The sequence below is a fragment of the Ambystoma mexicanum genome, chromosome 12 (genome assembly GCF_040938575.1).
Source record: "Ambystoma mexicanum isolate Mex_15411 chromosome 12, UKY_AmexF1_1, whole genome shotgun sequence".
Lineage (NCBI taxonomy): Eukaryota > Metazoa > Chordata > Amphibia > Caudata > Ambystomatidae > Ambystoma > Ambystoma mexicanum.
In genome coordinates, this window is record NC_090936.1 from 340928281 (window position 1) to 341000369 (window position 72089).

A 72089-nucleotide genomic window follows, 5' to 3' on the forward strand; every position below is an offset into this window, starting at 1 on the left:
TAGCATTAGATGTGATATCTCAATGCTTCTAAAACCAAACATGAGAACCATCCTATAACATGAGATGTGAAATCCAAATCCTTCCCTTTCCAAACCTGAGACCCTTCCTATAGCTTGAGATGTGATATCAAACTCCTTCCCGATCCAATCCTGTGATAGCTTGAGATATGATATCCAACTCCTTCCCATTCCAATCCTGAGACCCTTCCTATACCATGAGATGTGATATCTCAATGCTTCTAATACCAAACCTGAGACCCGTCCTAAAACATGAGATGTGAGATCCAAATCCTTCCCCTTCCAAACCTGAGAACCTTCCTATAGCTTGAGATGTGATATCAAACTCCTTCCTATTCCAATCCTGAGATAGCTTGAGATGTGATATCCAACTCCTTCCCATTCCAATCCTGAGACCCTTCCTATAGCATGAGATGTGATATCTCAATGCTTCTATCAAACCTGAGTCCCTTCCTTTAGCATGAGATGTGATATCCAACTCCTTCCCATTCCAATCCTGAGACCGTTCCTATAGCATGAGATGTGATATCTCAAAGCTTCTAATACCAAACCTGGGACCCGTCCTATAACATGAGATATGATATCCAAATCCTTCCCCTTCCAAACCTGAGACCCTTCCTTTAGCATGAGTTGTGATATCCAAATCCTTCCCATTCCAATCCTGAAACCCTTCCTATAGCATGAGATGTGATATCTCAATGTTTCTAATAAAAAACCTGAGACCCTTCCTATAGCAAGAGATGTGATATCCAAATCCTTCCCATTCCAATCCTGAGACCCTTCCTATAACATGAGATGTGATATCCAACTCCTTCCCATTCCAACCTGAGAACCTTCCTATAGCATGAGAAGGGATATCCAACTCCTTCCCATTCCAATCCTGAGACCTTCCTATAGCATGAGATGTGATATCTCAAAGCTTCTAATACCAAACCTGCGACCCGTCCTATAACATGAGATATGATATCCAAATCCTTCCCCTTCCAAACCTGAGACCCTTCCTTTAGCATGAGATGTGATATACAAATCCTTCCCATTCCAATCCTGAAACCCTTCCTATAGCATGAGATGTGATATCTCAATGTTTCTAATAAAAAAACTGAGACCCTTCCTATAGCAAGAGATGTGACATCCAAATCCTTCCCATTCCAATCCTGAGATCCTTCCTATTGGATGAGATGTGATATCCAACTCCTTCCCATTCCAATACTGAGACCCTTCCTATACCATGAGATGTGATATCTCAATGCTTCTACCAAAACTGAGACCCTTCCTTTAGCATGAGATGTGATATCCAACTCCTTCCCATTCCAATCCTGAGACCCTTCCTATAGCATGAGATGTGATATCTCAATGCCTCTAATACCAAACCTGAGATTCTTCCTATAACATGAGATGTGATATCTCAATGCTTCTAATACCAAACCTGAGACCCTCCCTTTAGCATGAGATGTGATATCCGACTCCTTCCCATACCAATCCTGAGACCCTTCTGATAGCATGAGATGTGATATCTCAATGCCTCTAATACCAAACCTGAGATTCTTCCTATAACATGAGATGTGATATCTCAATGCTTCTAATACCAAACCTGAGACCCTCCCTTTAGCATGAGATGTGATATCCAACTCCTTCCCATTCCAATCCTGAGACCCTTCCTATACCATGAGATGTAATATCTCAATGCTTCTAATACCAAACCTGACACCCGTCCTAAAACATGAGATGTGAGATCCAAATCCTTCCCCTTCCAAACCTGAGATCTTTCCTTTAGCATGAGATGTGATATCCAACTCCTTCCCATTCCAATCCTGAGACCCTTCCTATAGCATGATATGTGATATCACAATTTTTCTAATACCAAACCTGAGATCCTTCCTATAACATGAGATGTGTATCCAACTCCTTCCCATTCCAAAACCTGAGACCCTTCCTATAGCCTGAGATGTGATATCTTAATGCTTCTAAAACCAAACCTGAGAACCATCCAATAACATATGTGAAATCCAAATCCTTCCCTTTCCAAACCTGAGACCCTTCCGATAGCATTAGATGTGATATCTCAATGCTTCTAAAACCAAACATGAGAACCATCCTATAACATGAGATGTGAAATCCAAATCCTTCCCTTTCCAAACCTGAGACCCTTCCTATAGCTTGAGATGTGATATCAAACTCCTTCCCATTCCAATCCTGTGATAGCTTGAGATGTGATATCCAACTCCTTCCCATTCCAATCCTGAGACCCTTCCTATACCATGAGATGTGATATCTCAATGCTTCTAATACCAAACCTGAGACCCGTCCTAAAACATGAGATGTGAGATTCAAATCCTTCCCCTTCCAAACCTGAGAACCTTCCTATAGCTTGAGATGTGATATCAAACTCCTTCCCATTCCAATCCTGAGATAGCTTGAGATGTGATATCCAACTCCTTCCCATTCCTATCCTGAGACCCTTCCGATAGCAGAGATGTGATATCTCAATGCTTGTACCAAACCTGAGACCCTTCCTATGGCATGAGATGTGATATCCAACTCCTTCCCATTCCAATCCTGAGACCCTTCCTATAGCATGAGATGTGATATCTCAATGCTTCTATCAAACCTGAGTCCCTTCCTTTAGCATGAGATGTGATATCCAACTCCTTCCCATTCCAATCCTGAGACCCTTCTGATAGCATGAGATGTGATATCTCAATGCCTATAATACCAAACCTGAGATCCTTCCGATAGCATGAGATGTGATATCTCAATGCTTCTAATACCAAACCTGAGATCCTTCCTATAACATGAAATGTGATATCCAAATCCTTCCAAATCCAATCCTGATACCCTTCCGATAGCATGAGATGTGATATCCCAATGCTTCTACAAAACCTGAGACCCATACATGGCATGAGATGTGATATCAAACTCCTTCCCATTCCAATCCTGAGACACTTCCTATAGCATGAGATGTGATATCTCAATGCTTCTAATACCAAACCTGAGACTCTTCCTATAACATGAGATGGGATATCCAACTCCTTCCCATTCCAATCCTGAGACCCTTCCGATAGCAGAGATGTGATATCTCAATGCTTATACCAAACCTGAGACCCTTCCTATGGCATGAGATGTCATATACAACTCCTTCCCATTCCAATCCTGAGACCCTTCCTATAGCATGAGATGTGATATCTCAATGCTTATACCAAACCTGAGACCCATACATGGCATGAGATGTGATATCAAACTCCTTCCCATTCCAATCCTGAGACCATTCCTATAGCATGAGATGTGATATCTCAATGCTTCTAATACCAAACCTGAGACTCTTCCTATTACATGAGATGGGATATCCAACTCCTTCCCATTCCAATCCTGAGACCCTTCCGATAGCAGAGATGTGATATCTCAATGCTTATACCAAACCTGAGACCCTTCCTATGGCATGAGATGTCATATACAACTCCTTCCCATTCCAATCCTGAGACCCTTCCTATAGCATGAGATGTGATATCTCAATGCTTATACCAAACCTAAGACCCTTCCTATAGCATGAGATGTGATATCCAACTCCTTCTCATTTCAATCCTGAGATCCTTCCTATAGCATGAGATGTGATGTCTCAATGCTTCTAATACCAAACCTGAGATCCTTCCTATAACATCAGATGTGATATCCAACTCCTTCCCATTCCAATCCTGAGACCCTTCCTATAGCATGAGATGTGATATCTCAATGTTTATACCAAACCTGAGACCCTTCCTATAGCATGAGATGTGATATCCAACTCCTTCCCATTCCAATCCTGAGACCCTTCCTATAGCATGAGATGTGATATCTCAATGCCTCTAATACCAAATCTGAGATCCTTCCTCTAACATGAAATGTGATATCCAACTCCTTCCCTTTCCAAACCTGAGAGCCTACCTATAGCATGAGATGTGATATCCAAGACCTTCCCATTCCAATCCTTAGACCCTTCCTACAGCATACAATATGATATCTCAATGATTCTAATAACAAACCTGAGACCCGTCCTATAACATGAGATGTGATATCCAACTCCTTCCCATTCCAATCCTGAGACACTTCCGATAGCAGAGATGTGATATCTCAATGCTTATTCCAAACCTGAGACCCTTCCTTTAGCATGAGATGTGATATCCAACTCCTTCCCGTTCCAAACCTGAGACCCTTCCTATAGCATATGTGATATCCAACTCCTTCCCATTCCAAACATGAGACCCTTCCTATAGCATGAGATGTGATATCCAACTCCTTCCCATTCCAATCCTGAGACCCTTCCTATAGCATGAGATGTGATATCTCAATGCCTCTAATACCAAACCTGAGATCCTTCCTCTAACATGAAATGTGATATCCAACTCCTTCCCTTTCCAAACCTGAGAGCCTACCGATAGCATGAGATGTGATATCCAAGACCTTCCCATTCCAATCCTTAGACCCTTCCTACAGCATACAATATGATATCTCAATGATTCTAATAACAAACCTGAGACCCTTCCTTTAGCATGAGATGTGATATCCAACTCCTTCCCGTTCCAAACCTGAGACCCTTCCTATAGCATATGTGATATCCAACTCCTTCCCATTCCAAACATGAGACCCTTCCTATAGCATGAGATGTGATATCCAACTCCTTCCCATTCCAATCCTGAGACCCTTCCTATAGCATGAGATGTGATATCTCAATGCCTCTAATACCAAACCTGAGATCCTTCCTCTAACATGAAATGTGATATCCAACTCCTTCCCTTTCCAAACCTGAGAGCCTACCGATAGCATGAGATGTGATATCCAAGACCTTCCCATTCCAATCCTTAGACCCTTCCTACAGCATACAATATGATATCTCAATGATTCTAATAACAAACCTGAGACCCGTCCTATAACATGAGATGTGATATCCAACTCCTTCCCATTCCAATCCTGAGACACTTCCGATAGCAGAGATGTGATATCTCAATGCTTATTCCAAACCTGAGACCCTTCGTATAGCATGAGATGTAATATCCAACTCCTTTCCGTTCCAAACCTGAGACCCTTCCTATAGCATATGTGATATCCAACTCCTTCCCATTCCAAACATGAGACCCTTCCGATAGCATGAGATGTGATATCTCAATGCTTCTAATACCAAACCTGAGACCCGTCCTATAACATGAGATGGGATATCCAACCCCTTCCCGTTCCAAACCTGAGACCCTTCCTATAGCATGAGATGTGATATCCAACTCCTTCCCATCCCAATCCTGAGACACTTCCGATTGCAGAGATGTGATATCTCAATGCTTATACCAAACCTGAGACTCTTCCTATAACATGAGATGTGATATCCAACTCCTTCCCGTTCCAAACCTGAGACCCTTCCTATAGCATAAGATGTGATATCCAACTCCTTCCCATTCCAATCCTGAGACCCTTCCGATAGCATGAGATGTGACATCTCAATGCTTCTAATACCAAACCTGAGATCCTTCTTATAACATGTGATGTGATATCCAAATCCTTCCCCTTCCAAACCTGAGACCCTCCCTTTAGCATGAAATGTGATATCCAACTCCTTCCCATTCCAATCCTGAGACCCTTATGATAGCATGAGATGTGATATCTCAATGCCTCTAATACCAAACCTGAGATACGTCCGATAGCATGAGATGTGATATCTCAATGCTTCTAATACCAAACCTGAGATCCTTCCTATAACATGAGATGTGATATCCAAATCCTTCCCCTTCCAAACCTGAGACCCTCCCTTTAGCATGAGATGTGATATCCAACTCCTTCCCATTCCAATCCTGAGACCCTTCTGATAGCATGAGATGTGATATCTCAATGCCTCTAATACCAAACCTGAGATCCTACCTCTAACATGAAATATGATATCCAACTCCTTCCCTTTCCAAACCTGAGATCCTGCCTATAGCATGAGATGTGATATCCAAGTCCTTCCCATTCCAATCCTGAGACCCTTCCTATAGCATGAGATGTGATATCTCAATGCTTATACCAAACCTGAGACCCTTCCTATGGCATGAGATGCCATATACAACTCCTTCCCATTCCAATCCTGAGACCCTGCTTATAGCATGAGATGTGATATCTCAATGCTTCTAATACCAAACCTGAGATCTTTCCTATAACATGAGATGTGATATCCAACTCCTTCCCATTCCAATCCTGAGACCATTCCTATAGCATGAGATGTGATATCTCAATGCTTATACCAAACCTGAGACCCTTCCTATAGCTTGAGATGTGATATCCAACTCCTTCCCATTCCAATCCTGAGACCCTTCCTATAGCATGAGATGTGATATCTCAATGCCTCTAATACCAAACCTGAGATCCTTCCTCTAACATGAAATGTGATATCCAACTCCTTCCCCTTCCAAACCTGAGAGCCTTCCTATAGCATGAGATATGATATCCAAGTCCTTTCCATTCCAATCCTGAGACCTTTCCTATAACATGAGATGTGATATCCAACTCCTTCCCATTCCAACCTGAGACCCTTCCTATAGCATGAAATGGGATATCCAACTCCTTCCAAATCCAATCCTGATACCCTTCCGATAGCATGAGATCTGATATCCCAATGCTTCTACCAAACCTGAGACCCATACTATGGCATGAGATGTGATATCAAACTCCTTCCCATTCCAACCTGAGACCCTTCCTATAGCATGAGATGGGATATCCAACTCCTTCCAAATCCAATCCTGAAATCCTTCCGATAGCATGAGATGTGATATCCCAATGCTTCTACCAAACCTGAGACCCATACTATGGCATGAGATGTGATATCCAACTCCTTCCCATTCCAATTCTGAGACTCTTCTGATAGCATGAGATGTGATATCTCAATGCCTCTAATACCAAACCTGAGATCCTACCTCTAACATGAAATGTGATATCCAACTCTTTCCCGTTGCAAACCTGAGAGCCTTCCTATAGCATGAGATGTGATATCCAAGTCCTTCCCATTCCAATCCTGAGACCCTTCCTATAACATGAGATGTGATATCCAACTCCTTCCCATTCCAACCTGAGACCCTTCCTATAGCATGAGATGTGATATCCCAATGCTTCTACCAAACCTGAGACCCATACTATGGCATGAGATGTGATATCAAACTCCTTCCCATTCCAATCCTGAGACCCTTCCTATAGCTTGAGATGTGATATCCAACTCCTTCCCATTCCAATTCTGAGACCCTTCCTATACAATGAGACTTGATATCTCAATGCTTCTAATACCAAACCTGAGACCCGTCCTATAACATGAGATGTGATATCCAAATCCTTCCCCTTATAAACCTTAGACCCTTCCTTTATCATGAGATGTGATATCCAACTCCTTCCCATTCCAATCCTGAGACTCTTCCGATATCATGAGATGTGATATCTCAATGCTTCTAATATCAAACTTGAGACCCTCCCTATAGCATGAGATGTGATATCCAAGTCCTTCCCATTCCAATCCCGAGACCCTTCCTATAGCATGAGATGTGATATCTCAATGCTTCTAATACCAAACCTGAGACCCTTCTTATAACATGAGATGGGAATATCCAACTCCTTCCCATTCCAATCCTGAGACCCTTCCGATAGCAGAGATGTGATATCTCAATGCTTATACCAAACCTGAGATCCTTCCTATAACATGAGATGTGATATCCAACTCCTTCCCATTCCAATCCTGAGACACTTCCTATAGCATGAGATGTGATATCTCACTGCTTATACCAAACCTGAGACCCTTCCTATAGCATGAGATGTGATATCCAACTCCTTCCCATTCCAATCCTGAGACCCTTCCTATAGCATGAGATGTGATATCTCAATGCTTCTAATATCAAACTTGAGACCCTCCCTATAGCATGAGATGTGATACCCAAGTCCTTCCCATTCCAATCCTGAGACCCTTCCTACAGCATGCGATGTGATGTCTCAATGCTTCTAATACCAAACCTGAGACTCTTCCTATAGCATGAGATGGGATATCCAACTTCTTCCCATTCCAATCCTGAGACCCTTCCGATAGCAGAGATGTGATATCTCAATGCTTATACCAAACCTAAGACCCTTCCTATGGCATGAGATGTCATATACAACTCCTTCCCATTCCAATCCTGAGACCCTTCCTATAGCATGAGATGTGATATCTCAATGCTTATACCAAACCTGAGACCCTTCCTATAGCATGAGATGTGATATCAAACTCCTTCCCATTCCAATCCTGAGACTCTTCCTATAGCATGAGATGTGATGTCTCAATGCTTCTAATACCAAACCTGAGATCCTTCCTATAACATGAGATGTGATATCCAACTCCTTCCCATTCCAATCCCGAGACCCTTCCTATAGCATGAGATGTGATATCTCAATGCTTATACCAAACCTGAGACCCTTCCTATAGCATGAGATGTGATATCCAACTCCTTCCCATTCCAATCCTGAGACTCTTCCTATAGCATGAGATGTGATATCTCAATGCCTCTAATACCAAACCTGAGATCCTTCCTCTAACATGAAATGTGATATCCAACTCCTTCCCTTTCCAAACCTGAGAGTCTACCTATAGCATGAGATGTGATATCCAAGTCCTTCCCATTCCAATCCTTAGACCCTTCCTACAGCATGCAATATGATATCTCAATGATTCTAATAACAAACCTGAGACCCGTCCTATAACATGAGATGGGATATCCAACTCCTTCCCATTCCAATCCTGAGACACTTCCGATAGCAGAGATGTGATATCTCAATGCTTATACCAAACCTGAGACCCTTCCTATAACATGAGATGTGATATCCAACTCCTTCCCGGTCCAAACCTGAGACCCTTCCTATAGCATATGTGATATTCAACTCCTTCCCATTCCAAACATGAGACCCTTCCTATAGCAAGAGTGTAATATCCAACTCCTTCCCATTCCAATCCTGAGACCATTCCTATAGCATGAGATGTGATATCTCAATGCTTCTAATACCAAACCTGAGATCCTTCCTATGACATGAGATGTGATATCCAATTCCTCCCCATTCCAAACCTGAGAACCTTCCTATAGCATGCGATGTGATATCTCAATGCTTCTAATACCAAACCCGAGACCAGTCCTATAACATGAGATTGGATATCCAACTCCTTCCCCTTCCAAACCTGAGACTCTTCCTATAGCATGAGATGTGATATCCAACTTCTTCCCATTCCAATCCTGAGACCCTTCCTATAACATGAGATGTGATGTCTCAATGCTTCTAATACCAAACCTGAGATCTTTCCTATAACATGAGATGTGATATCCAACTCCTTCCCATTCCAATCCTGAGACCCTTCCTATAGCTTGAGATGTGATATCCAACTCCTTCCCATTCCAATCCTGAGACCCTTCCTATAGCATGAGATGTGATATCTCAAGGCCTCTAATACCAAACCTGAGATCCTTCCTCTAACATGAAATGTGATATCCAACTCCTTCCCCTTCCAAACCTGAGAGCCTTCCTATAACATGAAATGTGATATCCAATTCCTTCCCATTCCAACCTGAGACCCTTCCTATAGCATGAGATGGGATATCCAACTCCTTCCAAATCCAATACTGATACCCTTCCGATAGCATGAGATATGATATCCCAATGCTTCTACCAAACCTGAGACCCATACTATGGCATGAGATGTGATATCAAACTCCTTCCCATTCCAATCCTGAGACCCTACCTATAGCTTGAGATGTGATATCCAACTCCTTCCCATTCCAATTCTGAGACCTTTCCTATACCATGAGACTTGATATCTCAATGCTTCTAATACCAAACCTGAGACCCGTCCTATAACATGAGATGTGATATCCAAATCCTTCCCCTTCCAAACCTTAGACCCTTCCTTTATCATGAGATGTGATATCCAATTCCTTCCCATTCCAATCCTGAGACCCTTCCGATATCATGAGATTAGTTATCTCAATGCTTCTAATATCAAACTTGAGACCCTCCCTATAACATGAGATGTGACATCCAAGTCCTCCCCATTCCAATCCTGAGACACTTCCTATAGCATGAGATGTGATATCTCAATGCTTCTAATACCAAACCTGAGACCCTTCCTATAACATGATTTGGGATATCCAACTCCTTCCCATTCCAATCCTGAGACCCTTTCGATAGCAGAGATGTGATATCTCAATGCTTATACCAAACCTGAGACCCTTCCTATGGCCTGAGATGTCATATGCAACTCCTTCCCATTCCAATCCTGAGACCCTTCCTATAGTATTAGATGTGATATCTCAATGCTTATACCAAATCTGAGACCCTTCCTATAGCATGAGATGTGATATCCAACTTCTTCCCATTCCAATCCTGAGACCCTTCCTATAGCATGAGATGTGATGTCTCAATTCTTCTAATACCAAACCTGAGATACTTCTGATAGCATGAGATGTGATATCTCAATGCTTCTAATACCAAACCTGAGATCCTTCCTATAACATGAGATGTGATTTCCAAATCCTTCCACTTCCAAACCTGAGACCCTCCCTTTAGCATGAGATGTGACATCCAACTCCTTCCCATTCCAATCCTGAGACCCTTCTGATAGCATGAGATGTGATATTTCAATGCCTCTAATACCAAACCTGAGATCCTACCTCTAACATGAAATGTGATATCCATCTCCTTCCCTTTCCAAACCTGAGACCCTGCCTATAGCATGAGATGTGATATCCAAGTCCTTCCCATTCCAATCCTGAGACCCTTCCTATAGCATGTGATGTGATATCTCAATGCTTATACCAAATCTGAGACCCTTCCTATAGCATGAGATGTGATATCCAACACCTTCCCATTCCAATCCTGAGACCCTTCCTATAGCATGAGATGTGATGTCTCAATGCTTCTAATACCAAACCTGAGATCCTTCCTATAACATGAGATGTGATATCCAACTCCTTCCCATTCCAATCCTGAGACCCTTATGATAGCATGAGATGTGATATCTCAATGCCTCTAATACCAAACCTGAGATACTTCCGATAGCATGAGATGTGATATCTCAATGCTTCTAATACCAAACCTGAGATCCTTCCTATAACATGAGATGTGATTTCCAAATCCTTCCCCTTCCAAACCTGAGACCCTCCCTTTAGCATGAGATGTGATATACAACTCCTTCCCATTCCAATCCTGAGACCCATCTGATAGCAAGAGATGTGATATTTCAATGCCTCTAATACCAAACCTGAGATCCTACCTCTAACATGAAATGTGTTATCCATCTCCTTCCCTTTCCAAACCTGAGACCCAGCCTATAGCATGAGATGTGATATCCAAGTCCTTTCCATTCCAATCCTGAGACCCTTCCTATAGCATGTGATGTGATATCTCAATGCTTATACCAAACCTGAGACCCTTCCTATGGCATGAGATGTCATATACAACTCCTTCCCATTCCAATCCTGAGACCCTTCCTATAGCATGAGATGTGATATCTCAATGCTTATACCAAACCTGAGACCCTTCCTATAGCATGAGATGTGATATCCAACTTCTTCCCATTCCAATCCTGAGACCCTTCCTATAACATGAGATGTGATGTCGCAATGCTTCTAATACCAAACCTGAGATCTTTCCTATAACATGAGATGTGATATCCAACTCCTTCCCATTCCAATCCTGAGACCCTTCCTATAGCATGAGATGTGATATCACAATGCTTATACCAAACCTGAGACCGTTCCTATAGCTTGAGATGTGATATCCAACTCCTTCCCATTCCAATCCTGAGACCCTTCCTATAGCATGAGATGTGATATCTCAAGGCCTCTAATACCAAACCTGAGATCGTTCCTCTAACATGAAATGTGATATCCAACTCCTTCCCCTTCCAAACCTGAGAGCCTTCCTATAACATGAGATGTGACATCCAAGACCTCCCCATTCCAATCCTGAGACCCTTCCTATAGCATGAGATGTGATATCTCAATGCTTCTAATACCAAACCTGAGACCCTTCCTATAACATGATTTGGGATATCCAACTCCTTCCCATTCCAATCCTGAGACCCTTCCGATAGCAGAGATGTGATATCTCAATGCTTTTACCAAACCTGAGACCCTTCCTATGGCCTGAGATGTCATATGCAACTCCTTCCCATTCCAATCCTGAGACCCTTCCTATTGCATTAGATGTATTATCTCAATGCTTATACCAAATCTGAGACCCTTCCTATAGCATGAGATGTGATATCCAACTTCTTCCCATTCCAATCCTGAGACCCTTCCTAAGCATGAGATGTGATGTCTCAATTCTTCTAATACCAAACCTGAGATCCTTCCTATAACATGAGATGTGATATCCAACTCCTTCCCATTCCAATCCTGAGACCCTTCCTATAGCATGAGATGTGATATCTCAATGCCTCTAATACCAAACCTGAGATCCTTCCTCTAACATGAAATGTGATATCCAACTCCTTCCCCTTCCAAACCTGAGAGCCTTCCTATAGCATGAGATATGATATCCAAGTCCTTTCCATTCCAATCCTGAGACCTTTCCTATAACATGAGATGTGATATCCAACTCCTTCCCATTCCAACCTGAGACCCTTCCTATAGCATGAGATGGGATATCCAACTCCTTCCAAATCCAATCCTGATACCCTTCCGATAGCATGAGATCTGATATCCCAATGCTTCTACCAAACCTGAGACCCATACTATGGCATGAGATGTGATATCAAACTCCTTCCCATTCCAACCTGAGACCCTTCCTATAGCATGAGATGGGATATCCAACTCCTTCCAAATCCAATCCTGAAATCCTTCCGATAGCATGAGATGTGATATCCCAATGCTTCTACCAAACCTGAGACCCATACTATGGCATGAGATGTGATATCCAACTCCTTCCCATTCCAATTCTGAGACTCTTCTGATAGCATGAGATGTGATATCTCAATGCCTCTAATACCAAACCTGAGATCCTACCTCTAACATGAAATGTGATATCCAACTCTTTCCCGTTGCAAACCTGAGAGCCTTCCTATAGCATGAGATGTGATATCCAAGTCCTTCCCATTCCAATCCTGAGACCCTTCCTATAACATGAGATGTGCTATCCAACTCCTTCCCATTCCAACCTGAGACCCGTCCTATAGCATGAGATGTGATATCCCAATGCTTCTACCAAACCTGAGACCCATACTATGGCATGAGATGTGATATCAAACTCCTTCCCATTCCAATCCTGAGACCCTTCCTATAGCTTGAGATGTGATATCCAACTCCTTCCCATTCCAATTCTGAGACCCTTCCTATACAATGAGACTTGATATCTCAATGCTTCTAATACCAAACCTGAGACCCGTCTTATAACATGAGATGTGATATCCAAATCCTTCCCCTTTCAAACCTTAGACCCTTCCTTTATCATGACATGTGATATCCAACTCCTTCCCATTCCAATCCTGAGACTCTTCCGATATCATGAGATGTGATATCTCAATGCTTCTAATATCAAACTTGAGACCCTCCCTATAGCATGAGATGTGATATCCAAGTCCTTCCCATTCCAATCCCGAGACCCTTCCTATAGCATGAGATGTGATATCTCAATGCTTCTAATACCAAACCTGAGACCCTTCTTATAACATGAGATGGGAATATCCAACTCCTTCCCATTCCAATCCTGAGACCCTTCCGATAGCAGAGATGTGATATCTCAATGCTTATACCAAACCTGAGATCCTTCCTATAACATGAGATGTGATATCCAACTCCTTCCCATTCCAATCCTGAGACACTTCCTATAGCATGAGATGTGATATCTCACTGCTTATACCTAACCTGAGACCCTTCCTATAGCATGAGATGTGATATCCAACTCCTTCCCATTCCAATCCTGAGACCCTTCCTATAGCATGAAATGTGATATCCAACTCCTTCCCATTCCAATCCTGAGACACTTCCTATAGCATGAGATGTGATATCTCACTGCTTATACCAAACCTGAGACCCTTCTTATAACATGTGATGTGATATCCAAATCCTTCCCCTTCCAAACCTGAGACCCTCCCTTTAGCATGAAATGTGATATCCAACTCCTTCCCATTCCAATCCTGAGACCCTTATGATAGCATGAGATGTGATATCTCAATGCCTCTAATACCAAACCTGAGATACTTCCGATAGCATGAGATGTGATATCTCAATGCTTCTAATACCAAACCTGAGATCCTTCCTATAACATGAGATGTGATATCCAAATCCTTCCCCTTCCAAACCTGAGACCCTCCCTTTAGCATGAGATGTGATATCCAACTCCTTCCCATTCCAATCCTGAGACCCTTCTGATAGCATGAGATGTGATATCTCAATGCCTCTAATACCAAACCTGAGATCCTACCTCTAACATGAAATATGATATCCAACTCCTTCCCTTTCCAAACCTGAGATCCTGCCTATAGCATGAGATGTGATATCCACGTCCTTCCCATTCCAATCCTGAGACCCTTCCTATAGCATGAGATGTGATATCTCAATGATTATACCAAACCTGAGACCCTTCCTATGGCATGAGATGCCATATACAACTCCTTCCCATTCCAATCCTGAGACCCTGCTTATAGCATGAGATGTGATATCTCAATGCTTCTAATACCAAACCTGAGATCTTTCCTATAACATGAGATGTGATATCCAACTCCTTCCCATTCCAATCCTGAGACCATTCCTATAGCATGAGATGTGATATCTCAATGCTTATACCAAACCTGAGACCCTTCCTATAGCTTGAGATGTGATATCCAACTCCTTCCCATTCCAATCCTGAGACCCTTCCTATAGCATGAGATGTGATATCTCAATGCCTCTAATACCAAACCTGAGATCCTTCCTCTAACATGAAATGTGATATCCAACTCCTTCCCCTTCCAAACCTGAGAGCCTTCCTATAGCATGAGATATAATATCCAAGTCCTTTCCATTCCAATCCTGAGACCTTTCCTATAACATGAGATGTGATATCCAACTCCTTCCCATTCCAACCTGAGACCCTTCCTATAGCATGAGATGGGATATCCAACTCCTTCCAAATCCAATCCTGATACCCTTCCGATAGCATGAGATCTGATATCCCAATGCTTCTACCAAACCTGAGACCCATACTATGGCATGAGATGTGATATCAAACTCCTTCCCATTCCAACCTGAGACCCTTCCTATAGCATGAGATGGGATATCCAACTCCTTCCAAATCCAATCCTGAAATCCTTCCGATAGCATGAGATGTGATATCCCAATGCTTCTACCAAACCTGAGACCCATACTATGGCATGAGATGTGATATCCAACTCCTTCCCATTCCAATTCTGAGACTCTTCTGATAGCATGAGATGTGATATCTCAATGCCTCTAATACCAAACCTGAGATCCTACCTCTAACATGAAATGTGATATCCAACTCTTTCCCGTTGCAAACCTGAGAGCCTTCCTATAGCATGAGATGTGATATCCAAGTCCTTCCCATTCCAATCCTGAGACCCTTCCTATAACATGAGATGTGATATCCAACTCCTTCCCATTCCAACCTGAGACCCTTCCTATAGCATGAGATGTGATATCCCAATGCTTCTACCAAACCTGAGACCCATACTATGGCATGAGATGTGATATCAAACTCCTTCCCATTCCAATCCTGAGACCCTTCCTATAGCTTGAGATGTGATATCCAACTCCTTCCCATTCCAATTCTGAGACCCTTCCTATACAATGAGACTTGATATCTCAATGCTTCTAATACCAAACCTGAGACCCGTCCTATAACATGAGATGTGATATCCAAATCCTTCCCCTTATAAACCTTAGACCCTTCCTTTATCATGAGATGTGATATCCAACTCCTTCCCATTCCAATCCTGAGACTCTTCCGATATCATGAGATGTGATATCTCAATGCTTCTAATATCAAACTTGAGACCCTCCCTATAGCATGAGATGTGATATCCAAGTCCTTCCCATTCCAATCCCGAGACCATTCCTATAGCATGAGATGTGATATCTCAATGCTTCTAATACCAAACCTGAGACCCTTCTTATAACATGAGATGGGAATATCCAACTCCTTCCCATTCCAATCCTGAGACCCTTCCGATAGCAGAGATGTGATATCTCAATGCTTATACCAAACCTGAGATCCTTCCTATAACATGAGATGTGATATCCAACTCCTTCCCATTCCAATCCTGAGACACTTCCTATAGCATGAGATGTGATATCTCACTGCTTATACCAAACCTGAGACCCTTCCTATAGCATGAGATGTGATATCCAACTCCTTCCCATTCCAATCCTGAGACCCTTCCTATAGCATGAGATGTGATATCTCAATGCTTCTAATATCAAACTTGAGACCCTCCCTATAGCATGAGATGTGATACCCAAGTCCTTCCCATTCCAATCCTGAGACCCTTCCTACAGCATGCGATGTGATGTCTCAATGCTTCTAATACCAAACCTGAGACTCTTCCTATAACATGAGATGGGATATCCAACTTCTTCCCATTCCAATCCTGAGACCCTTCCGATAGCAGAGATGTGATATCTCAATGCTTATACCAAACCTAAGACCCTTCCTATGGCATGAGATGTCATATACAACTCCTTCCCATTCCAATCCTGAGACCCTTCCTATAGCATGAGATGTGATATCTCAATGCTTATACCAAACCTGAGACCCTTCCTATAGCATGAGATGTGATATCCAACTCCTTCCCATTCCAATCCTGAGACCCTTCCTATAGCATGAGATGTGATGTCTCAATGCTTCTAATACCAAACCTGAGATCCTTCCTATAACATGAGATGTGATATCCAACTCCTTCCCATTCCAATCCCGAGACCCTTCCTTTAGCATGAGATGTGATATCTCAATGCTTATACCAAACCTGAGACTCTTCCTATAGCATGAGATGTGATATCCAACTCCTTCCCATTCCAATCCTGAGACTCTTCCTATAGCATGAGATGTGATATCTCAATGCCTCTAATACCAAACCTGAGATCCTTCCTCTAACATGAAATGTGATATCCAACTCCTTCCCTTTCCAAACCTGAGAGTCTACCTATAGCATGAGATGTGATATCCAAGTCCTTCCCATTCCAATCCTTAGACCCTTCCTACAGCATGCAATATGATATCTCAATGATTCTAATAACAAACCTGAGACCCGTCCTATAACATGAGATGGGATATCCAACTCCTTCCCATTCCAATCCTGAGACACTTCCGATAGCAGAGATGTGATATCTCAATGCTTATACCAAACCTGAGACCCTTCCTATAACATGAGATGTGATATCCAACTCCTTCCCGGTCCAAACCTGAGACCCTTCCTATAGCATATGTGATATTCAACTCCTTCCCATTCCAAACATGAGACCCTTCCTATAGCAAGAGTGTAATATCCAACTCCTTCCCATTCCAATCCTGAGACCATTCCTATAGCATGAGATGTGATATCTCAATGCTTCTAATACCAAACCTGAGATCCTTCCTATGACATGAGATGTGATATCCAATTCCTCCCCATTCCAAACCTGAGAACCTTCCTATAGCATGCGATGTGATATCTCAATGCTTCTAATACCAAACCCGAGACCAGTCCTATAACATGAGATTGGATATCCAACTCCTTCCCCTTCCAAACCTGAGACTCTTCCTATAGCATGAGATGTGATATCCAACTTCTTCCCATTCCAATCCTGAGACCCTTCCTATAACATGAGATGTGATATCTCAATGCTTCTAATACCAAACCTGAGATCTTTCCTATAACATGAGATGTGATATCCAACTCCTTACCATTCCAATCCTGAGACCCTTCCTATAGCTTGAGATGTGATATCCAACTCCTTCCCATTCCAATCCTGAGACCCTTCCTATAGCATGAGATGTGATATCTCAAGGCCTCTAATACCAAACCTGAGATCCTTCCTCTAACATGAAATGTGATATCCAACTCCTTCCCCTTCCAAACCTGAGAGCCTTCCTATAACATGAAATGTGATATCCAATTCCTTCCCATTCCAACCTGAGACCCTTCCTATAGCATGAGATGGGATATCCAACTCCTTCCAAATCCAATACTGATACCCTTCCGATAGCATGAGATATGATATCCCAATGCTTCTACCAAACCTGAGACCCATACTATGGCATGAGATGTGATATCAAACTCCTTCCCATTCCAATCCAGAGACCCTACCTATAGCTTGAGATGTGATATCCAACTCCTTCCCATTCCAATTCTGAGACCTTTCCTATACCATGAGACTTGATATCTCAATGCTTCTAATACCAAACCTGAGACCCGTCCTATAACATGAGATGTGATATCCAAATCCTTCCCCTTCCAAACCTTAGACCCTTCCTTTATCATGAGATGTGATATCCAATTCCTTCCCATTCCAATCCTGAGACCCTTCCGATATCATGAGATTAGTTATCTCAATGCTTCTAATATCAAACTTGAGACCCTCCCTATAACATGAGATGTGACATCCAAGTCCTCCCCATTCCAATCCTGAGACCCTTCCTATAGCATGAGATGTGATATCTCAATGCTTCTAATACCAAACCTGAGACCCTTCCTATAACATGATTTGGGATATCCAACTCCTTCCCATTCCAATCCTGAGACCCTTTCGATAGCAGAGATGTGATATCTCAATGCTTATACCAAACCTGAGACCCTTCCTATGGCCTGAGATGTCATATGCAACTCCTTCCCATTCCAATCCTGAGACCCTTCCTATAGCATTAGATGTGATATCTCAATGCTTATACCAAATCTGAGACCCTTCCTATAGCATGAGATGTGATATCCAACTTCTTCCCATTCCAATCCTGAGACCCTTCCTATAGCATGAGATGTGATGTCTCAATTCTTCTAATACCAAACCTGAGATACTTCTGATAGCATGAGATGTGATATCTCAATGCTTCTAATACCAAACCTGAGATCCTTCCTATAACATGAGATGTGATTTCCAAATCCTTCCACTTCCAAACCTGAGACCCTCCCTTTAGCATGAGATGTGATATCCAACTCCTTCCCATTCCAATCCTGAGACCCTTCTGATAGCATGAGATGTGATATTTCAATGCCTCTAATACCAAACCTGAGATCCTACCTCTAACATGAAATGTGATATCCATCTCCTTCCCTTTCCAAACCTGAGGCCCTGCCTATAGCATGAGATGTGATATCCAAGTCCTTCCCATTCCAATCCTGAGACCCTTCCTATAGCATGTGATGTGATATCTCAATGCTTATACCAAATCTGAGACCCTTCCTATAGCATGAGATGTGATATCCAACTCCTTCCCATTCCAATCCTGAGACCCTTCCTATAGCATGAGATGTGATGTCTCAATGCTTCTAATACCAAACCTGAGATCCTTCCTATAACATGAGATGTGATATCCAACTCCTTCCCATTCCAATCCTGAGACCCTTATGATAGCATGAGATGTGATATCTCAATGCCTCTAATACCAAACCTGAGATACTTCCGATAGCATGAGATGTGATATCTCAATGCTTCTAATACCAAACCTGAGATCCTTCCTATAACATGAGATGTGATTTCCAAATCCTTCCCCTTCCAAACCTGAGACCCTCCCTTTAGCATGAGATGTGATATCCAACTCCTTCCCATTCCAATCCTGAGACCCATCTGATAGCAAGAGATGTGATATTTCAATGCCTCTAATACCAAACCTGAGATCCTACCTCTAACATGAAATGTGATATCCATCTCCTTCCCTTTCCAAACCTGAGACCCTGCCTATAGCATGAGATGTGATATCCAAGTCCTTTCCATTCCAATCCTGAGACCCTTCCTATAGCATGTGATGTGATATCTCAATGCTTATACCAAACCTGAGACCCTTCCTATGGCATGAGATGTCATATACAACTCCTTCCCATTCCAATCCTGAGACCCTTCCTATAGCATGAGATGTGATATCTCAATGCTTATACCAAACCTGAGACCCTTCCTATAGCATGAGATGTGATATCCAACTTCTTCCCATTCCAATCCTGAGACCCTTCCTATAACATGAGATGTGATGTCGCAATGCTTCTAATACCAAACCTGAGATCTTTCCTATAACATGAGATGTGATATCCAACTCCTTCCCATTCCAATCCTGAGACCCTTCCTATAGCATGAGATGTGATATCACAATGCTTATACCAAACCTGAGACCGTTCCTATAGCTTGAGATGTGATATCCAACTCCTTCCCATTCCAATCCTGAGACCCTTCCTATAGCATGAGATGTGATATCTCAAGGCCTCTAATACCAAACCTGAGATCGTTCCTCTAACATGAAATGTGATATCCAACTCCTTCCCCTTCCAAACCTGAGAGCCTTCCTATAACATGAGATGTGACATCCAAGACCTCCCCATTCCAATCCTGAGACCCTTCCTATAGCATGAGATGTGATATCTCAATGCTTCTAATACCAAACCTGAGACCCTTCCTATAACATGATTTGGGATATCCAACTCCTTCCCATTCCAATCCTGAGACCCTTCCGATAGCAGAGATGTGATATCTCAATGCTTTTACCAAACCTGAGACCCTTCCTATGGCCTGAGATGTCATATGCAACTCCTTCCCATTCCAATCCTGAGACCCTTCCTATTGCATTAGATGTATTATCTCAATGCTTATACCAAATCTGAGACCCTTCCTATAGCATGAGATGTGATATCCAACTTCTTCCCATTCCAATCCTGAGACCCTGCCTAAGCATGAGATGTGATGTCTCAATTCTTCTAATACCAAACCTGAGATCCTTCCTATAACATGAGATGTGATATCCAACTTCTTCCCATTCCAATCCTGAGACCCTTATGATAGCATGAGATGTGATATCTCAATGCCTCTAATACCAAACCTGAGATACTTCTGATAGCATGAGATGTGATATCTCAATGCTTCTAATACCAAACCTGAGATCCTTCCTATAACATGAGATGTGATTTCCAAATCCTTCCACTTCCAAACCTGAGACCCTCCCTTTAGCATGAGATGTGATATCCAACTCCTTCCCATTCCAACCCTGAGACCCTTCTGATAGCATGAGATGTCATATTTCAATGCCTCTAATACCAAACCTGAGATCCTACCTCTAACATGAAATGTGATATCCATCTCCTTCCCTTTCCAAACCTGAGACCCTGCCTATAGCATGAGATGTGATATCCAAGTCCTTCCCATTCCAATCCTGAGACCCTTCCTATAGCATGTGATGTGATATCTCAATGCTTATACCAAACCTGAGACCCTTCCTATGGCATGAGATGTCATATACAACTCCTTCCCATTCCAATCCTGAGACCCTTCCTATAGCATGAGATGTGATATCTCAATGCTTATACCAAACCTGAGACCCTTCCTATAGCATGAGATGTGATATCCAACTTCTTCCCATTCCAATCCTGAGACCCTTCCTATAACATGAGATGTGATGTCTCAATGCTTCTAATACCAAACCTGAGACCCTTCCTATAACATGAGATGGGATATCCAACTCCTTCCCATTCCAATCCTGAGACCCTTCCGAAAGCAGAGATGTGATATCTCAATGCTTTTACCAAACCTGAGACCCTTCCTATGGCCTGAGATGTCATATACAACTCCTTCCCATTCCAATCCTGAGAACCTTCCTATAGCATGAGATGTGATATCTCAATGCTTATACCAAATCTGAGTCCCTTCCTATAGCATGAGATGTGATATCCAACTCCTTCCCATTCCAATCCTGAGACCCTTCCTATAGCATGAGATGTGATGTCTCAATGCTTCTAATACCAAACCTGAGATCCTTCCTATAACATGAGATGTGATATCCAACTCCTTCCCATTCCAATCCTGAGACCCTTATGATAGCATGAGATGTGATATCTCAATGCCTCTAATACCAAACCTGAGATACTTCCGATAGCATGAGATGTGATATCTCAATGCTTCTAATACCAAACCTGAGATCCATCCTATAACATGAGATGTGATTTCCAAATCCTTCCCCTTCCAAACCTGAGACCCTCCCTTTAGCATGAGATGTGATATCCAACTCCTTCCCATTCCAATACTGAGACCCATCTGATAGCATGAGATGTGATATTTCAATGCCTCTAATACCAAACCTGAGATCCTACCTCTAACATGAAATGTGATATCCATCTCCTTCCCTTTCCAAACCTGAGACCCTGCCTATAGCATGAGATGTGATATCCAAGTCCTTTCCATTCCAATCCTGAGACCCTTCCTATAGCATGTGATGTGATATCTCAATGCTTATACCAAACCTGAGACCCTTCCTATGGCATGAGATGTCATATACAACTCCTTCCCATTCCAATCCTGAGACCCTTCCTATAGCATGAGATGTGATATCTCAATGCTTATACCAAACCTGAGACCCTTCCTATAGCATGAGATGTGATATCCAACTTCTTCCCATTCCAATCCTGAGACCCTTCCTATAACATGAGATGTGATGTCGCAATGCTTCTAATACCAAACCTGAGATCTTTCCTATAACATGAGATGTGATATCCAACTCCTTCCCCTTCCAATCCTGAGACCCTTCCTATAGCATGAGATGTGATATCACAATGCTTATACCAAACCTGAGACCGTTCCTATAGCTTGAGATGTGATATCCAACTCCTTCCCATTACAATCCTGAGAGCCTTCCTATAACATGAGATGTGATATCCAACTCCTTCCCATTCCAATCCTGAGACCCTTATGATAGCATGAGATGTGATATCTCAATGCCTCTAATACCAAACCTGAGATACTTCCGATAGCATGAGATGTGATATCTCAATGCTTCTAATACCAAACCTGAGATCCTTTCTATAACATGAGATGTGATTTCCAAATCCTTCCCCTTCCAAACCTGAGACCCTCCCTTTAGCATGAGATGTGATATCCAACTCCTTCCCATTCCAATCCTGAGACCCTTCTGATAGCATGAGATGTGATATTTCAATGCCTCTAATACCAAACCTGAGATCCTACCTCTAACATGAAATGTGATATCCATCTCCTTCCCTTTCCAAACCTGAGACCCTGCCTATAGCATGAGATGTGATATCTCAATGCTTATACCAAACCTGAGACCCTTCCTATAGCATGAGATGTGATATCCAACTTCTTCCCATTCCAATCCTGAGACCCTTCCTATAACATGAGATGTGATGTCGCAATGCTTCTAATACCAAACCTGAGATCTTTCCTATAACATGAGATGTGATATCCAACTCCTTCCCATTCCAATCCTGAGACCCTTCCTATAGCATGAGATGTGATATCACAATGCTTATACCAAACCTGAGACCGTTCCTAAAGCTTGAGATGTGATATCCAACTCCTTCCCATTCCAATCCTGAGACCCTTCCTATAGCATGAGATGTGATATCTCAAGGCCTCTAATACCAAACCTGAGATCGTTCCTCTAACATGAAATGTGATATCCAACTCCTTCCCCTTCCAAACCTGAGAGCCTTCCTATAACATGAGATGTGATATCCAACTCCTTCCCATTCCAATCCTGAGACCCTTATGATAGCATGAGATGTGATATCTCAATGCCTCTAATACCAAACCTGAGATACTTCCGATAGCATGAGATGTGATATCTCAATGCTTCTAATACCAAACCTGAGATCCTTCCTATAACATGAGATGTGATTTCCAAATCCTTCCCCTTCCAAACCTGAGACCCTCCCTTTAGCATGAGATGTGATATCCAACTCCTTCCCATTCCAATCCTGAGACCCTTCCTATAGCATGAGATGTGATATCTCAAGGCCTCTAATACCAAACCTGAGATCGTTCCTCTAACATGAAATGTGATATCCAACTCCTTCCCCTTCCAAACCTGAGAGCCTTCCTATAGCATGAGATATGATAGCCAAGTCCTTCCAATTCCAATCCTGAGACCCTTCCTATAACATGAAATGTGATATCCAACTCCTTCCCACTCCAACCTGAGACCCTTCCTATAGCATGAGATGGGATATCTCAATGCTTCTAATACCAAACCTGAGACTCTTCCTATAACATGAGATGGGATATCCAACTCATTCCCATTCCAATCCTGAGACCCTTCCGATAGCAGAGATGTGATATCTCAATGCTTATACCAAACCTGAGACCCTTCCTATGGCCTGAGATGTCATATACAACTCCTTCCCATTCCAATCCTGAGACCCTTCCTATAGCATGAGATGTGATATCTCAATGCTTATACCAAACCTGAGACCCTTCCTATAGCATGAGATGTGATATCCAACTCCTTCCCATTCCAATCCTGAGACCCTTCCTATAGCATGAGATGTGATGTCTCAATGCTTCTAATACCAAACCTGAGATCCTTCCTATAACATGAGATGTGATATCCAACTCCTTCCCATTCCAATCCTGAGACCCTTATGATAGCATGAGATGTGATATCTCAATGCCTCTAATACCAAACCTGAGATACTTCCGATAGCATGAGATGTGATATCTCAATGCTTCTAATACCAAACCTGAGATCCTTCCTATAACATGAGATGTGATTTCCAAATCCTCCCCCTTCCAAACCTGAGACCCTCCCTTTAGCATGAGATGTGATATCCAACTCCTTCTTATTCCAATCCTGAGACCCTTCTGATAGCATGAGATGTGATATCTCAATGCCTCTAATTCCAAACCTGAGATCCTACCTCTAACATGAAATGTGATATCCATCTCCTTCCCTTTCCAAACCTGAGACCCTGCCTATAGCATGAGATGTGTTATCCAAGTCCTTCCCATTCCAATCCTGAGACCCTTCCTATAGCATGTGATGTGATATCTCAATGCTTATACCAAACCTGAGACCCTTCGTATGGCATGAGATGTCATATACAACTCCTTCCCATTCCAATCCTGAGACCCTTCCTATAGCATGAGATGTGATATCTCAATGCTTATACCAAACCTGAGACCCTTCCTATAGCATGAGATGTGATATCCAACTTCTTCCCATTCCAAACCTGAGACTGTTCCTATAACATGAGATGTGATGTCTCAATGCTTCTAATACCAAACCTGAGATCTTTCCTATAACATGAGATGTGATATCCAACTCCTTCCCATTCCAATCCTGAGACCCTTCCTATAGCATGAGATGTGATATCACAATGCTTATACCAAACCTGAGACCGTTCCTATAGCTTGAGATGTGATATCCAACTCCTTCCCATTCCAATCCTGAGACCCTTCCTATAGCATGAGATGTGATATCTCAAGGCCTCTAATACCAAACCTGAGATCCTTCCTCTAACATGAAATGTGATATCCAACTCCTTCCCCTTCCAAACCTGAGAGCCTTCCTATAGCATGAGATATGATATCCAAGTCCTTCCCATTCCAATCCTGAGACCCTTCCTATAACATGAAATGTGATATCCTACTCCTTCCCATTCCAACCTGGGACCCTTCCTATATCATGAGATGGGATATCTCAATGCTTCTAATACCAAACCTGAGACCCTTCCTATAACATGAGATGGGAATATCCAACTCCTTCCCATTCCAATCCTGAGACCCTTCCGATAGCAGAGATGTGATATCCCAATGCTTATACCAAACCTGAGATCCTTCCTATAACATGAGATGTGATATCCAACTCCTTCCCATTCCAATCCTGAGACACTTCCTATAGCATGAGATGTGATATCTCACTGCTTATACCAAACCTGAGACCCTTCCTATAGAATGAGATGTGATATCCAACTCCTTCCCATTCCAATCCTGAGACCCTTACTATAGCATGAGATGTGATATCTCAATGCTTCTAATATCAAACTTGAGACCCTCCCTATAGCATGAGATGTGATACCCAAGTCCTTCCCATTCCAATCCTGAGACACTTCCTATAGCATGAGATGTGATATCTCAATGCTTCTAATACCAAACCTGAGACTCTTCCTATAACATGAGATGGGATATCCAACTCCTTCCCATTCCAATCCTGAGACTCTTCCAATAGCAGAGATGTGATATCTCAATGCTTATACCAAACCTAAGACCCTTCCTATGGCATGAGATGTGATATCCAACTCCTTCCCATTCCAATACCGAGACCCTTCCTATAGCATGAGATGTGATATCTCGATGCTTATACCAAATCGGAGACCCTTCCTATAGCATGAGATGTGATATCCAACTCCTTCCCATTCCAATCCTGAGGCCCTTCGTATAGCATGAGATGTGATGTCTCAATGCTTCTAATACCAAACCTGAGATCCTTCCTATAACATGAGATGTGATATCCAACTCCTTCCCATCCCAATCCTGAGACCCTTCCTATAGCATGAGATGTGATGTCTCAATGCTTCTAATACCAAACCTGAGAACCTTCCTACAGCATGCGATGTGATATCTCAATGCTTCTAATACCAAACCTGAGACCAGTCCTATAACATGAGATTGGATATCCAACTCCTTCCCCTTCAAAACCTGAGACCCTTCCTATAGCATGAGATGTGATATCCAACTTCTTCCCATTCCAATCCTGAGACCCTTCCTATAACATGAGATGTGATGTCTCAATGCTTCTAATACCAAACCTGAGATCTTTCCTATAACATGAGATGTAATATCCAACTCCTTCCCATTCCAATCCTGAGACCCTTCCTATAGCATGAGATGTGCTATCTCAATGCTTATACCAAACCTGAGACCCTTCCTAAAGCTTGAGATGTGATATCCAACTCCTTCCCATTCCAATCCTGAGACCCTTCCTATAGCATGATATGTGATATCTCAATGCCTCTAATACCAAACCTGAGATCCTTCCTCTAACATGAAATGTGATATCGAACTCCTTCCCTTTCCAAACCTGAGAGCCTACCTATAGCATGAGATGTGATATCCAAGTCCTTCCCATTCCAATCCTTAGACCCTTCCTACAGCATGCAATATGATATCTCAATGATTCTAATAACAAACCTGAGACCCGTCCTATAACATGAGATGTGATATCCAACTCCTTCCGGTTTCAAACCTGAGACCCTTCCTATAACATGAGATGTGATATCCAACTCCTTCCCGTTTCAAACCTGAGACCCTTCCTATAGCATATGTGATATCCAACTCCTTCCCATTCCAAACATGAGACCCTTCCTATAGCAAGAATGTAATATCCAACTCCTTCCCATTCCAATCCTGAGACCATTCCTATAGCATGAGATGTGATATCTCAATGCTTCTAATACCAAACCTGAGATCCTTCCTATGACATGAGATGTGATATCCAATTCCTCCCCATTCCAAACCTGAGAACCTTCCTACAGCATGCGATGTGATATCTCAATGCTTCTAATACCAAACCTGAGACCAGTCCTATAACATGAGATTGGATATCCAACTCCTTCCCCTTCCAAACCTGAGACCCTTCCTATAGCATGAGATGTGATATCCAACTTCTTCCCATTCCAATCCTGAGACCCTTCCTATAACATGAGATGTGATGTCTCAATGTTTCTAATACCAAACCTGAGATCTTTCCTATAACATGAGATGTGATATCCAACTCCTTCCCATTCCAATCCTGAGACCCTTCCTATAGCATGAGATGTGCTATCTCAATGCTTATACCAACCTGAGACCCTTCCTAAAGCTTGAGTTGTGATATCCAACTCCTTCCCATTCCAATCATGAGACCCTTCCTATAACATGAAATGTGATATCCAACTCCTTCCCATTCCAACCTGAGACCCTTCCTATAGCATGAGATGGGATATCCAACTCCTTCCAAATCCAATACTGATACCCTTCCAATAGCATGAGATGTGATATCCCAATGCTTCTACCAAACCTGAGAACCATACTATGGCATGAGATGTGATAACAAACTCCTTCCCATTCCAATCCTGAGACTCTTCCTATAGCTTGAGATGTGATATCCGAAATCCTTCCCATTCCAATTCTGAGACCCTTCCTATACTATGAGACTTGATATCTCAATGCTTCTAATACCAAACCTGAGACCCGTCCTATAACATGAGATGTGATATCCAAATCTTTCCCCTTCCAAACCTTAGACCCTTCCTTTATCATGAGATGTGATATCCAACTCCTTCCCATTCCAATCCTGAGACCCTTCCAATATCATGAGATTTGTTATCTCAATGCTTCTAATATCAAAATTGAGACCCGCCTATAACATGAGATGTGATATCCAAATCTTTCCCCTTCCAAACCTTAGACCCTTCCTTTATCATGAGATGGGATATCCAACTCCTTCCCATTCCAATCCTGAGACCCTTCCGATAGCAGAGATGTGATATCTCAATGCTTATACCAATCCTGAGACCCTTCCTATGGCCTGAGATGTCATATACAACTCCTTCCCAATCCAATCCTGAGACCCTTCCTATAGCATGAGATGTGATATCTCAATGCTTATACCAAATCTGAGACCCTTCCTATAGCATGAGATGTGATATCCAACTCCTTCCCATTCCAATCCTGAGACCCTTCCTATAGCATGAGATGTGATGTCTCAATGCTTCTAATACCAAACCTGAGAACCTTCCTACAGCATGCAATGTGATATCTCAATGCTTCTAATACCAAACCTGGGACCAGTCCTATAACATGAGATTGGATATCCAACTCCTTCCCCTTCCAAACCTGAGACCCTTCCAATAGCATGAGATGTGATATCCAACTTCTTCCCATTCCAATCCTGAGACCCTTCCTATAACATGAGATGTGATGTCTCAATGCTTCTAATACCAAACCTGAGATCTTTCCTATAACATGAGATGTAATATCCAACTCCTTCCCATTCCAATCCTGAGACACTTCCTATAGCATGAGATGTGCTATCTCAATGCTTATACCAAACCTGAGACCCTTCCTAAAGCTTGAGATGTGATATCCAACTCCTTCCCATTCCAATCCTGAGACCCTTCCTATAGCATGAGATGTGATATCTCAATGCTTCTAATATCAAACTTGAGACCCTCCCTATAGCATGAGATGTGATACCCAAGTCCTTCCCATTCCAATCCTGAGACACTTCCTATAGCATGAGATGTGATATCTCAATGCTTATACCAAACCTGAGACCCTTCCTATAGCATGAGACGTGATATCCAACTCCTTCCCATTCCAATCCTGAGACCCTTCCTATAGCATGAGATGTGATGTCTCAATGCTTCTAATACCAAACCTGAGATCCTTCCTATAACATGAGATGTGATATCCAACTCCTTCCCATTCCAATCCCGAGACCCTTCCTATAGCATGAGATGTGATATCTCGATTCTTATACCAAACCTGAGACCCTTCCTATAGCATGAGATGTGATATCCAACTCCTTCCCATTCCAATCCTGAGACCCTTCCTATAGCATGAGATGTGATATCTCAATGCCTCTAATACCAAACCTGAGATCCTTCCTCTAACATGAAATGTGATATCCAACTCCTTCCCTTTCCAAACCTGAGAGCCTACCTATAGCATGAGATGTGATATCCAAGTCCTTCCCATTCCAATCCTTAGACCCTTCCTACAGCATGCAATATATCTCAATGATTCTAATAACAAACCTGAGACCCATCCTATAACATGAGATGTGATATCCAACTCCTTCCCATTCCAATCCTGAGACACTTCCGATAGCAGAGATGTGATATCTCAATGCTTATACCAAACCCAAGACCCTTCCTATAACATGAGATGTGATATCCAACTCCTTCCCGGTCCAAACCTGAGACCCTTCCTATAGCATATGTGATATCCAACTCCTTCCCATTCCAAAAATGAGACCCTTCCTATAGCAAGAATGTAATATCCAACTCCTTCCAATTCCAATCCTGAGACCATTCCTATAGCATGAGATGTGATATCTCAATGCTTCTAATACCAAACCTGAGATCCTTCCTATGACATGAGATGTGATATCCAATTCCTCCCCATTCCAAACCTGAGAACCTTCCTACAGCATGCGATGGGATATCTCAATGCTTCTAATACCAAACCCGAGACCAGTCCTATAACATGAGATTCGATATCCAACTCCTTCCCCTTCCAAACCTGAGACCCATCCTATAGCATGAGATGTGATATCCAACTTCTTCCCATTCCACTCCTGAGACCCTTCCTATAACATGAGATGTGATGTCTCAATGCTTCTAATACCAAACCTGAGATCTTTCCTATAACATGAGATGTGATATCCAACTCCTTCCCATTCCAATCCTGAGACCCTTCCTATAGCATGAGATGTGATATCTCAATGCTTATACCAAACCTGAGACCCTTCGTATAGCTTGAGATGTGATATCCAACTCCTTCCCATTCCAATCCTGAGACCCTTCCTATAGCATGAGATGTGATATCTCAAGGCCTCTAATACCAAACCTGAGATCCTTCCTCTAACATGAAATGTGATATCCAACTCCTTCCCCTTCCAAACCTGAGAGCCTTCCTATAGCATGAGATATGATATCCAAGTCCTTCCCATCCAATCCTGAGACCCTTCCTATAACATGAAATGTGATATCCAACTCCTTCCCATTCCAACCTGAGACCCTTCCTATAGCATGAGATGGGATATCCAACTCCTTCCAAATCCAATACTGATACCCTTCCGATAGCATGAGATGTGATATCCCAATGCTTCTACCAAACCTGAGACCCATACTATGGCATGAGATGTGATATCAAACTCCTTCCCATTCCAATCCTGAGACCCTACCTATAGCTTGAGATGTGATATCCAACTCCTTCCCATTCCAATTCTGAGACCCTTCCTATACCATGAGACTTGATATCTCAATGCTTCTAATACAAAACCTGAGACCCGTCCTATAACATGAGATGTGATATCCAAATCCTTCCCCTTCCAAACCTTAGACCCTCCCTATAGCATGAGATGTGACATCCAAGTCCTCCCCATTCCAATCCTGAGACTCTTCCTATAGCATGAGATGTGATATCTCAATGCTTCTAATACCAAACCTGAGACCCTTCCTATAACATGAGATGGGATATCCAACTCCTTCCCATTCCAATCCTGAGACCCTTCCGATAGCAGAGATGTGATATCTCAATGCTTATACCAATCCTGAGACCCTTCCTATGGCCTGATTTGTCATATACAACTCCTTCCCATTCCAATCCTGAGACCCTTCCTATAGCATGAGATGTGATATCTCAATGCTTATACCAAATCCGAGACCCTTCCTATAGCATGAGATGTGATATCCAACTCCTTCCCATTCCAATCCTGAGACCCTTCCTATAGCATGAGATGTGATGTCTCAATGCTTCTAATACCAAACTTGAGATCCTTCCTATAACATGAGATGTGATATCCAACCCCTTCCCATTCCAATCCTGAGACCCTTATGATAGCATGAGATGTGATATCTCAATGCCTCTAATACCAAACCTGAGATACTTCTGATAGCATGAGATGTGATATCTCAATGCTTCTAGTACCAAACCTGAGATCCTTCCTATAACATGAGATGTGATTTCCAAATCCTTCCACTTCCAAACCTGAGACCCTCCATTTAGCATGAGATGTGATATCCAACTCCTTCCCATTCCAATCCTGAGACCCTTCTGATAGCATGAGATGTGATATTTCAATGCCTCTAATACCAAACCTGAGATCCTACCTCTAACATGAAATGTGATATCCATCTCCTTCCCTTTCCAAACCTGAGACCCTGCCTATAGCATGAGATGTGAGATCAAAAGTCCTTCCCATTCCAATCCTGAGACCCTTCCTATAGCATGTGATGTGATATCTCAATGCTTATACCAAACCTGAGACCCTTCCTATGGCATGAGATGTCATATACAACTCCTTCCCATTCCAATCCTGAGACCCTTCCTATAGCATGAGATGTGATATCTCAATGCTTATACCAAACCTGAGACCCTTCCTATAGCATGAGATGTGATATCCAACTTCTTCCCATTCCAATCCTGAGACCCTTCCTATAACATGAGATGTGATGTCTCAATGCTTCTAATACCAAACCTGAGACCCTTCCTATAACATGAGATGGGATATCCAACTCCTTCCCATTCCAATCTTGAGACCCTTCCGATAGCAGAGATGTGATATCTCAATGCTTATACCAAACCTGAGACCCTTCCTATGGCCTGAGATGTCATATACAACTCCTTCCCATTCCAATCCTGAGACCGTTCCTATAGCATGAGATGTGATATCTCAATGCTTATACCAAATCTGAGACCCTTCCTATAGCATGAGATGTGATATCCAACTCCTTCCCATTCCAATCCTGAGACCCTTCCTATAGCATGAGATGTGATGTCTCAATGCTTCTAATACCAAACCTGAGATCCTTCCTATAACATGAGATGTGATATCCAACTCCTTCCCATTCCAATCCTGAGACCCTTATGATAGCATGAGATGTGATATCTCAATGCCTCTAATACCAAACCTGAGATACTTCCGATAGCATGAGATGTGATATCTCAATGCTTCTAATTACAAACCTGAGATCCTTCCTATAACATGAGATGTGATTTCCAAATCCTTCCCCTTCCAAACCTGAGACCCTCCCTTTAGCATGAGATGTGATATCCAACTCCTTCCCATTCCAATCCTGAGACCCTTCTGATAGCATGAGATGTGATATTTCAATGCCTCTAATACCAAACCTGAGATCCTACCTCTAACATGAAATGTGATATCCATCTCCTTCCCTTTCCAAACCTGAGACCCTGCCTATAGCATGAGATGTGATATCCAAGTCCTTCCCATTACAATCCTGAGACCCTTCCTATAGCATGTGATGTGATATCTCAATGCTTATACCAAACCTGAGACCCTTCCTATGGCATGAGATGTCATATACAACTCCTTCCCATTCCAATCCTGAGACCCTTCCTATAGCATGAGATGTGATATCTCAATGCTTATACCAAACCTGAGACCCTTCCTATAGCATGAGATGTGATATCCAACTTCTTCCCATTCCAATCCTGAGACCCTTCCTATAACATGAGATGTGATGTCTCAATGCTTCTAATACCAAACCTGAGATCTTTCCTATAACATGAGATGTGATATCCAACTCCTTCCCATTCCAATCCTGAGACCCTTCCTATAGCATGAGATGTGATATCACAATGCTTATACCAAACCTGAGACCGTTCCTATAGCTTGAGATGTGATATCCAACTCCTTCCCATTCCAATCCTGAGACCCTTCCTATAGCATGAGATGTGATATCTCAAGGCCTCTAATACCAAACCTGAGATTGTTCCTCTAACATGAAATGTGATATCCAACTCCTTCCCCTTCCAAACCTGAGAGCCTTCCTATAGCATGAGATATGATAGCCAAGTCCTTCTAATTCCAATCCTGAGACCCTTCCTATAACATGAAATGTGATATCCAACTCCTTCCCATTCCAACCTGAGACCCTTCCTATAGCATGAGATGGGATATCTCAATGCTTCTAATACCAAACCTGAGACTCTTCCTATAACATGAGATGGGATATCCAACTCCTTCCCATTCCAATCCTGAGACCCTTCCGATAGCAGAGATGTGATATCTCAATGCTTATACCAAACCTGAGACCCTTCCTATGGCCTGAGATGTGATATCCAACTGCTTCCCATTCCAATCCTGAGACCCTTCCTATAGCATGAGATGTGATATCTCAATGCTTATACCAAATCTGAGACCCTTCCTATAGCATGAGATGTGATATCCAACTCCTTCCCATTCCAATCCTGAGACCCTTCCTATAGCATGAGATGTGATGTCTCAATGCTTCTAATACCAAACCTGAGATCCTTCCTATAACATGAGATGTGATATCCAACTCCTTCCGATTCCAATCCTGAGACCCTTATGATAGCATGAGATGTGATATCTCAATGCTTCTAATGCCAAACCTGAGATCCTTCCTATAACATGAGATGTGATTTCCAAATCCTTCCCCTTCCAAACCTGAGACCCTCCCTTTAGCATGAGATGTGATATCCAACTCCTTCCCATTCCAATCCTGAGACCCTTCTGATAGCATGAGATGTGATATCTCAATGCCTCTAATACTAAACCTGAGATCCTACCTCTAACATGAAATGTGATATCCATCTCCTTCCATTTCCAACCCTGAGACCCTGTCTATAGCATGAGATGTCATATACAATTCCTTCCCATTCCAATCCTGAGACCCTTCCTATAGCACGAGATGTGATATCTCAATGCTTATACCAAACCTGAGACCCTTCCTATAGCATGAGATGTGATATCCAACTCCTTCCCATTCCAATCCTGAGACCCTTCCTATAGCATGAGATGTGATATCCAACTCCTTCCCATTCCAATCCTGAGACCCTTCCTATAGCCTGAGATGTGATATCTCAATGCCTCTAATACCAAACCTGAGATCCTTCCTCTAACATGAAATGTGATATCCAACTCCTTCCCTTTCCAAACCTGAGAGCCTATCTATAGCATGAGATGTGATATCCAAGTCCTTCCCATTCCAATCCTGAGACACTTCCGATAGCAGAGATGTGATATCTCAATGCTTATACCAAACCTGAGACCCTTCCTATAACATGAGATGTGATATCCAACTCCTTCCCGTTCCAAACGTGAGACCCTTCCTTTAGCATGAGATGTGATATCCAGCTCCTTCCCATTCCAATCCTGAGACACTTCCGATAGCATGAGATGTGATATCTCAATGCTTCTAATATCAAAACTGAGACCCTCCCTATAGCATGATATGTGATATCTAAGTCCTTCCCATTCCAATCCTGAGACCCTACCCATAGCATGAGATGTGATATCTCAATGCTTCTACCAAACCTGAGACCCTTCCTTTAGCATGAGATGTGATAACCAACTCCTTCCCATTCCAATCCTGAGATCCTTCCTATAACATGAGATGTGATATCCAACTCCTTCCCATTCCAATCCTGAGACCCTTATGATAGCATGAGATGTGATATCTCAATGCCTCTAATACCAAACCTGAGATACTTCCGATAGCATGAGATGTGATATCTCAATGCTTCTAATTACAAACCTGAGATCCTTCCTATAACATGAGATGTGATTTCCAAATCCTTCCCCTTCCAAACCTGAGACCCTCCCTTTAGCATGAGATGTGATATCCAACTCCTTCCCATTCCAATCCTGAGACCCTTCTGATAGCATGAGATGTGATATTTCAATGCCTCTAATACCAAACCTGAGATCCTACCTCTAACATGAAATGTGATATCCATCTCCTTCCCTTTCCAAACCTGAGACCCTGCCTATAGCATGAGATGTGATATCCAAGTCCTTCCCATTACAATCCTGAGACCCTTCCTATAGCATGTGATGTGATATCTCAATGCTTATACCAAACCTGAGACCCTTCCTATGGCATGAGATGTCATATACAACTCCTTCCCATTCCAATCCTGAGACCCTTCCTATAGCATGAGATGTGATATCTCAATGCTTATACCAAACCTGAGACCCTTCCTATAGCATGAGATGTGATATGCAACTTCTTCCCATTCCAATCCTGAGACCCTTCCTATAACATGAGATGTGATGTCTCAATGCTTCTAATACCAAACCTGAGATCTTTCCTATAACATGAGATGTGATATCCAACTCCTTCCCATTCCAATCCTGAGACCCTTCCTATAGCATGAGATGTGATATCACAATGCTTATACCAAACCTGAGACCGTTCCTATAGCTTGAGATGTGATATCCAACTCCTTCCCATTCCAATCCTGAGACCCTTCCTATAGCATGAGATGTGATATCTCAAGGCCTCTAATACCAAACCTGAGATTGTTCCTCTAACATGAAATGTGATATCCAACTCCTTCCCCTTCCAAACCTGAGAGCCTTCCTATAGCATGAGATATGATAGCCAAGTCCTTCTAATTCCAATCCTGAGACCCTTCCTATAACATGAAATGTGATATCCAACTCCTTCCCATTCCAACCTGAGACCCTTCCTATAGCATGAGATGGGATATCTCAATGCTTCTAATACCAAACCTGAGACTCTTCCTATAACATGAGATGGGATATCCAACTCCTTCCCATTCCAATCCTGAGACCCTTCCGATAGCAGAGATGTGATATCTCAATGCTTATACCAAACCTGAGACCCTTCCTATGGCCTGAGATGTGATATCCAACTGCTTCCCATTCCAATCCTGAGACCCTTCCTATAGCATGAGATGTGATATCTCAATGCTTATACCAAATCTGAGACCCTTCCTATAGCATGAGATGTGATATCCAACTCCTTCCCATTCCAATCCTGAGACCCTTCCTATAGCATGAGATGTGATGTCTCAATGCTTCTAATACCAAACCTGAGATCCTTCCTATAACATGAGATGTGATATCCAACTCCTTCCGATTCCAATCCTGAGACCCTTATGATAGCATGAGATGTGATATCTCAATGCTTCTAATGCCAAACCTGAGATCCTTCCTATAACATGAGATGTGATTTCCAAATCCTTCCCCTTCCAAACCTGAGACCCTCCCTTTAGCATGAGATGTGATATCCAACTCCTTCCCATTCCAATCCTGAGACCCTTCTGATAGCATGAGATGTGATATCTCAATGCCTCTAATACTAAACCTGAGATCCTACCTCTAACATGAAATGTGATATCCATCTCCTTCCATTTCCAACCCTGAGACCCTGTCTATAGCATGATATGTCATATACAATTCCTTCCCATTCCAATCCTGAGACCCTTCCTATAGCACGAGATGTGATATCTCAATGCTTATACCAAACCTGAGACCCTTCCTATAGCATGAGATGTGATATCCAACTCCTTCCCATTCCAATCCTGAGACCCTTCCTATAGCATGAGATGTGATATCCAACTCCTTCCCATTCCAATCCTGAGACCCTTCCTATAGCCTGAGATGTGATATCTCAATGCCTCTAATACCAAACCTGAGATCCTTCCTCTAACATGAAATGTGATATCCAACTCCTTCCCTTTCCAAACCTGAGAGCCTATCTATAGCATGAGATGTGATATCCAAGTCCTTCCCATTCCAATCCTGAGACACTTCCGATAGCAGAGATGTGATATCTCAATGCTTATACCAAACCTGAGACCCTTCCTATAACATGAGATGTGATATCCAACTCCTTCCCGTTCCAAACGTGAGACCCTTCCTTTAGCATGAGATGTGATATCCAGCTCCTTCCCATTCCAATCCTGAGACACTTCCGATAGCATGAGATGTGATATCTCAATGCTTCTAATATCAAAACTGAGACCCTCCCTATAGCATGATATGTGATATCTAAGTCCTTCCCATTCCAATCCTGAGACCCTACCCATAGCATGAGATGTGATATCTCAATGCTTCTACCAAACCTGAGACCCTTCCTTTAGCATGAGATGTGATAACCAACTCCTTCCCATTCCAATCCTGAGACCCTTCCTATAGCATGAGATGTGATATCTCAATACTTCTAATACCAAACCTGAGATCCTTCCAATAACATGAGATGTGATATCCAAATCCTTCCCCTTCCAAACCTGAGACCCTCCCTTTAGCATGAGATGTGATATCCAACTCCTTCCCATTCCAATCCTGAGACCCTTCTGATAGCATGAGATGTGATATCTCAATGCTTCTATACCAAACCTGAGATCCTTCCGATAGCATGAGATGTGATATCTCAATGCTTCTAATACCAAACCTGAGATCCTTCCTATAACATGAGATGTGATATCCAAATCCTTCCCCTTCCAAACCTGAGACCCTCCCTTTAGCAAGAGATGTGATATCCAACTCCTTCCCATTCCAATCCTGAGACTCTTCTGATAGCATGAGATGTGATATCTCAATGCCTCTAATACCAAACCTGAGATCCTACCTCTAACATGAAATGTGATATCCAACTCTTTCCCCTTCCAAACCTGAGAGCCTTCCTATAGCATGAGATGTGATATCCAAGTCCTTCCCATTCCAATCCTGAGACCCTTCCTATAACATGAGATGTGATATCCAACTCCTTCCCATTCCAACCTGAGACCCTTCCTATAGCATGAGATGGGATATCCAACTCCTTCCAAATCCAATCCTGATACCCTTCCGATAGCATGAGATGTGATATCCCAATGCTACTACCAAACCTGAGACCCATACTATGGCATGAGATGTGATATCAAACTCCTTTCCCTTCCAAACCATAGACCCTTCGTTTATCATGAGATGTGATATCCAACTCCTTCCCATTCCATCCCTGAGACCCTTCCGATATCATGAGATGTGATATCTCAATGCTTCTAATATCAAACTTGAGACCCTCCCTATAGCATGAGATGTGATATCGAAGTCCTTCCCATTCCAATCCTGAGACTCTTCTGATAGCATGAGATGTGATATCTCAATGCCTCTAATACCAAACCTGAGATCCTACCTCTAACATGAAATGTGATATCCAACTCTTTCCCCTTCCAAACCTGAGAGCCTTCCTATAGCATGAGATGTGATATCCAAGTCCTTCCCATTCCAATCCTGAGACCCTTCCTATAACATGAGATGTGATATCCAACTCCTTCCCATTCCAACCTGAGACCCTTCCTATAGCATGAGATGGGATATCCAACTCCTTCCAAATCCAATACTGATACCCTTCCGATAGCATGAGATGTGATATCCCAATGCTTCTACCAAACCGGAGACCCATACTATGGCATGAGATGTGATATCAAACTCCTTCCCCTTCCAAAACTTTGACCATTCCCTTATCATGAGATGTGATATCCAACTCCTTCCCATTCCAATCCTGAGACACTTCCGATAGCATGAGATGTGATGTCTCAATGCTTCTAATACCAAACCTGAGATCTTTCCTATAACATGAGATGTGATATCCAACTCCTTCCCATTCCAATCCTGAGACCCTTCCTATAGCATGAGATGTGATATCACAATGCTTATACCAAACCTGAGACCGTTCCTATAGCTTGAGATGTGATATCCAACTCCTTCCCATTCCAATCCTGAGACCCTTCCTATAGCATGAGATGTGATATCTCAAGGCCTCTAATACCAAACCTGAGATTGTTCCTCTAACATGAAATGTGATATCCAACTCCTTCCCCTTCCAAACCTGAGAGCCTTCCTATAGCATGAGATATGATAGCCAAGTCCTTCCAATTCCAATCCTGAGACCCTTCCTATAACATGAAATGTGATATCCAACTCCTTCCCATTCCAACCTGAGACCCTTCCTATAGCATGAGATGGGATATCTCAATGCTTCTAATACCAAACCTGAGACTCTTCCTATAACATGAGATGGGATATCCAACTCCTTCCCATTCCAATCCTGAGACCCTTCCGATAGCAGAGATGTGATATCTCAATGCTTATACCAAACCTGAGACCATTCCTATGGCCTGAGATGTGATATCCAACTGCTTCCCATTCCAATCCTGAGACCCTTCCTATAGCATGAGATGTGATATCTCAATGCTTATACCAAATCTGAGACCCTTCCTATAGCATGAGATGTGATATCCAACTCCTTCCCATTCCAATCCTGAGACCCTTCCTATAGCATGAGATGTGATGTCTCAATGCTTCTAATACCAAACCTGAGATCCTTACTATAACATGAGATGTGATATCCAACTCCTTCCGATTCCAATCCTGAGACCCTTATGATAGCATGAGATGTGATATCTCAATGCTTCTAATACCAAACCTGAGATCCTTCCTATAACATGAGATGTGATTTCCAAATCCTTCCCCTTCCAAACCTGAGACCCTCCCTTTAGCATGAGATGTGATATCCAACTCCTTCCCATTCCAATCCTGAGACCCTTCTGATAGCATGAGATGTGATATCTCAATGCCTCTAATACCAAACCTGAGATCCTACCTCTAACATGAAATGTGATATCCATCTCCTTCCATTTCCAACCCTGAGACCCTGTCTATAGCATGAGATGTCATATACAATTCCTTCCCATTCCAATCCTGAGACCCTTCCTATAGCACGAGATGTGATATCTCAATACTTATACCAAACCTGAGACCCTTCCTATAGCATGAGATGTGATATCCAACTCCTTCCCATTCCAATCCTGAGACCCTTCCTATAGCATGAGATGTGATATCCAACTCCTTCCCATTCCAATCCTGAGTCCCTTCCTATAGCCTGAGATGTGATATCTCAATGCCTCTAATACCAAACCTGAGATCCTTCCTCTAACATGAAATGTGATATCCAACTCCTTCCCTTTCCAAACCTAAGAGCCTATCTATAGCATGAGATGTGATATCCAAGTCCTTCCCATTCCAATCCTGAGACACTTCCGATAGCAGAGATGTGATATCTCAATGCTTATACCAAACCTGAGACCCTTCCTATAACATGAGATGTGATATCCAACTCCTTCCCGTTCCAAACGTGAGACCCTTCCTTTAGCATGAGATGTGATATCCAGCTCCTTCCCATTCCAATCCTGAGACACTTCCGATAGCATGAGATGTGATATCTCAATGCTTCTAATATCAAAACTGAGATCCTCCCTATAGCATGATATGTGATATCTAAGTCCTTCCCATTCCAATCCTGAAACCCTTCCCATAGCATGAGATGTGATATCTCAATGCTTCTACCAAACCTGAGACCCTTCCTTTAGCATGAGATGTGATAACCAACTCCTTCCCATTCCAATCCTGAGACCCTTCCTATAGCATGAGATGTGATATCTCAATACTTCTAATACCAAACCTGAGATCCTTCCGATAACATGAGATGTGATATCCAAATCCTTCCCCTTCCAAACCTGAGACCCTCCCTTTAGCATGAGATGTGATATCCAACTCCTTCCCATTCCAATCCTGAGACCCTTCTGATAGCATGAGATGTGATATCTCAATGCTTCTATACCAAACCTGAGATCCTTCCGATAGCATGAGATGTGATATCTCAATGCTTCTAATACCAAACCTGAGATCCTTCCTATAACATGAGATGTGATATCCAAATCCTTCCCCTTCCAAACCTGAGACCCTCCCTTTAGCATGAGATGTGATATCCAACTCCTTCCCATTCCAATCCTGAGACTCTTCTGATAGCATGAGATGTGATATCTCAATGCCTCTAATACCAAACCTGAGATCCTACCTCTAACATGAAATGTGATATCCAACTCTTTCCCCTTCCAAACCTGAGAGCCTTCCTATAGCATGAGATGTGATATCCAAGTCCTTCCCATTCCAATCCTGAGACCCTTCCTATAACATGAGATGTGATATCCAACTCCTTCCCATTCCAACCTGAGACCCTTCCTATAGCATGAGATGGGATATCCAACTCCTTCCGATTCCAATCCTGAGACCCTTATGATAGCATGAGATGTGATATCTCAATGCTTCTAATACCAAACCTGAGATCCTTCCTATAACATGAGATGTGATTTCCAAATCCTTCCCATTCCAATCCTAGGACCCTTCTGATAGCATGAGATGTGATATCTCAATGCTTCTATACCAAACCTGATATCCTTCCGATAGCATGAGATGTGATATCTCAATGCTTCTAATACCAAACCTGAGATCCTTCCTATAACATGAGATGTGATATCCAAATCCTTCCCCTTCCAAACCTGAGACCCTCCCTTTAGCAAGAGATGTGATATCCAACTCCTTCCCATTCCAATCCTGAGACTCTTCTGATAGCATGAGATGTGATATCTCAATGCCTCTAATACCAAACCTGAGATCCTACCTCTAACATGAAATGTGATATCCAACTCTTTCCCCTTCCAAACCTGAGAGCCTTCCTATAGCATGAGATGTGATATCCAAGTCCTTCCCATTCCAATCCTGAGACCCTTCCTATAACATGAGATGTGATATCCAACTCCTTCCCATTCCAACCTGAGACCCTTCCTATAGCATGAGATGGGATATCCAACTCCTTCCAAATCCAATCCTGATACCCTTCCGATAGCATGAGATGTGATATCCCAATGCTACTACCAAACCTGAGACCCATACTATGGCATGAGATGTGATATCAAACTCCTTTCCCTTCCAAACCACAGACCCTTCGTTTATCATGAGATGTGATATCCAACTCCTTCCCATTCCATCCCTGAGACCCTTCCGATATCATGAGATGTGATATCTCAATGCTTCTAATATCAAACTTGAGACCCTCCCTATAGCATGAGATGTGATATCGAAGTCCTTCCCATTCCAATCCTGAGACTCTTCTGATAGCATGAGATGTGATATCTCAATGCCTCTAATACCAAACCTGAGATCCTACCTCTAACATGAAATGTGATATCCAACTCTTTCCCCTTCCAAACCTGAGAGCCTTCCTATAGCATGAGATGTGATATCCAAGTCCTTCCCATTCCAATCCTGAGACCCTTCCTATAACATGAGATGTGATATCCAACTCCTTCCCATTCCAACCTGAGACCCTTCCTATAGCATGAGATGGGATATCCAACTCCTTCCAAATCCAATCCTGATACCCTTCCGATAGCATGAGATGTGATATCCCAATGCTTCTACCAAACCGGAGACCCATACTATGGCATGAGATGTGATATCAAACTCCTTCCCCTTCCAAAACTTAGACCATTCCTTTATCATGAGATGTGATATCCAAATCCTTCCCCTTCCAAACCTGAGACCCTCCCTTTAGCATGAGATGTGATATCCAACTCCTTCCCATTCCAATCCTGAGACTCTTCTGATAGCATGAGATGTGATATCTCAATGCCTCTAATACCAAACCTGAGATCCTACCTCTAACATGAAATGTGATATCCAACTCTTTCCCCTTCCAAACCTGAGAGCCTTCCTATAGCATGAGATGTGATATCCAAGTCCTTCCCATTCCAATCCTGAGACCCTTCCTATAGCATGAGATGTGATGTCTCAATGCTTCTAATACCAAACCTGAGATCCTTCCTATAACATGAGATGTGATATCCAACTCCTTCCGATTCCAATCCTGAGACCCTTATGATAGCATGAGATGTGATATCTCAATGCTTCTAATACCAAACCTGAGATCCTTCCTATAACATGAGATGTGATTTCCAAATCCTTCCCCTTCCAAACCTGAGACCCTCCCTTTAGCATGAGATGTGATATCCAACTCCTTCCCATTCCAATCCTGAGACCCTTCTGATAGCATGAGATGTGATATCTCAATGCCTCTAATACTAAACCTGAGATCCTACCTCTAACATGAAATGTGATATCCATCTCCTTCCATTTCCAACCCTGAGACCCTGTCTATAGCATGAGATGTCATATACAATTCCTTCCCATTCCAATCCTGAGACCCTTCCTATAGCACGAGATGTGATATCTCAATGCTTATACCAAACCTGAGACCCTTCCTATAGCATGAGATGTGATATCCAACTCCTTCCCATTCCAATCCTGAGACCCTTCCTATAGCATGAGATGTGATATCCAACTCCTTCCCATTCCAATCCTGAGACCCTTCCTATAGCCTGAGATGTGATATCTCAATGCCTCTAATACCAAACCTGAGATCCTTCCTCTAACATGAAATGTGATATCCAACTCCTTCCCTTTCCAAACCTGAGAGCCTATCTATAGCATGATATGTGATATCCAAGTCCTTCCCATTCCAATCCTGAGACACTTCCGATAGCAGAGATGTGATATCTCAATGCTTATACCAAACCTGAGACCCTTCCTATAACATGAGATGTGATATCCAACTCCTTCCCGTTCCAAACGTGAGACCCTTCCTTTAGCATGAGATGTGATATCCAGCTCCTTCCCATTCCAATCCTGAGACACTTCCGATAGCATGAGATATGATATCTCAATGCTTCTAATATCAAAACTGAGACCCTCCCTATAGCATGATATGTGATATCTAAGTCCTTCCCATTCCAATCCTGAGACCCTACCCATAGCATGAGATGTGATATCTCAATGCTTCTACCAAACCTGAGACCCTTCCTTTAGCATGAGATGTGATAACCAACTCCTTCCCATTCCAATCCTGAGACCCTTCCTATAGCATGAGATGTGATATCTCAATACTTCTAATACCAAACCTGAGATCCTTCCAATAACATGAGATGTGATATCCAAATCCTTCCCCTTCCAAACCTGAGACCCTCCCTTTAGCATGAGATGTGATATCCAACTCCTTCCCATTCCAATCCTGAGACCCTTCTGATAGCATGAGATGTGATATCTCAATGCTTCTATACCAAACCTGAGATCCTTCCGATAGCATGAGATGTGATATCTCAATGCTTCTAATACCAAACCTGAGATCCTTCCTATAACATGAGATGTGATATCCAAATCCTTCCCCTTCCAAACCTGAGACCCTCCCTTTAGCAAGAGATGTGATATCCAACTCCTTCCCATTCCAATCCTGAGACTCTTCTGATAGCATGAGATGTGATATCTCAATGCCTCTAATACCAAACCTGAGATCCTACCTCTAACATGAAATGTGATATCCAACTCTTTCCCCTTCCAAACCTGAGAGCCTTCCTATAGCATGAGATGTGATATCCAAGTCCTTCCCATTCCAATCCTGAGACCCTTCCTATAACATGAGATGTGATATCCAACTCCTTCCCATTCCAACCTGAGACCCTTCCTATAGCATGAGATGGGATATCCAACTCCTTCCAAATCCAATCCTGATACCCTTCCGATAGCATGAGATGTGATATCCCAATGCTACTACCAAACCTGAGACCCATACTATGGCATGAGATGTGATATCAAACTCCTTTCCCTTCCAAACCATAGACCCTTCGTTTATCATGAGATGTGATATCCAACTCCTTCCCATTCCATCCCTGAGACCCTTCCGATATCATGAGATGTGATATCTCAATGCTTCTAATATCAAACTTGAGACCCTCCCTATAGCATGAGATGTGATATCGAAGTCCTTCCCATTCCAATCCTGAGACTCTTCTGATAGCATGAGATGTGATATCTCAATGCCTCTAATACCAAACCTGAGATCCTACCTCTAACATGAAATGTGATATCCAACTCTTTCCCCTTCCAAACCTGAGAGCCTTCCTATAGCATGAGATGTGATATCCAAGTCCTTCCCATTCCAATCCTGAGACCCTTCCTATAACATGAGATGTGATATCCAACTCCTTCCCATTCCAACCTGAGACCCTTCCTATAGCATGAGATGGGATATCCAACTCCTTCCAAATCCAATCCTGATACCCTTCCGATAGCATGAGATGTGATATCCCAATGCTTCTACCAAACCGGAGACCCATACTATGGCATGAGATGTGATATCAAACTCCTTCCCCTTCCAAAACTTAGACCATTCCTTTATCATGAGATGTGATATCCAACTCCTTCCCATTCCAATCCTGAGACACTTCCGATAGCATGAGATGTGATGTCTCAATGCTTCTAATACCAAACCTGAGATCTTTCCTATAACATGAGATGTGATATCCAACTCCTTCCCATTCCAATCCTGAGACCCTTCCTATAGCATGAGATGTGATATCACAATGCTTATACCAAACCTGAGACCGTTCCTATAGCTTGAGATGTGATATCCAACTCCTTCCCATTCCAATCCTGAGACCCTTCCTATAGCATGAGATGTGATATCTCAAGGCCTCTAATACCAAACCTGAGATTGTTCCTCTAACATGAAATGTGATATCCAACTCCTTCCCCTTCCAAACCTGAGAGCCTTCCTATAGCATGAGATATGATAGCCAAGTCCTTCCAATTCCAATCCTGAGACCCTTCCTATAACATGAAATGTGATATCCAACTCCTTCCCATTCCAACCTGAGACCCTTCCTATAGCATGAGATGGGATATCTCAATGCTTCTAATACCAAACCTGAGACTCTTCCTATAACATGAGATGGGATATCCAACTCCTTCCCATTCCAATCCTGAGACCCTTCCGATAGCAGAGATGTGATATCTCAATGCTTATACCAAACCTGAGACCATTCCTATGGCCTGAGATGTGATATCCAACTGCTTCCCATTCCAATCCTGAGACCCTTCCTATAGCATGAGATGTGATATCTCAATGCTTATACCAAATCTGAGACCCTTCCTATAGCATGAGATGTGATATCCAACTCCTTCCCATTCCAATCCTGAGACCCTTCCTATAGCATGAGATGTGATGTCTCAATGCTTCTAATACCAAACCTGAGATCCTTACTATAACATGAGATGTGATATCCAACTCCTTCCGATTCCAATCCTGAGACCCTTATGATAGCATGAGATGTGATATCTCAATGCTTCTAATACCAAACCTGAGATCCTTCCTATAACATGAGATGTGATTTCCAAATCCTTCCCCTTCCAAACCTGAGACCCTCCCTTTAGCATGAGATGTGATATCCAACTCCTTCCCATTCCAATCCTGAGACCCTTCTGATAGCATGAGATGTGATATCTCAATGCCTCTAATACCAAACCTGAGATCCTACCTCTAACATGAAATGTGATATCCATCTCCTTCCATTTCCAACCCTGAGACCCTGTCTATAGCATGAGATGTCATATACAATTCCTTCCCATTCCAATCCTGAGACCCTTCCTATAGCACGAGATGTGATATCTCAATGCTTATACCAAACCTGAGACCCTTCCTATAGCATGAGATGTGATATCCAACTCCTTCCCATTCCAATCCTGAGACCCTTCCTATAGCATGAGATGTGATATCCAACTCCTTCCCATTCCAATCCTGAGTCCCTTCCTATAGCCTGAGATGTGATATCTCAATGCCTCTAATACCAAACCTGAGATCCTTCCTCTAACATGAAATGTGATATCCAACTCCTTCCCTTTCCAAACCTAAGAGCCTATCTATAGCATGAGATGTGATATCCAAGTCCTTCCCATTCCAATCCTGAGACACTACCGATAGCAGAGATGTGATATCTCAATGCTTATACCAAACCTGAGACCCTTCCTATAACATGAGATGTGATATCCAACTCCTTCCCGTTCCAAACGTGAGACCCTTCCTTTAGCATGAGATGTGATATCCAGCTCCTTCCCATTCCAATCCTGAGACACTTCCGATAGCATGAGATGTGATATCTCAATGCTTCTAATATCAAAACTGAGACCCTCCCTATAGCATGATATGTGATATCTAAGTCCTTCCCATTCCAATCCTGAGACCCTTCCCATAGCATGAGATGTGATATCTCAATGCTTCTACCAAACCTGAGACCCTTCCTTTAGCATGAGATGTGATAACCAACTCCTTCCCATTCCAATCCTGAGACCCTTCCTATAGCATGAGATGTGATATCTCAATACTTCTAATACCAAACCTGAGATCCTTCCGATAACATGAGATGTGATATTCAAATCCTTCCCCTTCCAAACCTGAGACCCTCCCTTTAGCATGAGATGTGATATCCAACTCCTTCCCATTCCAATCCTGAGACCCTTCTGATAGCATGAGATGTGATATCTCAATGCTTCTATACCAAACCTGAGATCCTTCCGATAGCATGAGATGTGATATCTCAATGCTTCTAATACCAAACCTGAGATCCTTCCTATAACATGAGATGTGATATCCAAATCCTTCCCCTTCCAAACCTGAGACCCTCCCTTTAGCATGAGATGTGATATCCAACTCCTTCCCATTCCAATCCTGAGACTCTTCTGATAGCATGAGATGTGATATCTCAATGCCTCTAATACCAAACCTGAGATCCTACCTCTAACATGAAATGTGATATCCAACTCTTTCCCCTTCCAAACCTGAGAGCCTTCCTATAGCATGAGATGTGATATCCAAGTCCTTCCCATTCCAATCCTGAGACCCTTCCTATAACATGAGATGTGATATCCAACTCCTTCCCATTCCAACCTGAGACCCTTCCTATAGCATGAGATGGGATATCCAACTCCTTCCGATTCCAATCCTGAGACCCTTATGATAGCATGAGATGTGATATCTCAATGCTTCTAATACCAAACCTGAGATCCTTCCTATAACATGAGATGTGATTTCCAAATCCTTCCCATTCCAATCCTGAGACCCTTCTGATAGCATGAGATGTGATATCTCAATGCTTCTATACCAAACCTGAGATCCTTCCGATAGCATGAGATGTGATATCTCAATGCTTCTAATACCAAACCTGAGATCCTTCCTATAACATGAGATGTGATATCCAAATCCTTCCCCTTCCAAACCTGAGACCCTCCCTTTAGCAAGAGATGTGATATCCAACTCCTTCCCATTCCAATCCTGAGACTCTTCTGATAGCATGAGATGTGATATCTCAATGCCTCTAATACCAAACCTGAGATCCTACCTCTAACATGAAATGTGATATCCAACTCTTTCCCCTTCCAAACCTGAGAGCCTTCCTATAGCATGAGATGTGATATCCAAGTCCTTCCCATTCCAATCCTGAGACCCTTCCTATAACATGAGATGTGATATCCAACTCCTTCCCATTCCAACCTGAGACCCTTCCTATAGCATGAGATGGGATATCCAACTCCTTCCAAATCCAATCCTGATACCCTTCCGATAGCATGAGATGTGATATCCCAATGCTACTACCAAACCTGAGACCCATACTATGGCATGAGATGTGATATCAAACTCCTTTCCCTTCCAAACCATAGACCCTTCGTTTATCATGAGATGTGATATCCAACTCCTTCCCATTCCATCCCTGAGACCCTTCCGATATCATGAGATGTGATATCTCAATGCTTCTAATATCAAACTTGAGACCCTCCCTATAGCATGAGATGTGATATCGAAGTCCTTCCCATTCCAATCCTGAGACTCTTCTGATAGCATGAGATGTGATATCTCAATGCCTCTAATACCAAACCTGAGATCCTACCTCTAACATGAAATGTGATATCCAACTCTTTCCCCTTCCAAACCTGAGAGCCTTCCTATAGCATGAGATGTGATATCCAAGTCCTTCCCATTCCAATCCTGAGACCCTTCCTATAACATGAGATGTGATATCCAACTCCTTCCCATTCCAACCTGAGACCCTTCCTATAGCATGAGATGGGATATCCAACTCCTTCCAAATCCAATCCTGATACCCTTCCGATAGCATGAGATGTGATATCCCAATGCTTCTACCAAACCGGAGACCCATACTATGGCATGAGATGTGATATCAAACTCCTTCCCCTTCCAAAACTTAGACCATTCCTTTATCATGAGATGTGATATCCAAATCCTTCCCCTTCCAAACCTGAGACCCTCCCTTTAGCATGAGATGTGATATCCAACTCCTTCCCATTCCAATCCTGAGACTCTTCTGATAGCATGAGATGTGATATCTCAATGCCTCTAATACCAAACCTGAGATCCTACCTCTAACATGAAATGTGATATCCAACTCTTTCCCCTTCCAAACCTGAGAGCCTTCCTATAGCATGAGATGTGATATCCAAGTCCTTCCCATTCCAATCCTGAGACCCTTCCTATAGCATGAGATGTGATGTCTCAATGCTTCTAATACCAAACCTGAGATCCTTCCTATAACATGAGATGTGATATCCAACTCCTTCCGATTCCAATCCTGAGACCCTTATGATAGCATGAGATGTGATATCTCAATGCTTCTAATACCAAACCTGAGATCCTTCCTATAACATGAGATGTGATTTCCAAATCCTTCCCCTTCCAAACCTGAGACCCTCCCTTTAGCATGAGATGTGATATCCAACTCCTTCCCATTCCAATCCTGAGACCCTTCTGATAGCATGAGATGTGATATCTCAATGCCTCTAATACCAAACCTGAGATCCTACCTCTAACATGAAATGTGATATCCATCTCCTTCCATTTCCAACCCTGAGACCCTGTCTATAGCATGAGATGTCATATACAATTCCTTCCCATTCCAATCCTGAGACCCTTCCTATAGCACGAGATGTGATATCTCAATGCTTATACCAAACCTGAGACCCTTCCTATAGCATGAGATGTGATATCCAACTCCTTCCCATTCCAATCCTGAGACCCTTCCTATAGCATGAGATGTGATATCCAACTCCTTCCCATTCCAATCCTGAGACCCTTCCTATAGCCTGAGATGTGATATCTCAATGCCTCTAATACCAAACCTGAGATCCTTCCTCTAACATGAAATGTGATATCCAACTCCTTCCCTTTCCAAGCCTGAGAGCCTATCTATAGCATGAGATGTGATATCCAAGTCCTTCCCATTCCAATCCTGAGACACTTCCGATAGCAGAGATGTGATATCTCAATGCTTATACCAAACCTGAGACCCTTCCTATAACATGAGATGTGATATCCAACTCCTTCCCGTTCCAAACGTGAGACCCTTCCTTTAGCATGAGATGTGATATCCAGCTCCTTCCCATTCCAATCCTTAAACCCTTCCTACAGCATGCAATATGATATCTCAATGATTCTAATAACAAACCTGAGACCCGTCCTATAACATGAGATGGGATATCCAACTCCTTCCCATTCCAATCCTGAGACACTTCCGATAGCATGAGATGTGATATCTCAATGCTTCTAATATCAAAACTGAGACCCTCCCTATAGCATGATATGTGATATCTAAGTCCTTCCCATTCCAATCCTGAGACCCTACCCATAGCATGAGATGTGATATCTCAATGCTTCTACCAAACCTGAGACCCTTCCTTTAGCATGAGATGTGATAACCAACTCCTTCCCATTCCAATCCTGAGACCCTTCCTATAGCATGAGATGTGATATCTCAATACTTCTAATACCAAACCTGAGATCCTTCCAATAACATGAGATGTGATATCCAAATCCTTCCCCTTCCAAACCTGAGACCCTCCCTTTAGCATGAGATGTGATATCCAACTCCTTCCCATTCCAATCCTGAGACCCTTCTGATAGCATGAGATGTGATATCTCAATGCTTCTATACCAAACCTGAGATCCTTCCGATAGCATGAGATGTGATATCTCAATGCTTCTAATACCAAACCTGAGATCCTTCCTATAACATGAGATGTGATATCCAAATCCTTCCCCTTCCAAACCTGAGACCCTCCCTTTAGCAAGAGATGTGATATCCAACTCCTTCCCATTCCAATCCTGAGACTCTTCTGATAGCATGAGATGTGATATCTCAATGCCTCTAATACCACACCTGAGATCCTACCTCTAACATGAAATGTGATATCCAACTCTTTCCCCTTCCAAACCTGAGAGCCTTCCTATAGCATGAGATGTGATATCCAAGTCCTTCCCATTCCAATCCTGAGACCCTTCCTATAACATGAGATGTGATATCCAACTCCTTCCCATTCCAACCTGAGACCCTTCCTATAGCATGAGATGGGATATCCAACTCCTTCCAAATCCAATCCTGATACCCTTCCGATAGCATGAGATGTGATATCCCAATGCTACTACCAAACCTGAGACCCATACTATGGCATGAGATGTGATATCAAACTCCTTTCCCTTCCAAACCATAGACCCTTCGTTTATCATGAGATGTGATATCCAACTCCTTCCCATTCCATCCCTGAGACCCTTCCGATATCATGAGATGTGATATCTCAATGCTTCTAATATCAAACTTGAGACCCTCCCTATAGCATGAGATGTGATATCGAAGTCCTTCCCATTCCAATCCTGAGACTCTTCTGATAGCATGAGATGTGATATCTCAATGCCTCTAATACCAAACCCGAGATCCTACCTCTAACATGAAATGTGATATCCAACTCTTTCCCCTTCCAAACCTGAGAGCCTTCCTATAGCATGAGATGTGATATCCAAGTCCTTCCCATTCCAATCCTGAGACCCTTCCTATAACATGAGATGTGATATCCAACTCCTTCCCATTCCAACCTGAGACCCTTCCTATAGCATGAGATGGGATATCCAACTCCTTCCAAATCCAATCCTGATACCCTTCCGATAGCATGAGATGTGATATCCCAATGCTTCTACCAAACCGGAGACCCATACTATGGCATGAGATGTGATATCAAACTCCTTTCCCTTCCAAACCATAGACCCTTCGTTTATCATGAGATGTGATATCCAACTCCTTCCCATTCCATCCCTGAGACCCTTCCGATATCATGAGATGTGATATCTCAATGCTTCTAATATCAAACTTGAGACCCTCCCTATAGCATGAGATGTGATATCGAAGTCCTTCCCATTCCAATCCTGAGACTCTTCTGATAGCATGAGATGTGATATCTCAATGCCTCTAATACCAAACCTGAGATCCTACCTCTAACATGAAATGTGATATCCAACTCTTTCCCCTTCCAAACCTGAGAGCCTTCCTATAGCATGAGATGTGATATCCAAGTCCTTCCCATTCCAATCCTGAGACCCTTCCTATAACATGAGATGTGATATCCAACTCCTTCCCATTCCAACCTGAGACCCTTCCTATAGCATGAGATGGGATATCCAACTCCTTCCAAATCCAATCCTGATACCCTTCCGATAGCATGAGATGTGATATCCCAATGCTTCTACCAAACCGGAGACCCATACTATGGCATGAGATGTGATATCAAACTCCTTCCCCTTCCAAAACTTAGACCATTCCTTTATCATGAGATGTGATATCCAAATCCTTCCCCTTCCAAACCTGAGACCCTCCCTTTAGCATGAGATGTGATATCCAACTCCTTCCCATTCCAATCCTGAGACCCTTCTGATAGCATGAGATGTGATATCTCAATGCCTCTAATACCAAACCTGAGATCCTACCTCTAACATGAAATGTGATATCCATCTCCTTCCATTTCCAACCCTGAGACCCTGTCTATAGCATGAGATGTCATATACAATTCCTTCCCATTCCAATCCTGAGACCCTTCCTATAGCACGAGATGTGATATCTCAATGCTTATACCAAACCTGAGACCCTTCCTATAGCATGAGATGTGATATCCAACTCCTTCCCATTCCAATCCTGAGACCCTTCCTATAGCATGAGATGTGATATCCAACTCCTTCCCATTCCAATCCTGAGACCCTTCCTATAGCCTGAGATGTGATATCTCAATGCCTCTAATACCAAACCTGAGATCCTTCCTCTAACATGAAATGTGATATCCAACTCCTTCCCTTTCCAAGCCTGAGAGCCTATCTATAGCATGAGATGTGATATCCAAGTCCTTCCCATTCCAATCCTGAGACACTTCCGATAGCAGAGATGTGATATCTCAATGCTTATACCAAACCTGAGACCCTTCCTATAACATGAGATGTGATATCCAACTCCTTCCCGTTCCAAACGTGAGACCCTTCCTTTAGCATGAGATGTGATATCCAGCTCCTTCCCATTCCAATCCTTAAACCCTTCCTACAGCATGCAATATGATATCTCAATGATTCTAATAACAAACCTGAGACCCGTCCTATAACATGAGATGGGATATCCAACTCCTTCCCATTCCAATCCTGAGACACTTCCGATAGCATGAGATGTGATATCTCAATGCTTCTAATATCAAAACTGAGACCCTCCCTATAGCATGATATGTGATATCTAAGTCCTTCCCATTCCAATCCTGAGACCCTACCCATAGCATGAGATGTGATATCTCAATGCTTCTACCAAACCTGAGACCCTTCCTTTAGCATGAGATGTGATAACCAACTCCTTCCCATTCCAATCCTGAGACCCTTCCTATAGCATGAGATGTGATATCTCAATACTTCTAATACCAAACCTGAGATCCTTCCAATAACATGAGATGTGATATCCAAATCCTTCCCCTTCCAAACCTGAGACCCTCCCTTTAGCATGAGATGTGATATCCAACTCCTTCCCATTCCAATCCTGAGACCCTTCTGATAGCATGAGATGTGATATCTCAATGCTTCTATACCAAACCTGAGATCCTTCCGATAGCATGAGATGTGATATCTCAATGCTTCTAATACCAAACCTGAGATCCTTCCTATAACATGAGATGTGATATCCAAATCCTTCCCCTTCCAAACCTGAGACCCTCCCTTTAGCAAGAGATGTGATATCCAACTCCTTCCCATTCCAATCCTGAGACTCTTCTGATAGCATGAGATGTGATATCTCAATGCCTCTAATACCACACCTGAGATCCTACCTCTAACATGAAATGTGATATCCAACTCTTTCCCCTTCCAAACCTGAGAGCCTTCCTATAGCATGAGATGTGATATCCAAGTCCTTCCCATTCCAATCCTGAGACCCTTCCTATAACATGAGATGTGATATCCAACTCCTTCCCATTCCAACCTGAGACCCTTCCTATAGCATGAGATGGGATATCCAACTCCTTCCAAATCCAATCCTGATACCCTTCCGATAGCATGAGATGTGATATCCCAATGCTACTACCAAACCTGAGACCCATACTATGGCATGAGATGTGATATCAAACTCCTTTCCCTTCCAAACCATAGACCCTTCGTTTATCATGAGATGTGATATCCAACTCCTTCCCATTCCATCCCTGAGACCCTTCCGATATCATGAGATGTGATATCTCAATGCTTCTAATATCAAACTTGAGACCCTCCCTATAGCATGAGATGTGATATCGAAGTCCTTCCCATTCCAATCCTGAGACTCTTCTGATAGCATGAGATGTGATATCTCAATGCCTCTAATACCAAACCCGAGATCCTACCTCTAACATGAAATGTGATATCCAACTCTTTCCCCTTCCAAACCTGAGAGCCTTCCTATAGCATGAGATGTGATATCCAAGTCCTTCCCATTCCAATCCTGAGACCCTTCCTATAACATGAGATGTGATATCCAACTCCTTCCCATTCCAACCTGAGACCCTTCCTATAGCATGAGATGGGATATCCAACTCCTTCCAAATCCAATCCTGATACCCTTCCGATAGCATGAGATGTGATATCCCAATGCTTCTACCAAACCGGAGACCCATACTATGGCATGAGATGTGATATCAAACTCCTTTCCCTTCCAAACCATAGACCCTTCGTTTATCATGAGATGTGATATCCAACTCCTTCCCATTCCATCCCTGAGACCCTTCCGATATCATGAGATGTGATATCTCAATGCTTCTAATATCAAACTTGAGACCCTCCCTATAGCATGAGATGTGATATCGAAGTCCTTCCCATTCCAATCCTGAGACTCTTCTGATAGCATGAGATGTGATATCTCAATGCCTCTAATACCAAACCTGAGATCCTACCTCTAACATGAAATGTGATATCCAACTCTTTCCCCTTCCAAACCTGAGAGCCTTCCTATAGCATGAGATGTGATATCCAAGTCCTTCCCATTCCAATCCTGAGACCCTTCCTATAACATGAGATGTGATATCCAACTCCTTCCCATTCCAACCTGAGACCCTTCCGATAGCATGAGATGTGATATCCCAATGCTTCTACCAAACCGGAGACCCATACTATGGCATGAGATGTGATATCAAACTCCTTCCCCTTCCAAAACTTAGACCATTCCTTTATCATGAGATGTGATATCCAAATCCTTCCCCTTCCAAACCTGAGACCCTCCCTTTAGCATGAGATGTGATATCCAACTCCTTCCCATTCCAATCCTGAGACTCTTCTGATAGCATGAGATGTGATATCTCAATGCCTCTAATACCAAACCTGAGATCCTACCTCTAACATGAAATGTGATATCCAACTCTTTCCCCTTCCAAACCTGAGAGCCTTCCTATAGCATGAGATGTGATATCCAAGTCCTTCCCATTCCAATCCTGAGACCCTTCCTATAGCATGAGATGTGATGTCTCAATGCTTCTAATACCAAACCTGAGATCCTTCCTATAACATGAGATGTGATATCCAACTCCTTCCGATTCCAATCCTGAGACCCTTATGATAGCATGAGATGTGATATCTCAATGCTTCTAATACCAAACCTGAGATCCTTCCTATAACATGAGATGTGATTTCCAAATCCTTCCCCTTCCAAACCTGAGACCCTCCCTTTAGCATGAGATGTGATATCCAACTCCTTCCCATTCCAATCCTGAGACCCTTCTGATAGCATGAGATGTGATATCTCAATGCCTCTAATACCAAACCTGAGATCCTACCTCTAACATGAAATGTGATATCCATCTCCTTCCATTTCCAACCCTGAGACCCTGTCTATAGCATGAGATGTCATATACAATTCCTTCCCATTCCAATCCTGAGACCCTTCCTATAGCACGAGATGTGATATCTCAATGCTTATACCAAACCTGAGACCCTTCCTATAGCATGAGATGTGATATCCAACTCCTTCCCATTCCAATCCTGAGACCCTTCCTATAGCATGAGATGTGATATCCAACTCCTTCCCATTCCAATCCTGAGACCCTTCCTATAGCCTGAGATGTGATATCTCAATGCCTCTAATACCAAACCTGAGATCCTTCCTCTAACATGAAATGTGATATCCAACTCCTTCCCTTTCCAAGCCTGAGAGCCTATCTATAGCATGAGATGTGATATCCAAGTCCTTCCCATTCCAATCCTGAGACACTTCCGATAGCAGAGATGTGATATCTCAATGCTTATACCAAACCTGAGACCCTTCCTATAACATGAGATGTGATATCCAACTCCTTCCCGTTCCAAACGTGAGACCCTTCCTTTAGCATGAGATGTGATATCCAGCTCCTTCCCATTCCAATCCTTAAACCCTTCCTACAGCATGCAATATGATATCTCAATGATTCTAATAACAAACCTGAGACCCGTCCTATAACATGAGATGGGATATCCAACTCCTTCCCATTCCAATCCTGAGACACTTCCGATAGCATGAGATGTGATATCTCAATGCTTCTAATATCAAAACTGAGACCCTCCCTATAGCATGATATGTGATATCTAAGTCCTTCCCATTCCAATCCTGAGACCCTACCCATAGCATGAGATGGAATATCTCAATGCTTCTACCAAACCTGAGACCCTTCCTTTAGCATGAGATGTGATAACCAACTCCTTCCCATTCCAATCCTGAGACCCTTCCTATAGCATGAGATGTGATATCTCAATACTTCTAATACCAAACCTGAGATCCTTCCAATAACATGAGATGTGATATCCAAATCCTTCCCCTTCCAAACCTGAGACCCTCCCTTTAGCATGAGATGTGATATCCAACTCCTTCCCATTCCAATCCTGAGACCCTTCTGATAGCATGAGATGTGATATCTCAATGCTTCTATACCAAACCTGAGATCCTTCCGATAGCATGAGATGTGATATCTCAATGCTTCTAATACCAAACCTGAGATCCTTCCTATAACATGAGATGTGATATCCAAATCCTTCCCCTTCCAAACCTGAGACCCTCCCTTTAGCAAGAGATGTGATATCCAACTCCTTCCCATTCCAATCCTGAGACTCTTCTGATAGCATGAGATGTGATATCTCAATGCCTCTAATACCACACCTGAGATCCTACCTCTAACATGAAATGTGATATCCAACTCTTTCCCCTTCCAAACCTGAGAGCCTTCCTATAGCATGAGATGTGATATCCAAGTCCTTCCCATTCCAATCCTGAGACCCTTCCTATAACATGAGATGTGATATCCAACTCCTTCCCATTCCAACCTGAGACCCTTCCTATAGCATGAGATGGGATATCCAACTCCTTCCAAATCCAATCCTGATACCCTTCCGATAGCATGAGATGTGATATCCCAATGCTACTACCAAACCTGAGACCCATACTATGGCATGAGATGTGATATCAAACTCCTTTCCCTTCCAAACCATAGACCCTTCGTTTATCATGAGATGTGATATCCAACTCCTTCCCATTCCATCCCTGAGACCCTTCCGATATCATGAGATGTGATATCTCAATGCTTCTAATATCAAACTTGAGACCCTCCCTATAGCATGAGATGTGATATCGAAGTCCTTCCCATTCCAATCCTGAGACTCTTCTGATAGCATGAGATGTGATATCTCAATGCCTCTAATACCAAACCCGAGATCCTACCTCTAACATGAAATGTGATATCCAACTCTTTCCCCTTCCAAACCTGAGAGCCTTCCTATAGCATGAGATGTGATATCCAAGTCCTTCCCATTCCAATCCTGAGACCCTTCCTATAACATGAGATGTGATATCCAACTCCTTCCCATTCCAACCTGAGACCCTTCCTATAGCATGAGATGGGATATCCAACTCCTTCCAAATCCAATCCTGATACCCTTCCGATAGCATGAGATGTGATATCCCAATGCTTCTACCAAACCGGAGACCCATACTATGGCATGAGATGTGATATCAAACTCCTTCCCCTTCCAAAACTTAGACCATTCCTTTATCATGAGATGTGATATCCTACTCCTTCCCATTCCAATCCTGAGACACTTCCGATAGCATGAGATGTGATGTCTCAATGCTTCTAATACCAAACCTGAGATCTTTCCTATAACATGAGATGTGATATCCAACTCCTTCCCATTCCAATCCTGAGACCCTTCCTATAGCATGAGATGTGATATCACAATGCTTATACCAAACCTGAGACCGTTCCTATAGCTTGAGATGTGATATCCAACTCCTTCCCATTCCAATCCTGAGACCCTTCCTATAGCATGAGATGTGATATCTCAAGGCCTCTAATACCAAACCTGAGATTGTTCCTCTAACATGAAATGTGATATCCAACTCCTTCCCCTTCCAAACCTGAGAGCCTTCCTATAGCATGAGATATGATAGCCAAGTCCTTCCAATTCCAATCCTGAGACCCTTCCTATAACATGAAATGTGATATCCAACTCCTTCCCATTCCAACCTGAGACCCTTCCTATAGCATGAGATGGGATATCTCAATGCTTCTAATACCAAACCTGAGACACTTCCTATAACATGAGATGAGATATCCAACTCCTTCCCATTCCAATCCTGAGACCCTTCCGATAGTAGAGATGTGATATCTCAATGCTTATACCAAACCTGAGACCATTCCTATGGCCTGAGATGTGATATCCAACTGCTTCCCATTCCAATCCTGAGACCCTTCCTATAGCATGAGATGTGATATCTCAATGCTTATACCAAATCTGAGACCCTTCCTATAGCATGAGATGTGATATCCAACTCCTTCCCATTCCAATCCTGAGGCCCTTCCTATAGCATGAGATGTGATGTCTCAATGCTTCTAATACCAAACCTGAGATCCTTACTATAACATGAGATGTGATATCCAACTCCTTCCGATTCCAATCCTGAGACCCTTATGATAGCATGAGATGGGATATCCAACTCCTTCCAAATCCAATCCTGATACCCTTCCGATAGCATGAGATGTGATATCCCAATGCTTCTACCAAACCGGAGACCCATACTATGTCATGAGATGTGATATCAAACTCCTTCCCCTTCCAAAACTTAGACCATTCCTTTATCATGAGATGTGATATCCAAATCCTTCCCCTTCCAAACCTGAGACCCTCCCTTTAGCATGAGATGTGATATCCAACTCCTTCCCATTCCAATCCTGAGACTCTTCTGATAGCATGAGATGTGATATCTCAATGCCTCTAATACCAAACCTGAGATCCTACCTCTAACATGAAATGTGATATCCAACTCTTTCCCCTTCCAAACCTGAGAGCCTTCCTATAGCATGAGATGTGATGTCTCAATGCTTCTAATACCAAACCTGAGATCCTTCCTATAACATGAGATGTGATATCCAACTCCTTCCGATTCCAATCCTGAGACCCTTATGATAGCATGAGATGTGATATCTCAATGCTTCTAATACCAAACCTGAGATCCTTCCTATAACATGAGATGTGATTTCCAAATCCTTCCCCTTCCAAACCTGAGACCCTCCCTTTAGCATGAGATGTGATATCCAACTCCTTCCCATTCCAATCCTGAGACCCTTCTGATAGCATGAGATGTGATATCTCAATGCCTCTAATACCAAACCTGAGATCCTACCTCTAACATGAAATGTGATATCCATCTCCTTCCATTTCCAACCCTGAGACCCTGTCTATAGCATGAGATGTCATATACAATTCCTTCCCATTCCAATCCTGAGACCCTTCCTATAGCACGAGATGTGATATCTCAATGCTTATACCAAACCTGAGACCCTTCCTATAGCATGAGATGTGATATCCAACTCCTTCCCATTCCAATCCTGAGACCCTTCCTATAGCATGAGATGTGATATCCAACTCCTTCCCATTCCAATCCTGAGACCCTTCCTATAGCCTGAGATGTGATATCTCAATGCCTCTAATACCAAACCTGAGATCCTTCCTCTAACATGAAATGTGATATCCAACTCCTTCCCTTTCCAAGCCTGAGAGCCTATCTATAGCATGAGATGTGATATCCAAGTCCTTCCCATTCCAATCCTGAGACACTTCCGATAGCAGAGATGTGATATCTCAATGCTTATACCAAACCTGAGACCCTTCCTATAACATGAGATGTGATATCCAACTCCTTCCCGTTCCAAACGTGAGACCCTTCCTTTAGCATGAGATGTGATATCCAGCTCCTTCCCATTCCAATCCTTAAACCCTTCCTACAGCATGCAATATGATATCTCAATGATTCTAATAACAAACCTGAGACCCGTCCTATAACATGAGATGGGATATCCAACTCCTTCCCATTCCAATCCTGAGACACTTCCGATAGCATGAGATGTGATATCTCAATGCTTCTAATATCAAAACTGAGACCCTCCCTATAGCATGATATGTGATATCTAAGTCCTTCCCATTCCAATCCTGAGACCCTACCCATAGCATGAGATGTGATATCTCAATGCTTCTACCAAACCTGAGACCCTTCCTTTAGCATGAGATGTGATAACCAACTCCTTCCCATTCCAATCCTGAGACCCTTCCTATAGCATGAGATGTGATATCTCAATACTTCTAATACCAAACCTGAGATCCTTCCAATAACATGAGATGTGATATCCAAATCCTTCCCCTTCCAAACCTGAGACCCTCCCTTTAGCATGAGATGTGATATCCAACTCCTTCCCATTCCAATCCTGAGACCCTTCTGATAGCATGAGATGTGATATCTCAATGCTTCTATACCAAACCTGAGATCCTTCCGATAGCATGAGATGTGATATCTCAATGCTTCTAATACCAAACCTGAGATCCTTCCTATAACATGAGATGTGATATCCAAATCCTTCCCCTTCCAAACCTGAGACCCTCCCTTTAGCAAGAGATGTGATATCCAACTCCTTCCCATTCCAATCCTGAGACTCTTCTGATAGCATGAGATGTGATATCTCAATGCCTCTAATACCACACCTGAGATCCTACCTCTAACATGAAATGTGATATCCAACTCTTTCCCCTTCCAAACCTGAGAGCCTTCCTATAGCATGAGATGTGATATCCAAGTCCTTCCCATTCCAATCCTGAGACCCTTCCTATAACATGAGATGTGATATCCAACTCCTTCCCATTCCAACCTGAGACCCTTCCTATAGCATGAGATGGGATATCCAACTCCTTCCAAATCCAATCCTGATACCCTTCCGATAGCATGAGATGTGATATCCCAATGCTACTACCAAACCTGAGACCCATACTATGGCATGAGATGTGATATCAAACTCCTTTCCCTTCCAAACCATAGACCCTTCGTTTATCATGAGATGTGATATCCAACTCCTTCCCATTCCATCCCTGAGACCCTTCCGATATCATGAGATGTGATATCTCAATGCTTCTAATATCAAACTTGAGACCCTCCCTATAGCATGAGATGTGATATCGAAGTCCTTCCCATTCCAATCCTGAGACTCTTCTGATAGCGTGAGATGTGATATCTCAATGCCTCTAATACCAAACCCGAGATCCTACCTCTAATATGAAATATGAAATGTGATATCCAACTCTTTCCCCTTCCAAACCTGAGAGCCTTCCTATAGCATGAGATGTGATATCCAAGTCCTTCCCATTCCAATCCTGAGACCCTTCCTATAACATGAGATGTGATATCCAACTCCTTCCCATTCCAACCTGAGACCCTTCCTATAGCATGAGATGGGATATCCAACTCCTTCCAAATCCAATCCTGATACCCTTCCGATAGCATGAGATGTGATATCCCAATGCTTCTACCAAACCGGAGACCCATACTATGGCATGAGATGTGATATCAAACTCCTTCCCCTTCCAAAACTTAGACCATTCCTTTATCATGAGATGTGATATCCAACTCCTTCCCATTCCAATCCTGAGACACTTCCGATAGCATGAGATGTGATGTCTCAATGCTTCTAATACCAAACCTGAGATCTTTCCTATAACATGAGATGTGATATCCAACTCCTTCCCATTCCAATCCTGAGACCCTTCCTATAGCATGAGATGTGATATCACAATGCTTATACCAAACCTGAGACCGTTCCTATAGCTTGAGATGTGATATCCAACTCCTTCCCATTCCAATCCTGAGACCCTTCCTATAGCATGAGATGTGATATCTCAAGGCCTCTAATACCAAACCTGAGATTGTTCCTCTAACATGAAATGTGATATCCAACTCCTTCCCCTTCCAAACCTGAGAGCCTTCCTATAGCATGAGATATGATAGCCAAGTCCTTCCAATTCCAATCCTGAGACCCTTCCTATAACATGAAATGTGATATCCAACTCCTTCCCATTCCAACCTGAGACCCTTCCTATAGCATGAGATGGGATATCTCAATGCTTCTAATACCAAACCTGAGACTCTTCCTATAACATGAGATGGGATATCCAACTCCTTCCCATTCCAATCCTGAGACCCTTCCGATAGCAGAGATGTGATATCTCAATGCTTATACCAAACCTGAGACCATTCCTATGGCCTGAGATGTGATATCCAACTGCTTCCCATTCCAATCCTGAGACCCTTCCTATAGCATGAGATGTGATATCTCAATGCTTATACCAAATCTGAGACCCTTCCTATAGCATGAGATGTGATATCCAACTCCTTCCCATTCCAATCCTGAGGCCCTTTCTATAGCATGAGATGTGATGTCTCAATGCTTCTAATACCAAACCTGAGATCCTTACTATAACATGAGATGTGATATCCAACTCCTTCCGATTCCAATCCTGAGACCCTTATGATAGCATGAGATGTGATATCTCAATGCTTCTAATACCAAACCTGAGATCCTTCCTATAACATGAGATGTGATTTCCAAATCCTTCCCCTTCCAAACCTGAGACCCTCCCTTTAGCATGAGATGTGATATCCAACTCCTTCCCATTCCAATCCTGAGACCCTTCTGATAGCATGAGATGTGATATCTCAATGCCTCTAATACCAAACCTGAGATCCTACCTCTAACATGAAATGTGATATCCATCTCCTTCCATTTCCAACCCTGAGACCCTGTCTATAGCATGAGATGTCATATACAATTCCTTCCCATTCCAATCCTGAGACCCTTCCTATAGCACGAGATGTGATATCTCAATGCTTATACCAAACCTGAGACCCTTCCTATAGCATGAGATGTGATATCCAACTCCTTCCCATTCCAATCCTGAGACCCTTCCTATAGCATGAGATGTGATATCCAACTCCTTCCCATTCCAATCCTGAGACCCTTCCTATAGCCTGAGATGTGATATCTCAATGCCTCTAATACCAAACCTGAGATCCTTCCTCTAACATGAAATGTGATATCCAACTCCTTCCCTTTCCAAACCTAAGAGCCTATCTATAGCATGAGATGTGATATCCAAGTCCTTCCCATTCCAATCCTGAGACACTTCCGATAGCAGAGATGTGATATCTCAATGCTTATACCAAACCTGAGACCCTTCCTATAACATGAGATGTGATATCGAACTCCTTCCCGTTCCAAACGTGAGACCCTTCCTTTAGCATGAGATGTGATATCCAGCTCCTTCCCATTCCAATCCTGAGACACTTCCGATAGCATGAGATGTGATATCTCAATGCTTCTAATATCAAAACTGAGACCCTCCCTATAGCATGATATGTGATATCTAAGTCCTTCCCATTCCAATCCTGAGACCCTTCCCATAGCATGAGATGTGATATCTCAATGCTTCTACCAAACCTGAGACCCTTCCTTTAGCATGAGATGTGATAACCAACTCCTTCCCATTCCAATCCTGAGACCCTTCCTATAGCATGAGATGTGATATCTCAATACTTCTAATACCAAACCTGAGATCCTTCCGATAACATGAGATGTGATATCCAAATCCTTCCCCTTCCAAACCTGAGACCCTCCCTTTAGCATGAGATGTGATATCCAACTCCTTCCCATTCCAATCCTGAGACCCTTCTGATAGCATGAGATGTGATATCTCAATGCTTCTATACCAAACCTGAGATCCTTCCGATAGCATGAGATGTGATATCTCAATGCTTCTAATACCAAACCTGAGATCCTTCCTATAACATGAGATGTGATATCCAAATCCTTCCCCTTCCAAACCTGAGACCCTCCCTTTAGCATGAGATGTGATATCCAACTCCTTCCCATAACAATCCTGAGACTCTTCTGATAGCATGAGATGTGATATCTCAATGCCTCTAATACCAAACCTGAGATCCTACCTCTAACATGAAATGTGATATCCAACTCTTTCCCCTTCCAAACCTGAGAGCCTTCCTATAGCATGAGATGTGATATCCAAGTCCTTCCCATTCCAATCCTGAGACCCTTCCTATAACATGAGATGTGATATCCAACTCCTTCCCATTCCAACCTGAGACCCTTCCTATAGCATGAGATGGGATATCCAACTCCTTCCAAATCCAATCCTGATACCCTTCAGATAGCATGAGATGTGATATCCCAATGCTTCTACCAAACCTGAGACCCATACTATGGCATGAGATGTGATATCAAACTCCTTCCCCTTCCAAACCATAGACCCTTCGTTTATCATGAGATGTGATATCCAACTCCTTCCCATTCCATCCCTGAGACCCTTCCGATATCATGAGATGTGATATCTCAATGCTTCTAATATCAAACTTGAGACCCTCCCTATAGCATGAGATGTGATATCCAACTCCTTCCCATTCCAACCTGAGACCCTTCCTATAGCATGAGATGGGATATCTCAATGCTTCTAATACCAAACCTGAGACTCTTCCTATAACATGAGATGGGATATCCAACTCCTTCCCATTCCAATCCTGAGACCCTTCCGATAGCAGAGATGTGATATCTCAATGCTTATACCAAACCTGAGACCCTTCCTATGGCCTGAGATGTGATATCCAACTGCTTCCCATTCCAATCCTGAGACCCTTCCTATAGCATGAGATGTGATATCCAACTCCTTCCCATTCCAATCCTGAGACCCTTCCTATAGCATGAGATGTGATGTCTCAATGCTTCTAATACCAAACCTGAGATCCTTCCTATAACATGAGATGTGATATCCAACTCCTTCCGATTCCAATCCTGAGACCCTTATGATAGCATGAGATGTGATATCTCAATGCTTCTAATACCAAACCTGAGATCCTTCCTATAACATGAGATGTGATTTCCAAATCCTTCCCCTTCCAAACCTGAGACCCTCCCTTTAGCATGAGATGTGATATCCAACTCCTTCCCATTCCAATCCTGAGACCCTTCTGATAGCATGAGATGTGATATCTCAATGCCTCTAATACCAAACCTGAGATCCTACCTCTAACATGAAATGTGATATCCATCTCCTTCCATTTCCAACCCTGAGACCCTGTCTATAGCATGAGATGTCATATACAATTCCTTCCCATTCCAATCCTGAGACCCTTCCTATAGCACGAGATGTGATATCTCAATGCTTATACCAAACCTGAGACCCTTCCTATAGCATGAGATGTGATATCCAACTCCTTCCCATTCCAATCCTGAGACCCTTCCTATAGCATGAGATGTGATATCCAACTCCTTCCCATTCCAATCCTGAGACCCTTCCTATAGAGTGAGATGTGATATCTCAATGCCTCTAATACCAAACCTGAGATCCTTCCTCTAACATGAAATGTGATATCCAACTCCTTCCCTTTCCAAACCTGAGAGCCTATCTATAGCATGAGATGTGATATCCAAGTCCTTCCCATTCCAATCCTGAGACACTTCCGATAGCAGAGATGTGATATCTCAATGCTTATACCAAACCTGAGACCCTTCCTATAACATGAGATGTGATATCCAACTCCTTCCCGTTCCAAACGTGAGACCCTTCCTTTAGCATGAGATGTGATATCCAGCTCCTTCCCATTCCAATCCTGAGACACTTCCGATAGCATGAGATGTGATATCTCAATGCTTCTAATATCAAAACTGAGACCCTCCCTATAGCATGATATGTGATATCTAAGTCCTTCCCATTCCAATCCTGAGACCCTTCCCATAGCATGAGATGTGATATCTCAATGCTTCTACCAAACCTGAGACCCTTCCTTTAGCATGAGATGTGATAACCAACTCCTTCCCATTCCAATCCTGAGACCCTTCATATAGCATGAGATGTGATATCTCAATACTTCTAATACCAAACCTGAGATCCTTCCGATAACATGAGATGTGATATCCAAATCCTTCCCCTTCCAAACCTGAGACCCTCCCTTTAGCATGAGATGTGATATCCAACACCTTCCCATTCCAATCCTGAGACCCTTCTGATAGCATGAGATGTGATATCTCAATGCTTCTATACCAAACCTGAGATCCTTCCGATAGCATGAGATGTGATATCTCAATGCTTCTAATACCAAACCTGAGATCCTTCCTATAACATGAGATGTGATATCCAAATCATTCCCCTTCCAAACCTGAGAGCCTTCCTATAGCATGAGATATGATATCCAAGTCCTTCCCATTCCAATCCTGAGACCCTTCCTATAACATGAGATGTGATATCCAACTCCTTCCCATTCCAACCTGAGACCCTTCTGATAGCATGAGATGTGATATCTCAATGCCTCTAATACCAAACCTGAGATCCTACCTCTAACATGAAATGTGATATCCAACTCTTTCCCCTTCCAAACCTGAGAGCCTTCCTATAGCATGAGATGTGATATCCAAGTCCTTCCCATTCCAATCCTGAGACCCTTCCTATAACATGAGATGTGATATCCAACTCCTTCCCATTCCAACCTGAGACCCTTCCTATAGCATGAGATGGGATATCCAACTCCTTCCAAATCCAATCCTGATACCCTTCCGATAGCATGAGATGTGATATCCCAATGCTTCTACCAAACCTGAGACCCATACTATGGCATGAGATGTGATATCAAACTCCTTCCCCTTCCAAACCATAGACCCTTCGTTTATCATGAGATGTGATATCCAACTCCTTCCCATTCCATCCCTGAGACCCTTCCGATATCATGAGATGTGATATCTCAATGCTTCTAATATCAAACTTGAGACCCTCCCTATAGCATGAGATGTGATATCCAAGTCCTTCCCATTCCAATCCTGAGACTCTTCTGATAGCATGAGATGTGATATCTCAATGCCTCTAATACCAAACCTGAGATCCTACCTCTAACATGAAATGTGATATCCAACTCTTTCCCCTTCCAAACCTGAGAGCCTTCCTATAGCATGAGATGTGATATCCAAGTCCTTCCCATTCCAAACCTGAGACCCTTCCTATAACATGAGATGTGATATCCAACTCCTTCCCATTCCAACCTGATACCCTTCCTATAGCATGAGATGGGATATCCAACTCCTTCCAAATCCAATCCTGATACCCTTCCGATAGCATGAGATGTGATATCCCAATGCTTCTACCAAACCTGAGACCCATACTATGGCATGAGATGTGATATCAAACTCCTTCCCCTTCCAAACCTTAGACCCTTCCTTTATCATGAGATGTGATATCCAACTCCTTCCCATTCCAATCCTGAGACACTTCCGATAGCATGAGATGTGATATCTCAATGCTTCTAATATCAAAACTGAGACCCTCCCTATAGCATGATATGTGATATCTAAGTCCTTCCCATTCCAATCCTGAGACCCTTCCTATAGCATGAGATGTGATATCTCAATGCTTCTACCAAACCTGAGACCCTTCCTTTAGCATGAGATGTGATAACCAACTCCTTCCCATTCCAATCCTGAGACCCTTCCTATAGCATGAGATGTGATATCTCAATACTTCTAATACCAAACCTGAGATCCTTCCGATAACATGAGATGTGATATCCAAATCCTTCCCCTTCCAAACCTGAGACCCTCCCTTTAGCATGAGATGTGATATCCAACTCCTTCCCATTCCAATCCTGAGACCCTTCTGATAGCATGAGATGTGATATCTCAATGCTTCTATACCAAACCTGAGATCCTTCCGATAGCATGAGATGTGATATCTCAATGCTTCTAATACCAAACCTGAGATCCTTCCTATAACATGAGATGTGATATCCAAATCCTTCCCCTTCCAAACCTGAGACCCTCCCCTTTAGCATGAGATGTGATATCCAACTCCTTCCCATTCCAATCCTGAGACTCTTCTGATAGCATGAGATGTGATATCTCAATGCCTCTAATACCAAACCTGAGATCCTACCTCTAACATGAAATGTTATATCCAACTCTTTCCCCTTCCAAACCTGAGAGCCTTCCCATAGCATGAGATGTGATATCCAAGTCCTTCCCATTCCAATCCTGAGACTCTTCCTATAACATGAGATGTGATATCCAACTCATTCCCATTCCAACCTGAGGCCCTTCCTATAGCATGAGATGGGATATCCAACTCCTTCCAAATCCAATCCTGATACCCTTCCGATAGCATGAGATGTGATATCCCAATGCTTCTACCAAACCTGAGACCCATACTATGGCATGAGATGTGATATCAAACTCCTTCCCCTTCCAAACCTTAGACCCTTCCTTTATCATGAGATGTGATATCCAACTCCTTCCCATTCCATCCCTGAGACCCTTCCGATATCATGAGATATGATATCTCAATGCTTCTAATATCAAACTTGAGACCCTCCCTATAGCATGAGATGTGATATCCAAGTCCTTCCCATTCCAATCCTGAGACCCTTCCTATAGCATGAGATGTGATATCTCAATGCTTCTAATACCAAACCTGAGACCCTTCCTATAACATGAGATGGGAATATCCAACTCCTTCCCATTCCAATCCTGAGACCCTTCCGATAGCAGAGATGTGATATCTCAATGCTTATACCAAACCTGAGATCCTTCCTATAACATGAGATGTGATATCCAACTCCTTCCCATTCCAATCCTGAGACACTTCCTATACCATGAGATGTGATATCTCACTGCTTATACCAAACCTGAGACCCTTCCTATAGCATGAGATGTGATATCCAACTCCTTCCCATTCCAATCCTGAGACCCTTCCTATAGCATGAGATGTGATATCTCAATGCTTCTAATATCAAACTTGAGACCCTCCCTATAGCATGAGATGTGATATCCAAGTCTTTCCGATTCCAATCCTGAGACACTCCCTATAGCATGAGATGTGATATCCAAGTCCTTCCGATTCCAATCCTGAGACCCGTCCTATAACATGAGATGTGATATCCAAATCTTTCCCCTTCCAAACCTTAGACCCTTCCTTTATCATGAGATGGGATATCCAACTCCTTCCCATTCCAATCCTGAGACCCTTCCGATAGCAGAGATGTGATATCTCAATGCTTATACCAATCCTGAGACCCTTCCTATGGCCTGAGATGTCATATACAACTCCTTCCCAATCCAATCCTGAGACCCTTCCTATATCATGAGATGTGATATCTCAATGCTTATACCAAATATGAGACCCTTCCTATAGCATGAGATGTGATATCCAACTCCTTCCCATTCCAATCCTGAGACCCTTCCTATAGCATGAGATGTGATGTCTCAATGCTTCTAATACCAAACCTGAGATCCTTCCTATAACATGAGATGTGATATCCAACTCCTTCCCATTCCAATCCTGAGACCCTTCCTATAGCATGAGATGTGATGTCTCAATGCTTCTAATACCAAACCTGAGAACCTTCCTACAGCATGCGATGTGATATCTCAATGCTTCTAATACCAAACCTGAGACCAGTCCTATGACATGAGATTGGATATCCAACTCCTTCCCCTTCCAAACCTGAGACCCGTCCTATAGCATGAGATGTGATATCCAACTTCTTCCCATTCCAATCCTGAGACCCTTCCTATAACATGAGATGTGATGTCTCAATGCTTCTAATACCAAACCTGAGATCTTTCCTATAACATGAGATGTAATATCCAACTCCTTCCCATTCCAATCCTGAGACCCTTCCTATAGCATGAGATGTGCTATCGCAATGCTTATACCAAACCTGAGACCCTTCCTAAAGCTTGAGATGTGATATCCAACTCCTTCCCATTCCAATCCTGAGACCGTTCCTATAGCATGATATGTGATATCTCAATGCCTCTAATACCAAACCTGAGATCCCTCCTCTAACATGAAATGTGATATCGAACTCCTTCCCTTTCCAAACCTGAGAGCCTACCTATAGCATGAGATGTGATATCCAAGTCCTTTCCATTCCAATCCTTAGACCCTTCCTACAGCATGCAATATGATATCTCAATGATTCTAATAACAAACCTGAGACCCGTCCTATAACATGAGATGGGATATCCAACACCTTCCCATTCCAATCCTGAGACACTTCTGATAGCAGAGATGTGATATCTCAATGCTTATAACAAACCTGAGACCCTTCCTATAACATGAGATGTGATATCCAACTCCTTCCCGTTTCAAACCTGAGACCCTTCCTATAGCATATGTGATATCCAACTCCTTCCCATTCCAAACATGAGACCCTTCCTATAGCAAGAATGTAATATCCAACTCCTTCCCATTCCAATCCTGAGACCATTCCTATAGCATGAGATGTGATATCTCAATGCTTCTAATACCAAACCTGAGATCCTTTCTATGACATGAGATGTGATATCCAATTCCTCCCCATTCCAAACCTGAGAACCTTCCTACAGCATGCGATGTGATGTGATATCTCAATGCTTCTAATACCAAACCTGAGACCAGATCTATAACATGAGATTGGATATCCAACTCCTTCCCCTTCCAAACCTGAGACCCTTCCTATAGCATGAGATGTGATATCCAACTTCTTCCCATTCCAATCCTGAGACCCTTCCTATAACATGAGATGTGATGTCTCAATGCTTCTAATACCAAACCTGAGATCTTTCCTATAACATGAGATGTGATATCCAACTCCTTCCCATTCCAATCCTGAGACCCTTCCTATAACATGAAATGTGATATCCAACTCCTTCCCATTCCAACCTGAGACCCTTCCTATAGCATGAGATGGGATATCCAACTCCTTCCAAATCCAATACTGATACCCTTCCAATAGCATGAGATGTGATATCCCAATGCTTCTACCAAACCTGAGAACCATACTATGGCATGAGATGTGATATCAAACTCCTTCCCATTCCAATCCTGAGACTCTTCCTATAGCTTGAGATGTGATATCCGAAATCCTTCCCATTCCAATTCTGAGACCCTTCCTATACCATGAGACTTGATATCTCAATGTTTCTAATACCAAACCTGAGACCCGTCCTATATCATGAGATGTGATATCCAAATCTTTCCCCTTCCAAACCTTAGACCCTTCCTTTATCATGAGATGTGATATCCAACTCCTTCCCATTCCAATCCTGAGACCCTTCCGATATCATGAGATTTGTTATCTCAATGCTTCTAATATCAAAATTGAGACCCGTCCTATAACATGAGATGTGATATCCAAATCTTTCCCCTTCCAAACCTTAGACCCTTCCTTTATCATGAGATGGGATATCCAACTCCTTCCCAT